Source organism: Neltuma alba, unplaced genomic scaffold, assembly GCF_004799145.2.
Source record: "Neltuma alba isolate B1F8T4 unplaced genomic scaffold, ASM479914v2 tig00005399_pilon, whole genome shotgun sequence".
NCBI classification, from domain to species: domain Eukaryota; kingdom Viridiplantae; phylum Streptophyta; class Magnoliopsida; order Fabales; family Fabaceae; genus Neltuma; species Neltuma alba.
In genome coordinates, this window is record NW_021634094.1 from 92,727 (window position 1) to 151,162 (window position 58,436).

At 33.2% G+C, this 58,436-nt stretch overlaps 5 protein-coding genes and 2 pseudogenes across 6 annotated transcripts; 1 reads left to right on the forward strand and 6 right to left on the reverse strand.

The window, feature by feature from the left end:
* The first annotated feature begins 6,471 nt into the window (after positions 1-6,471).
* Positions 6,472-12,166, forward strand: LOC114747651 (protein POLLEN DEFECTIVE IN GUIDANCE 1). The gene is made up of 11 exons (XM_028936001.1): positions 6,472-7,330; positions 8,042-8,193; positions 8,462-8,565; positions 8,937-9,025; positions 9,158-9,231; positions 9,326-9,476; positions 9,596-9,763; positions 10,357-10,454; positions 10,573-10,695; positions 11,388-11,456; positions 11,539-12,166. Exons 1-11 carry the CDS (start codon positions 6,610-6,612, stop codon positions 11,743-11,745), a joined length of 1,956 nt encoding a protein of 651 aa, XP_028791834.1. The 5' UTR covers positions 6,472-6,609; the 3' UTR covers positions 11,746-12,166.
* A 1,334-nt stretch (positions 12,167-13,500) lies between these two features.
* LOC114747657 (cytochrome P450 71A1-like) lies at positions 13,501-15,689 on the reverse strand. 2 transcript variants are annotated; one of them, XM_028936007.1, is made up of 3 exons: positions 14,674-15,689; positions 13,930-14,558; positions 13,501-13,828 (listed from the first exon to the last, which is right to left on the reverse strand). In XM_028936007.1, the coding sequence occupies exons 1-2, from the start codon at positions 15,637-15,639 to the stop codon at positions 13,932-13,934; spliced, it is 1,593 nt and encodes a 530-aa protein (XP_028791840.1). In that variant the 5' UTR covers positions 15,640-15,689; the 3' UTR covers positions 13,501-13,828; positions 13,930-13,931. The 2 variants fall into 2 exon arrangements, with proteins under 2 accessions (XP_028791840.1, XP_028791839.1); XM_028936006.1 differs by lacking the exon at positions 13,501-13,828 and having other exon boundaries at positions 13,875-14,558.
* Positions 15,690-20,896: 5,207 nt separating this feature from the next.
* Positions 20,897-22,608, reverse strand: LOC114747646 (cytochrome P450 71A1-like). The gene is made up of 2 exons (XM_028935995.1): positions 21,649-22,608; positions 20,897-21,527 (listed from the first exon to the last, which is right to left on the reverse strand). Exons 1-2 carry the CDS (start codon positions 22,606-22,608, stop codon positions 20,907-20,909), a joined length of 1,581 nt encoding a protein of 526 aa, XP_028791828.1. The 3' UTR covers positions 20,897-20,906.
* Positions 22,609-25,347: 2,739 nt separating this feature from the next.
* Positions 25,348-28,175, reverse strand: LOC114747647 (cytochrome P450 71A1-like; annotated as a pseudogene).
* A 2,607-nt stretch (positions 28,176-30,782) lies between these two features.
* Positions 30,783-32,695, reverse strand: LOC114747659 (cytochrome P450 71A1-like). The gene is made up of 2 exons (XM_028936009.1): positions 31,748-32,695; positions 30,783-31,629 (listed from the first exon to the last, which is right to left on the reverse strand). The coding sequence occupies exons 1-2, from the start codon at positions 32,693-32,695 to the stop codon at positions 31,009-31,011; spliced, it is 1,569 nt and encodes a 522-aa protein (XP_028791842.1). The 3' UTR covers positions 30,783-31,008.
* A 9,794-nt stretch (positions 32,696-42,489) lies between these two features.
* Positions 42,490-44,410, reverse strand: LOC114747648 (cytochrome P450 71A1-like). The gene is made up of 2 exons (XM_028935996.1): positions 43,460-44,410; positions 42,490-43,341 (listed from the first exon to the last, which is right to left on the reverse strand). Exons 1-2 carry the CDS (start codon positions 44,408-44,410, stop codon positions 42,712-42,714), a joined length of 1,581 nt encoding a protein of 526 aa, XP_028791829.1. The 3' UTR covers positions 42,490-42,711.
* A 7,709-nt stretch (positions 44,411-52,119) lies between these two features.
* LOC114747658 (cytochrome P450 71A1-like) lies at positions 52,120-54,432 on the reverse strand (annotated as a pseudogene).
* Positions 54,433-58,436: the final 4,004 nt, after the last annotated feature.

Here is a 58,436-nt window from a genome sequence, read left to right on the forward strand (position 1 = left end):
AAGAAATAGTATTGATAAATCTAATACTATTACAGAATGAGCTTGGACAATCATTAGATTTGTTTGATAATTTAATTATGATTTAATTATTTGTAGGTTTAATACAAACTCTGATCCCTCAAGTTTGTTTTCATTTTGGTTTTGGTCCCTCAAATTTTAAATCATAAGTTTTGGTTCCTGAGATTTTTATTTATTTATAACATTGATTCTTATGATATAATAAAACTTAGACTATATTGGCCCTTGAGGGACTAATATCAAGATGAGATAAAACTTGAGAGACTAAAATATGTATTAACCCTGTATATTTTGAATCACAACAAATGGCTTTTATCAAGTAAGTCTCGATTTAATTTTAGTATTTTTCAAAATAATTATATTTGATGGTGTTTTCAGTGGGGAGAATGGCCATGGATTGGCAGTAGAAAAGTGGAGGAAAGCGAGGTCAAAAAAAAAAAAAACGGAGAAAAGGAAACGGTAGTTGTGGCGGGCCCCACGTACCCAGTTCCATCACATAAACATTCGAGTCAAAAGCGACTGCTCTGAACCCTTCAAAGTGCTTTGCCTTTTTGCGCTTTTTCGTTACTTTCTTTCTCATTCACTCGTTACTCTTCCAGATTGGGGGACCCTATGTTCGCCTCCCCCACAATGCACCGTTTACCTTAAGCAACCCTTCGATTACGTTCAGAGAAGGAAAAATGCGTTATTCTAGCTCTCCATAATTAACATAATGACATTTTTCTTTTTAATGTTCAAAGAAGGGGAAATCTAATTCTGATCCTATAACTAAGTTAAGTAATGCCAATAGAAGCATGAAACCTTTTATGTGGCTACAAGAAATGAGCGAAGATATTACTATCTCTGATCCTAATTATAAAACCCAGTTGACTAATTTAGAGAAATTAAAAAACTTAGTTAAGTTAGTTATTTATAATGAATAGGTGTTGTTTTTCCTAAAATATCCTTACTAATCAAGTTTGTTATCCAGAACTATCATTGTTAGATGTATTATTTTGGAAAAAAATGTATAAATATGAGAGACAAAGTGAATTGGGATCTTATATTTATGACCAAAATAAAAGTCAAACAAGGTCTTATATTAAAGACCGGAAGTAGTACTTGAGAGGTAGACCAGATTGGAGAAGAGATGATGAGTTTGAACCTTAATCCCCTGAAGTACCCCTCTTCTTAACGTTCTACCATCTAAAGAAAAAAAAGGTATAAAAGTTGGGGTTGGGACTAGCAAAAATATTAGTCCCCCACAACCTGACGAATCAAGATTGAAATCTGTGCTGAAAAAAATACTCACATTTAGTAGTTTATAGTATCTTAAATATGATTGTCTTTGGCAGAAGATATTTATACATGAAAAAAGGAAAAGAAAAGAAAAGAAAAGGGGAGGCTGTGGCCAAGAAAAAAGGGAGGCATATTGACTATTGAGTGCAGTGCGTTTTCGGGGAGGGTGGGGGGCTTGACAATGCCAGTGTTTATATTCTTTATTAGTTGCCCACTATATGAGATTCGGGCCTCACGCTTCCCCAATGAATCTCATTGCTTTTTACCCATGCTTCATTCTATGGTCCTACTCCAATTTCAACATCATTATTTTGATGCTCAATAAAACTGGATCGGTCTATAAATCAGTCAACACATTAATTCACAGGTTAATAATTCAAATCGGGAGTTTCGGTTAAAAAAAAACAGGGTGGATTAGACTAGTCATAATTAAAATAATATTTAAATAAATTCACAAGTATATAGACAACAAATTATTTATTTTAACTCAAAACGATGTCTTTTCAGGATCAATAACCCAAAAAAATAAAAAAAATAAAATATAACCATGATTTTATTGATTGATTAACTCAATATGCTTATTATGGTCGTAAAGCACTGGCCTGATTGTTTGCTTGAATGATATTTTGTTGGTTGATATGTGTAACGATAAATATGTCATTCCTGAGAATTAATTTTAATCTTATAAAAATAAATGGAAGAATTACTGTTTGTGCTTGTTTGGCAAATCTGTTTAGCCCGTATTATTGATGGAGAAAATTAAATCTCTCCAATTATAGTTTTTTCCGCAGACAATATTCAAATTCATAACAAAAGGGTTCCACAGGTTTTTTGTTGTTGTCAGGTATTGTAGGCTGCATGAAAGTGCACATGGAGAGAAACTAAAGCTTAGTTGGCACTGGCAAGAGAAATAATACCTCTGGTTCTTAATATAGGAACTCGTTTGACTTTTATTTTGGTTCTAATTATAAAACCTCAATCCATTTTGTTTCTCATATTTATGTATTTTTTTCAAGGTAGTCCCTCTAATAATGGTAGTTCTAACCAATAAACTTGATTAGCAATGATATTTTAGAAAAGACAATACCTATTTATTACAAATAACTAATTTAACTTATTTCCTTAATCTCTTCAAATTAGTCAATTAGCTCTTCTAATTAGGACTGGAGGTAGTAATTCACAAAGCAAGCATTCAATGGAAGAGGGTCTAGAAGTTGTACTTAACATACAAACCTGTGAAAAAACAAATCAGTATTTTCCCGTGGAGGGTAAGCTAGCAATAATATTCTCCATGCATATTCATTCTGTTTCTTTTTTATTAATCCAAAACAAAAGGCCTATATTAGTGGCATGTATTCCCTTTGTGATAATTATGATTAACCAACCAAACCAACCAACACAACGTGAGTGTAACAGAAGAAGTTAGTCATTCATAATGTAATGAATTAATGTTTAAATTTTCATTAAAAAAGATACTGATATTCTATATCTAGATGACGACGACGAGAACTGTTATTTTGTGTGTCAAAATTAATTTCATTTCATCTCATTTTTCTTAAATAAATTAAATCGCTTACAAACAATTACAGAGCACATTAATATTAATTATAGCATTATTTATTAGAAAAATATACAATCGTTCAAATTTCTATTCGCATAACCACGTGATGGATTTCATTTGGATTTTTTTTTCTAGTTCAATTATGTTTTCATTTTATAGGATTGTTCAACAATTTCCTTGATGGATCTCTCTCTATATATGTATATATGGGAAAGCAATTTAATCCATTTTCTCATTTTTCATCATATTCTTCCCGCATTTTTCATTTTAATTCATTTGCAATGGTTATTATTAATTCTTTAATCCTGCACCACCTTATCCTTCCAATTGGTATTAACATCTTCCTCCAGGTACATTTGCAAATGGAAGATTCAAAAGGAAGGGCGATTCAAAATCAAAGTGAAAAAAATGATAAAGATTCAAAATATTTACATAAAAAAGAGGAAGAAAGGGGGAAAAAACCCAAATTTTAAGATGAATATAATCGAAGTTTAAATCGTTTGATCCTTATTATTATTATTTGCCAGGAAATTGTTTGATCCTTGTTGAACGGTCTAAATGTTAGCAACCGGATAAGTCTTCTCCTCCCTCGTCAGCCTAAAGTATACAGCAACTAGTTTTGCAAATAATGTGGTCAAGGTGATTAGACATGGGAACCATAAATTAGCCCAATAGCGTTTTTTTTTGTTAAGGAAGCCCAATATGTTAACTTTATAAATGTGGGTATAATGCTATATTTTTGACTCAACACTTGAAATACTACCTCCGGTCCTTATTATAAGACTCCGTTTGATTTTTTGTTTGGTCCTAATTATAAGGTCCCAATCCATTTTGTCTCTTATATTTATACATTTTTTTCCAAAATAATCCTTCTAATAATGATAGTTCTAGCCAATACACTTAATTAGCAAGGATATTTTAGGAATGACAACACTTATTTATTACAAGTAACTAACTTAACTTACTTCCCTAATCTTCTCAAATAAATCAACTGGGTCTTATAATTAGGACCGGAGGTAGTACTTAATTATTTAGTAGGAAAAATAATTTAATTTCTAAATTTTAACTCAAGTACTCTAGTTCTATTTATAAATCACTTTCAACATATTTCATACAGATAAAAAATTATTAAAATTTATCAACTCTTATTTAAAATTCAACAATTTTTTAATTTTATTCTTATTTAATATTATGAAAACAAAGTAAGTATAATGATAAATAAAGGTAAAATTATAATTTTTTTCTGCATTATAATTAGAATTAAAAAATTTCTTCTCGCCGTACAAATAAAAATAGAGGAGTATCACTCAATATGTAAAGTTTAACCTGTCCTGATTCAGTCTTTAAAATTTGACTTGTTTAACAATCAAACTGATCATGCCCAGGGGAGTTAACAAACTGAGGGACGGTGCGATGCTCGTGAGCCGTTTTATTAAATTATTAATGGTTGACTCAACGCCACCTCACCAATTTCTCGTCATCGCAGTCCATGTGGACTCATGAGCCTTGGGTTATTTAAGTTTCAAGCAAGGTAAAAAAAAAAAAAAAACCAAAACGGTCAGTAAACCAGTATTTTTGAAGGTTAATAGGTCAAATCAGGATTAAACCATGATCAAACTGGTATTAATTCAATTTATTCAAATAAGTAAAAATGTTCATATTTTAGTTATAAAAAATAATATTCACATATATGAATTTTTTTTATTTCTTTTTCTTTTTTTCTTTCCCTATTCCCTTCTTCTTCCTCGCGTGATGAAATCATTTTTTTTTTTTTAATCTCATTCTTCTCTCTCCCACGTTATTACTCATTTTCCCCCACTATAACATGAATTGTCAGTTTTTTCTTTCGCTGTCTTCCTTTGAACGATGGAGTGACTTAACTTTTCTTCTTGAAACACGTATTTCTCTTTCTCAATTGAATCGCTTCATTCCTCTAATTTCTCTTTCTTTCTCAAATAGAATTGAGACCACAGTCTGCCATTTTTGTTCTCTCTGCATATCATGCATCCTACTCTGTCATCTTCCTTCTTGCGTTCCAGTATTCCATGAGCAGAATGGTGCTTCCAAGTGACACACAGATCTAAACAAAGTTCTGGGTTTTCTTTTCTATGACTTCCTGTGCTTCTACCTCTTCATTTAGCAGCGTCCATGGCTTCTCCAGTGAGGCAAAAGGTGAGAGCGAGTTTGAATTTCGGACTTGGATTCGATTTTTTTTATAATAAAAATGCTATCGTTTTGGCTCTGGGAGGGGAGATAATTAGTAAACCAGGTAACCCCCCAAACTAGCTGGTTACCCGGTTTAATACCAGTTCTTACCGGCTCAACCGGTTTAACACCGGCTCAAAAGCTGGCTGGTTTTCACCTTAACTCATGCCGGATATCAGGCCAGCTCACCGATTGAACTGGCCGGTCTGGTCCTTTTTTTTTTTTTCATGGTTTCAAGTTTCAATGGGAATAGGGATTAGCTCGTCAAACATTCACAATTACAGAGGTCGATTCATATTATTTTGGAAATGCAGACACCGACAAGTAAATCATATTTGTCAGGATGAATTCTTTATTTTTTTCTTATGCATGTATTATCGACGGCCACTTATTGAGTTTATATATAATGAGAAGGACTCTATATGTATATAAAATTCTCACCAAAATAACCTTGATTCATAAATAATCACACATTAATTTGAAATTCAATAATTTTCAGTTCAATTTGTGAGAATTTTCCTATAAAATATTATACAGACCACGAATTCAACATAGGCCTTTTTTGTGCCGCAAATTAATTTAAGCGGGCATATTCTTTTCTAATTCCAACAATACTTTCCTACCCAAAATTTTAATTTAATTAATTGAAAGTGTATGAATCGTTTTTAAAATAAATAATCCACTGTACATTATTTTTTAATACTACAAAAATAATCAATAAAACAACTTTTATACCTTTTATCCAGTTTTCAAAATCAAAACCAGATGAATGATGAATCTGAATATAAAGGAAGAAATTGCAGATTTACCTGGATTAATTTAATTAATACTCTCCCGATCTTTAATATAAGATCTATTTAACTAATTTGATTAGATTAATGAAGTTAGGTAAGTTAGTTAATTATAAGAAATATGATATATTTTCTCTAAAATACTATAATCATCTTTCTTAATGTCTTCCTTCTCTCTTTTATTTTTACTTGATTATGTTTAAAAGAGTACTACCTCCGGTCCTTAATATAAGACCCTATTTAATTTTTATTTTGGTCCTAAATATAAGACTCCAATCCACTTTGTCTATCATATTTATACATTTTTTTTTCAAAGTAGCCCTTTTAATAGTAAGAGTTCTAGTCAATACACTTGATTAGTAAGGATATTTTAGAAAAGACAACACTTATTTATGATAAATAACTAACTCAACTTCTTTAATCTCTACAAATTAATCGACTGGCTCTTATAATTAGAATTGGAGGTAGTATTAATAAGGTTAATTTAAGAAAAACTAATAAATGTAAAAAATTTGTCTTACGCAAGACTGAAGGGGTAAATGGGTACATGTGGAACAGGGGAGGCACGAAGCGCGAATGAGACGAGTCCGGCTGGACTGCATTATGGCGAAGAGGAGTGTCACACAATTTAGAATCTCCGAAGCATCATTCATCTTCTTCCTCCTTCTTTGATGTCAATCTCAATTTCCATGCGAATTCGATTATTTAGTTCAAGTATTGTTTGATTGATTGTTTTGGGCTGAGGTTTCCTTGGTCATGGCGGTGCGATCCTCCGGCAGAAAGCTCTCTTTCGAGATTCTCAGCGACAGTAGCTCCCATGAAGAAGATGACTCTGACCGCCATCGATCCAAATCGGGTCCAAGTCGAATCAACGTTGTTACGGCTGAACAATCCCAGCCTGCCCCTTTGGTTTCTCCCGATAAGTCTAACCGGAAGAAGCGCAAGCACAAAAGCTCCAGGAAGAAGAAGCTTATTGAGCCCTGCATACCCGAAGATCCGATCGCTGAGCGAGAAACTGTTAAATCTAATTCGGTTTCCTCTGACTCCAGAGATCTACATTCGTCATCGGCGAACGGGGAAGTATTATTCAATCATGGAGCAGCTTGTTGCGTAAACGGGTTTGAGCTCGACAGTCAGGGATACCATGCGGTTGGAACTGTTATCTGCGAGGAGATAATTGCACCGGACGAGAGTAAAACGAGTGTTTGTACAGTGGCACCAGTGGCGGAGACCGAGTTCCAGGGTGTGCGTGCTGGTGAGGGGTTTAATTTTGGTGAATTAAGGCTCAGAACTGTCAATGGTGGTAATTGTGAGGACTTGGGGTCTTCAAATGTTGATGGTGATGAGAAGGACGATAGTGTCGCGAAGGCCAGTTCGGTGGAGAAGGAGAGGAGCGAGCCACATCGGAATGTCGTTTCACAGTTAGACTCGGCAAGATCATTGGATTGGAATCGTCTTATGGCGGAAGATCCTAATAGTGAGTGAATGTGTCCCTGTTGCATGTGTATTACGGTCTTCAATATGATCGATCCTGGGAAGGTTTCATAATATTGGTTTAAAAAGTTTGTCTTTCTTCTCTACTAGGTCACATTTTTTTTTATCAATTCATCGAAATCTTCTGTAAGATGTTGTCCATTCATCATTACTGAATCTAAATAGCTTTCGACTTCTCCGTTCTCATCTATTCAGATCCTCATCTTTAATAATCTATACCTTGAATCATTTGAAATTACCGCAGCTCATTTTATGTTACGCCTCGATCGTACATCAGCTTCAAGAGATATAGGTTGGGAAAAGGAAAGCATTTTTGTCCCATGCCCACAGTGATGTGTTGTAGCCTTGCTATCAGACATGGAAATAAGAATAGCTCTATGTCGTAGAAAATATAGTAATCCACTGACTTGATTTATTCTTACGGTTCCATATGGTGATTGATCTCCATGCTTGCATATCAGTGGATGAGAGTGGGAGATGTGGGGCAATTCCCATGAGAATTATATCCTTTGCCATGCTTTAGCTGTTTTTTTAATAATTCAAAATTAGTATATGGTCTGAATGTTTCTGATCATAGTAAGCACTCTGTTAACCGCCTTTCTCTCCATGAAGTTGGTGTCTTATTAATTTATTTTACTAATGCCATTTCTTCGTTCTTATTAACTAACCTTGTGTTGATGCATTTTGATGCTAGACATGTTTTCAGCGGATAAATCACCACTAAAATGCTTCATGGAGGAAATGTACACTGGAAATTCTCTACGGAGCACAACAACTCTCGGTAATGAGAAAGAACGAGAAAGAGTTTATGACACTATCTTCCGCTTACCATGGAGATGTGAATTGGTATGCTTTTGCTTTCACCCTTAAAAAGGCGGAATATCTGTTTGAAATGCTATGGTGTAATCTATGGAGTTTGGACTTTCACCCTGGTATTTAGGTGCCTGTATTTGTCCCAATAATTATCAAATTTAAAAAATTGTGAAGAAAGAAAGTTATGTGAAACTCCAAACCTTCGGCATTTACTGGACAGTAGTTAATCTGTGGTCACATATCTTCATTAATACATGTGAATTCTACATTATGGCATCTAAAACATGGAATACATTCGCAGCTTATAAATGTTGGTTTCTTCGTCTGCTTTGATTCGTTTCTGTCACTCTTAACCATCATGCCAACAAGGATAGTGATGACCATTTGGAGGCTTCTAAAAACAAGGTTTGCCACCATTTCTTGATACTATTTCTGTGTACTTAAGTGTTGTTAGCCATGCCTATGATGGGCTCAACTTACAGTGTATGCTTTCCAAGTTTTGCAATTATGATATAAGCTGTATAGATTTAGTATATGCCTGCTAATGCTCATATGCCGTAGTTGAAGAGAGAGGAATCAAGGTGATTTTGATTGAGAACCCAAAGTATGCAATTGATTCAATGAGAATTCCAAATGGTATAGGTTTTTTTTTTTTTTTTAATAAATATTTTTACTGGATACATTCCTGATTCTTCCATGTTAGAATTCTGTTCTATTAGATTGGTAGTTTGTCTTGATTTTTAATTTACAATTTGACCTGATCATGCTTTTGGCAGGCAGTTCAAGAATCTGTCTGCAATTGAGTTATCAGATTTTGGCTGTTTTATAATTATGGCTTGTGGAGTCATTCTTTTGCAGCGAACAGGTACAACTATAGTTCGATGCCCTATGTTATATATTTTCATTTTTACTACTGGTAAGAGTTTTATCAGATTTTGGCTGTTTTATAATTATCAGATTTTGATTTGTGTTCCCCCTTGCACTTTTGTTGCTTCAGATATCAGCTTAATTTATCATATGATCCGTGGTCAAGGAACAATCAAATTATATGTCGTCTACAATGTGTTAGAGGTGAGCTGAATAGACTGAAGAAACTGGGTGATGGAGAAGTATAACTTCTTGATGCTTGCCTACTGCTATAACTGATCCTCAATTGTTCTTGCAGATATTTGATAAACTATGTCAAAGTTTTAATGGGGATGTATTGCAAACCTTATTTCATTCAGCAGAAGGACTTGCAACTTGTCCATCAGAAAGTATGAGATTCTGGATACGGAGATATATTGCTGATCAGTCTTTAGCTGTGGCTGCTTCAAATATCCTTTATTTTTGGAATAATAGTTTTCTTTGCCAGTAGTTTGGGTATTAATTTTTCTTGTGTGAAGGCATAAGAGAAAAGGAGCAAAGGCTGACGTGGTTCCTTGACTGTTTGCACTCATTCATTCTTTTATCTTATTAGTTCAGGCAATCACTTTATCAACCTGTATAGTTGCTCACAACAATGCATTGCTTGCCCTGCTGGTGTCAAATAACTTTGCGGAGATTAAGAGCAATGTGTTCAAGCGATATAGTAGGGATAATGTTCACAGTTTGGTGTACTTTGGTGAGTTTCTCTGCGACATTACTGTATATTTTTTCTCTGTGGCGTTGTGAGGATAGGATGTGTTTGTTTCAATTCCAGAGCTATTTGTGAACATTATTTTCCATGACACTTGTTCTCAGCATGAATATATGCTTGTTTTGATAGGATTATGTGCCTTTCTTATAATTATGTCAACCAAATAAATATTTATTTGATATCTTGAATTTTAAACTTGGCTGATATTCAGTTTTGATATAGATTATGTGGCTGACCTGTCTCACCTTTTCGCCCATACTCATTTGTCCCATGACTAGGATCAGGAGAAAACCTTTTCCCTTAAGTTTAAATTTTCAATTAAACATGGCTTATCAGGTATAGTCATAATTAATATTTGCTGTTAATTCTTCTGCGCTGTCTTGCTTGCTAGGAAATCTACCTTTAACTATTTAATTTAATGCGCTAAGTAATCTTTAAAGAAGAGGTTGATATGATTGCTGTTCTGCATATGATGTTTTTATTACTCTTGCTCTTTTTGCACCCCAAACTTCTTGGTCTGATATTTTTTTCCTCCTGTTCTCTCTTTCCTTCTTTCTATACTCATATCTGGCAAGCAGATTCTGTTGAGAGATTCCATATTTCAGCATTTATCTTATTCGTTCTGGCTCAAAATATTCTGGAAGCAGAGGGCCCCTGGTTTAAGAGTTTTCTCCTTGTAAGATTACTCAGAAAATTTTAGCACCAAGTATTTATTGAAGCAATTTATTTTGTTGGAACCAATTTCCTCGCTTGACCCAGCTTTGCTTCTGATATGGATATTTTGGATGGTGCAGGATGTTGGCTTGGTTTATTCATGTGAAATAGCTATTGATGTTATCAAGCACTCATTCATCGCCAAATTTAATGACATTAAACCCATCGCATACTCTGAATTCCTTGAAGACCTTTGCAAACAGGTATTTTTCATCTGCTTCCTTGTGGGCACCAGCCACACGGTTTACGATTGGTTGATTATTGCTTAAAAACCATATAAACAGCATCTTGGAATCACGTCAGCGATAATTGCTGTATATTTATACAAGTGAATGTTCAGAGCTGAAAACTTGATTGGATTCATTAGCATCACGCTAAAATATATCGAAACACATGATTTAAAGATAAATGCGTTTTTGAAGACATTTGCTTCAATGAGTTGTGCTTGGAAGGGGATCAAATGAAACTTTGTTTTCCATCTATTTCGTATTTGGATAGCATCGTTTTGAACCAGGGAAAACAGCAAATATGGTTCAATTCCTTTATATCACTTAAACTGGGTCTTCCTTCGGAATTTATTAGTTCTCTGAGATTTCTTACTATTTATCTAATTTATCTGCCTATGCAATTTGCTGTTTTCGGCATAATGTGCATGGTCCTGGTTCCCGGCATAATGTGCATGTGGGCATTGAGAGTATCAGATAGCAAGAGATCAATACTCACTTTGGAAAGCCCATTGTTAATGCGTTCCGAGTTATTATATTATTATTATTTTTTTAATAAATATATAGAGTGATTAACAACTTTGAAGGTTTAAGATGATTTATTTATTTATTGTGACATTGCTATAACACTTCTTACGAATATATATATTTCTGCTGTTTCAATTTTCTAGACTCTAAATATGCAAACGGAGGGTGTGAAGAAACATCTGACTTTTGTTCCTCTTGCTCCTGCTTGTGTGGTGAGCACTGGTGATTTAAAAATTTCATTTTTCTTTTTGCCTTTTTTGCTACTGATTCCATATCTGTATTACTTATTCTCAGGTCATTCGAGTGTTGACTCCTGTGTATGCTGCTCACTTTCCGTACTATCCTCTTCCGTGGAGTCTTTTCTGGGTCGTTCTCTTTTCAGCAGTGACCTATGTTATGCTGGCAAGCCTCAAGGTTCTACTTGGCATGGGCCTACAGAAACACGCTGCCTGGTATGTTACTCGCTGCCAAAGGAGGAGGCACCATCTTCATGCTGATTAAACTGCAGAGGGCTAAAAATTTTGCTGCGTCTGAGTTACTGTACGTGCTCTGCTGCTCAAGGATAATGTTTCATATGCCATAGGAGCACGTGGAAGGCCCAATTAATATGGGGACATGGCTAGCGCCTAGCAGGAGTGCGCATCAGTACAACTTCACGAGGCAAGCCTTTAGACGTTTCCTCACAATTTTGACACAAGGATACACATACACTTGATTGATGATTCCAGAATCCAGGAAGAGTACCAAGTTATCGCGTTGAAATATGGCCACACGTATATTCTCCGGCACTCTTTAATTATTTCTCTAGTTTTAGGAAGTCTATTTTGGTTTTATTATACATTTTTTATTATAGCCCTGTCCAGCATTGTAACCCTGTTTTCAGAATTTTTTTTTCTAACATCATGAGCAATAATAGTTTGAATTCTCAGCTGAAGATAAAGGGACACAATGGGAGAGGAAAACTGAGTGAGAGTAAAAGTTCCTTCATAGAGGAAGAGTATGATCCCGAAACCTGAACAGCTCTGCTTGCGGTATAGAGAAATAAGAACAGATGATGCTCAAGAGTCACTTAAAACGCCTCTGCTTCTGCCCTAACATGATTATGGACCCATTTGTTGTAAACTATTTTCATGAAAATATCACTTATCTAAAATTTTACAATGTTTTTTAAAACTATTGAAAATAATAAAAATATATGAAAATGAAGATTTTGTTTAAATTATTTTGAGAAGCTTTTTTGAGTAGCATCTGAAAATAATCGGGTGGGATATTTGAAAAATAATATTGGAGAAGTAAGGGGATATAAGAATATATCATAACATTTAAAAATAAATAACCAATAAACAAGTTTTTTTAAATGGAGAAGTGTGAAAATATCATAAAAACTACTAAATTGTCATTTTTCAAAAATGGTAACTAAAATAATTTTTTTTAAGAATCTCTATAAAATAAATTACTTTATAGCATAATGTCTTTAAATTATTAAAAAAATAACTTCTTTTTTTTTTAAACCAAAAACTGAATGTCTTTTGGAGTAAAATTATGGAATCCATTGATTTAGAGTTTGTTTGTAACAGCGTCTAGACATCATAAATGTGCGATGGTATGATAAAACGTGCTATGCATAAAATTATAGAGTTTGGATTGGCCGTGAAGCAACCTGACTTTTGCATGAAAAAGCTATGACAAACATGGTTTTGGCTTTTGAAACATAAATCGAGAAAAATTTTAAAAATTTACTATTTTGGTTTTTATTATAAGTCTTAAATAACGAATTTGAAGAGAACAAAAAATTAGTTAAAATTAGTTGAAAATAATAAATAAGTTAGAAATATATGTTTATTTTCAAATATGTTCTTATAATGAATGATAAAAAAGATAAAAGAAAATATATGATATTAGCAGGAGCTTATAAATTCAAATTGAAATTAATAAAATGGATCACACCCCTTCAAATTTGGAACTTATAAATAAGATATACAGGAGCTTATAAATAATTTAAAATTATTATATTATGTAAATTGATATTTCTTTATTTTTCCTTATTTAATAAAATTTACACTCATTCTGGTGATTTTACAAATTAAAATTACTTATTTAATCATAATCCAAACACCTTACTTTCATATTTTACAAAATAAAATTATTTAGTCAATCATAATCCAAACAGTTTACTTTCACAAACTAACTTATTTACAAAAGTTAATCCAAACATAAATCACATTAAATAAATTACTTTTGTTACCATCCATTCAAATAGACCATCGATAAGGGATTACAACATGTAAGATATCTTACTAGAACCAAATATTTGTCATCCCCTTTAGGCTCTTGACAAAAGGTGGAGGTTGACAATAATTGCTATTAAGACTACGAGACATGTTATTTAGATAATCAGCTGTGGACTGCAGTGTTATAATCTTTGTAAACATGATTAAGCGGAACCTACCATTCCCCCTGTGGAAAATGTCTTTGACAATCGCAACTGTATAGTCCTTAAACATGTACTCCAACATTCAAGCTTCAACAAAACAAAGCATACCTACTTTCTTCCTTGTTTTTTTTTGGCCAACGCAGAGCATACCTACTCGATAACATGAGTACAGACACAAATTACAAGCATTTTTTAATTTATTTAAAATGTTAATTTAAACCACGAGCTTGAAAGAAAAACAAAAACTGGACCTTCAAAACTTAGATCTAATGGAGTACAGCATTGGTTGCACACAAATTGGTACTTTCTTTCTGCAAGTAATTCCATATGCCTCACTCATATCCATGTCTCCAGCAGATTTACATGTTTCAGGCAGCTTCCAGTCAAACCAATACAGAAGATTAGCTAACAAATACTCCAGTGATGCAAATCCAAATGAAACTCCTGGGCATCCCCTTCTTCCACTTCCAAATGGAATAAACTGAAAGTCTTGCCCTCTGAAATCAACTTGATCATTCTCAAATCTCTCTGGAGCAAACTCTTCTGGTCTTTCCCAGAATTCTGGGTCTCTCTGAATTGCCCATGCATTCACAAACACACTTGTTTTTGCAGGAATATGGTATCCTCCCAGTGTCACACTCGATCTTGTGGCCCTTGGAATCAAAAGAGGAACAGGAGGATGCAATCTTAAAGTTTCTTTCAGTACACATTCCAAGTACTTCATTTGTCCCACATCACTGTCTTCCACTTTTGGCTTATTTCCGACCACTCTTCTTACCTCTTCTTGAGCTTTCATCATAATTCTTGGATTCTTCACCAGCTCTGCAAATGCCCATTCCAGAGCTGTCGCCGTAGGGTCACTTCCTCCCAGGAACAAATCCTGCAATTGTCAGAATGAAACAACTTTGAACAATTGAACTGATGCAAACTAGACTTTCTGAGATTGTATGAATGCGGAGGACTCCATTCAGAGAGAGAGAGAGAGGGGTAGCTACCACTATCGTTGCTTTGAGGTCAAATTGGGTAAGCTCAAAGTCAAGTTGACCATCTTGTTGAAGTTGCTGAAGAATATCAACGAAGTCTTTCTTTTCTGATTTGCCATCCTCATCTTCATTTCTTCTAGCTGCCTTGTGTTGATCAATCACCTCATCGAAGAAAGCATCAACTTCTCTAAATGTGGCGTTCATCCTTGAAATTAATCCAGTAACAGCATCCATCCATCTCAATGAAGGGAAGAAGTCTCCAAAACTGAAAGCTATAGTGTGAGCACTAATCTGTGCTGCCAAGTCTCCAAAGCTTCTCTTCCCATCTGCTGACTGAAACTTCTGTCCAAGAAGACATTTGCAAACTATATTGTTTGCAGCTGCAACAATCATATCAGACATATTCACACAAGACCCTTTGTTATCACCATCTGCGCATGCTTCACGAATCTTACTGATCATATCTGCAACTTCCTCCCTTACGACGAACTGAAAGAATTGAACCCTTTTTGGGCTGAGAAGTTCAAGAACGCATATTTTCCTCTTAAGCCTCCATTCTTCACCGTAGGGCAAGAAACCCAGATCCTTGCATCCGTAGAGAATGATTTTTGCAGCTGTGGTTTGAGGCCTATCTGAGAAAACAACATCGTGGGATTTAGTTATTTCTCTGGCCATGTGTGCAGAAGAAACCACAAGAGTTGGCTTTTGACCCAAGTGGAGAAACATGAGAGGGCCATACTTTTGTGAGAGAGCTTTGAGAGAACGATGAGGCAGAGTCCCAATCTGATGAAGATTGCCTATGAATGGAAACCCAGGGGGGGATGGAGGCAGATTCAATTTGTTTCTTCTTGTTCTTGTCAGCTTCAGCACAAGGATGGGGATTATGAACAGAGAGAGAGACAAGTACAAGGTTGGGTTTAACTCAAAGGGGAAGTTTTCCAGAATTGACTGCGGAAGCATTCTTCTTGTTCCGTCCATGACCGTGATGATACCAGAGGTTTTCCATAGATAAAATAAGTAAGCATGATTTTTCTATTATTTTATCACTGCATGAAAGTGAAAGAAACCTGCTTCAGAAACAGAACAAATACGTAATGATTTTTCACAAGAGCTTGAATAATTAGCTTCCATGTCTTTATTAACCCATTATTTTATATTGTAGCTTTTAAAAAAAAAATTTACTAGAAGGATATTATATCTATTACTATAGAAACTAGATACGTGAAATGAATGGCGACAAAAGATGAATCCTGGCAACTTGCGTTTACAATTGGGGTGGAATCAGCATATTCCTATTCAGTATCTTACAATGGAATTCGTTATGAAGTAAAAGCCATATAATGCGGGGAAGAACCAATTTACTATTATTAATAATTATACAATTGCTTATAATCATCATCATCATCATCATCGGAGGCGGCTCATTGTCCATTTACTCTGTTGTGTTGTGCAAGTTGTTCCATGTGCCTCAGTGCATATAAAATTGAAGTATGACAAGGATCAGTTTGTGTTTGTGTTTGTTTATTGAGAATAAGCTTCTCCTAATCATAACAAAATTCTATTTTCAAATTTGGATATAAATTTTCCCCAATATGGAGAGATGTACTGGTATCTCCATGTGAAGAGAAGCATCTGTACATACACACATATATTTAAGGTTTGCAAGTCTTATTTAAAATGAAGTTAATTAAGTGGGACTCACAAACCTTTATGTGTTCGTTTCTCTTCAGTCTTCACGTGGACGAAGCCACACAACTCTCCACCTAGATGGAAATCAACCTCATCCTTCGAACTTTCACTTGTGTAAACCTCATGATGAATTTTAGGGTAATTTTTCTCAATGTACCTAATTCAATATATGTGGAAGATATGGGGCTTTTGCAAACGGAACAAACAGATGATTCATTTACAGAGCAACACAAATTTCTAGGGCCAAAAGAAAGAGATACAGAAACAGAATGAGCTTTTGGCAAGAATTAGCAATCAATCACAGGAAATCAAGGCAAGCATGGTCAATCAAAGGGGATGGAAGCACTGATTAGTTTCATAAAGAGAAGGGTCAAGAATCAAATCGGTAGTTTGAAAGATGAATATATGAAAAAGTAAGATGGGATTCTAATCCAGCACAAATTGAAAGAACAATTAAAATTTTTTAAAAAAAATTATACTTGCCATCGAAGTATTGCTTTCTAGATTATGAATCCAGAGCTTGTCAGGTAGCAACTGAAATAAATTTGGCCTCATGAAATTACAATCCCAATTATATAACCTGCCATTTCGTCTGTCCGGCATGTCTGAGGGCCCTTCCTGAAATGAGTCCAAAGGAATGGGGCCTACTTGGGAGTAAAAGAGGAAGCCCAAGTCAAGCACTCACGTCTGATGAAGCAAGAAGGAGCCAGTGTCCAGAGAATGAGAATCGGACGATGATGTTGCGCAATAATAAGGAGAAAAGTGGTCTCTTGAGTTGTCTATATGCCATGACTTGCTGTCATTTCTTGGATAAGATCTTGTTATTGCCATGCTACTCACCTGTTGTGGGGCCTTTTTAGTGATTAATTGTTTATATGAAACTGCACGGTAATTTTCCCTATTTACTTCTATGTGGATCTACTCTGCGGCCCTTTTTGGCTTACCTACTTTTGTGTCATTTGCATTTGTCCATTAATGTGATTTCCTCCCCATATTGAGGGCTATGCGGACCTCTCAGCTATTTTGAACATTACATCTGTTGTGCATTTGCTAATAATATTCTTTCTAGTCAATATAAGAGCTACACAGTTAATTTAGAAAATTAAATAAATTAGTTAAATTGATTAATTGTAATAAATATGTATTGATTTTCCTAAACTACTCTCTTTAATAATATGCATTGCAACTATTCTTTGGTAAGAACCTTTACAATCAATAGGAATATTTTAGATAAAACATTATAGATTGGGTAGATAATGTTAATTAAGATCTTATATTTGAAACCAAATATAACTCTCAACTAACTCTTATATTAAGGATTAGAGGTAGTATATATCTTTTTTTTCTTCTGCAAATTTTTAAACATACACTTCCCCAATCACAGCAACAATTCTTCAAATTCTTGAAACTAGGGTTATTGGATCTATGAATCTGTCGTTATGAACCATTTCATTCCTAGATCTCCATATCTGATGAAGTGTGATCATGAAATGGATTGACCGATGTTATATATAAGCATGTGCTCATCTGCTATTGATGCTTACAAATCACCTTTTCAGCCATACTGAGATCCTTGTTTCTTCCAAATCTCCAAAAGAGTAAACATTTCATATGATGAGATCCAAAAGAAAATGAGGTTGGTGGTGTTTTTTAAAACATACAACTGAAGGGAGCTGGAGAGGACAACCTGAAGAGAAATATATACTCCTTATGCACACTGATTTTGATTTTTGGAGGAGTGCTTAGATTCTGTATCTGAATAGCCATCAATCTTCAATTCAAACAATCCTACCATCTAATAATACAATATGATTGTTAGAACAATATTTTATAAATGAACTTCATGCTAAGTTTATCTTTGATTACTTTTCCAGGGATAACCGTTAGTTTACTTAACGTTAATAGAAAATACTACTTCCGGTCCTTAATATAAGACCTTATTTAACTTTATTTTGGTTCTAAATATAAGACCGCAGTCCACTTTGTTTCTCATATTTATACATTTTTCTCAAGATAATCCTTCTAACAATGGTAGTTCTAGCTAATTTACTTGATTAACAAGGATATTTTTAGAAAGACAACACCTATTTATTACAAATAACTAGCTCTTTTCTTAATCTCCTCAAATTAGTTAACTAACTCTTATGATTAGGACCGATGATAGCACAACCTTATTTTCTAAACAACCTAGTCCCTGAACAAGGACATCAACACCCACAATTGAAGATTAAACAGAGCATCCCCTGTTGGCAAAATGAAAACAGACAAATAACTTATCAGCAAACAACAGTTACTTTAAACAAAAGCAGCAAAATAAATTGAAACCATATATTTAACAGACATTTCATAAACCGAGCCGATCAAAACTTAGATCCCACTGGATATGGCAGATGAAATATAGGGCAAATGTAAAATAAGCAGCAGAGTGAAATTTTGCCTTCAATTATTAATTTAGGAATGTGTAAAGCATTCTTGGGCATTAGGTGAGTGTAGGAGGCAACGACAAAAGCCCTGGCCCATGATTCTCCTTAACAATTTTTAAAAATGGCCCACTTGCCACAAAGGACACGCATGATTAGCATGTAGATTTGACAGCTTAATTAAGAAATCTCTTCACATGTAGATTTGACAGATTAATTAAGAAATCTCTGAAATCTTAATGAAATTCAAACGAAAAGATTAAAAAAAACAAATGACACTGTGCTGGTAGATTTTATAGATTAATCAAGGAATCTATAAAATCTAAATGAGATTGAAACCAAAAACGTTTTGCATAATTTACTCTACAATTTCTTTTTCTACTTGTGGTAGGTAAGTTTTTGTTAACTCTTCTTGTGGAAATAAAAATGCCCCTCTATTTTTGAAAAGACCTCCGATTATTGCACTTGAAATGTTACTTTTTCTTTTATTAGTATTATTTAATCTTTATGCACCTTTTAATGTTTTTTTTTTGGTATTGGCATTTAATACTTTAAAATATTTTTTCAATTAAACTCAATCTTCTAGAATAATGTTTATTCCATTCAACATTTTAAAGTACTTTTTCAATACTACTCAACGTTGTAAAGTAATTTTTGATATAATTTTGCCTTTAAAGTATTTTCTCAGTAGCAATAAACACCATTAAGATAGAATGCTATTTGAAAAATACTTTTAAAATAATAAATGAATTAAAAATTATTTTAAGATATTAAATGTTTTAAAAAATATATTTTAAGGTGTTAGAGGCACCAAAATTATTGTGATATTAAGTGTCAATAGAAAAATATTTTAAAGACAGGTTATTTGTCTGTACATGATCCAAAGTTCATAGGCGTATATAAAATTAAGCTTTATTTACTTGATAATTTTACTTTTTCAATAAATAAGAAACATTTATTTTCTAAATGATGGCATTTTAATTAGTAAAATATCATTATTTATTACATTTTATTACCTTTCTAGGCATGCTCAGTTCCAAAATGATAAAAGGAGGGAGTAGTAGAAAAACTACTGTTTGGCCAAAAAAGGGAAGGCAGAAAAACTACTGGAGTATTCCTTTGTTGTGCTTTATCATCGTCATCTTTGTGCTCAAGTTCTGGTGTCCGGCGATAGTTGAAGATTTTTGTTAAAAAAATAAAGATAGAAATGTCTTTTCATCCATAAAATTTTATATCATTTTTGTCTTTAAAATGTAGTGAAACTTCAGAATTTTCTGAGGGCAAATGGAAAATAAGTAGCTGCAGAGGGAGCGTGGAAAAATTCTCCCATGATTGAATATGGTGCGCGAATTGCTTTATAATTCATTAACATGGAAGTTTTATAAGTGATCTGAAGGGTTGTGATTTGAGTTCATTTAAACTGTTAGTACTTGCGTCTTTGATTTTTAAAAAAAAATTGAATTTGATGATGTAGAAGTAATTAATGCATCCACTATTCACAAAAAAAACAGTGGTTCTTCTTTAAAGATTATTCTTCCTCCATTAAGTTAATCAAAGGCTAATCAAACATGTTGGTGAATTGGCATATATAAATCCTTGTGCTTATTTGGATTAGTTTATTCTAAATTATTTTGTGAGATATCGTATGCCAGAAAAATTTTGTCCTATAAAACATAAAATGCTTATTTTAAGCGTTACAAAATAGAGGCTTAATCATTGATAATATATGTGAAGAATTTTAATGAAGTCCCATATATGGGACTTAATTTTCAGTGAAGCCCAAAATGATTTAAAAATAATAGGTGCTTCATTATGGAAATTATAAAGTTTCAATTAATTTGAAATAAAATAAAGGCTTCAGATATTTTAAGAAAAACATAAAGTAACTTTAACACTAAATAAATATATTTCACAACAATGCAGTGTACAACATCCAGTGTTCACCAAAGTTCAAGCACAAGCATATATATAAACCAAATTAAGCATCCCTACTCCCTAGTAGTCGAAAAGTAGAATTCTAATACAGAAACGTACGTAGCGGCAGATTTTATTCAAAATAAACTTCCATGATAAAGCGAAACCTCGAACTTGAAACACAATTCATGAGCTTGCTAGTGGCCGTCAAATTAAAACTAGCTAGGATGCTATCAGATACGGCTTTGGTTGGACATAGATTGGTAGTTTCTTAACGACGGTAAGCATGAATGTCTCACTCATGTCTACGTCTTGGGCAGATTTACCAGATTCAGGAAGCTTCCAATCAAACCAACACAGAAGATTAGCCAACACATACTCAAGTGATGCAATCCCAAATGAAGCTCCTGGGCATCCCCTCCTTCCTATACCAAAAGGAGCAAATTCAAAGTCTTGACCTTTGAACTCATATTGGCTGTTTTCAAATCTCTCTGGCATGAATTCTTCTGGTCTTTCCCAAAATTCAGGATCCCTCTGAATTCCCCATAAGTTCACGAATACAGTTGTTTTTGGAGGAATATAATACCCTCCCAAAGTCACACCCGATGTTGTTTCTCTCGGGACCGAAAGAGCAAAAGACGGATGTAATCTTAGCGTTTCTTTCGCTACACAATCCAAGTACTTCATTTGCTTCATATCATTTTCTTCCACTTTTGACTTATTCCCCACCACTCTTCTCACCTCTTCCTGCGCTTTCTTCATTACTCTTGGATTCCTCATGAGCTCGGTAAAAGCCCACTCCAAAGCTGCTGTAGTAGTGTCACTTCCTCCAAGGAACAAATCCTGATCCAATTGTAAAAATGAAACATGTTTATGCTATGCTGCAAACTAGCACGAGAGATTTAATTTGTGTGTGTGTGTAACATGAACATAGAGAATTCAATTTAGGGGAAAGGAGAGATACAATTAGCATGGCTTTATGGTCAGATTGGGTAAGCTCGGAGCCTAGCAAATCATGTTGTTGAAGTTCGTGGAGATGATCAACGAAGTCTTTCTTTTCTGAGTTATGATCATCATCCTCGTTCCTTTTCGCTGCCTTGTGCTGAGCAAGCACATCATCTAAGAAAGCGTCTACTTCTCTAAAAGTAGCATTCACCTTCGGAATTAATCCAGTAACAACATCCATCCATCCCAACGAGGGGAAGAAGTTTCCAAAACTGAAAGTTGTGATGTGGGTCATCACTTTCCTTGCTAAGTCTTCAAACCTGCTTTTACCATCTGCTGTCTCAAAATTCTGCCCAAGAAGGCATCTGCTCACTATTTTGTGTGAAGTTGCAATAATCATCTCAGACATATTCACGGACAACCTATCATCATGCTGATGATCAGCACATGCTTTACGGATCTTGTTAACCAAATCTGCAACCTCCTCCTCTCTGATGTACTGAAAGGACTGAACCTTTTTAGGGGTGAGAAATTCATGAACACAGATTTTCTTCTTGAGCCTCCACTCCTCACCATAGGGTAAAAAGCCCACATCTGTGCCCCCATAGAATAGTATTTTTGCAGCTGCGGATTGAGGCCTATCGGAGAAAACGACGTCGTGGAACTTTGCTATTTCTCTGGCCAAGTGTGCGGAAGAAACCACCAGAGTTGGAGTCTGACCTAATCGGAGAAACATGAGAGGGCCATACTTGTGGGAGAGAGCTGTGAGAGAACGGTGAGGCAGAGAGCCAAACTGATGAAGATTGCCTATAAATGGCAATTTTGGTGGGGATGGAGGAAGATTCGGCTCATTTCCTGAGGTTCTTTGGAGTTTGATAAGCACAAAGAAGATGAGGATGATGAAGCAGAAGAGGGAGACGTACAAGGTTGGGTTTAGCTCCAACGGCAAGTGTTTGAGTATGAGAACCACCGGGAGCATCGTTCTTGTTGTTGCTTCCATGCAGTTGTAATGAAGGGAAAGGCTTTTTCTTTTTTCTTCTTGGGTAAATGAAGGGGAAGGCTTATAGAAGCAAGCATGGATGGAGAGGTCTATATATAGCCATAGCTGGAGAGCTGAGATAGTACGGCTTCTGTATTTTATATTATTTTGTTTCCAGACAATAAAAATAATTGCACTATTCATCGTGACATTATCGAATGTGGTTTAAATATTTTTCACGTGATGGGTCTATTTTTCAATTTTCACATGGTTACTTTGGATGCTCACATGCTTATTTTCAATTTTCACATGGTTACTTTAACAATAATTACAAAGGAAAAGATGTACGCACGACACATAATCAATATACTTTGCAACTTCTTAATTACAAAGTCATTATTTAAATTTACGGAGTTAGCATTTTTTTTATTAATGAGAGGTTAACAGTATTAAAGATTAAAGTACTAAAAATGCACTTCGGATCAAACTAAAATCTTATATAAAATTAAAGAACAAAATGTGTATTTTAACCAAATTAATACTATATTAATTACTTGTAAAGATTAATTCTATAGAAGGGTAAAATAGGAAAACAAATATTAAATGTTCTAAATGTTATCAAACTAGACTTATATTTTAAACTATATCGTGAAGACATGAATGAAGAAGTAGCATATACTTCCCCCAGTGTTATTTAGTAAATTGCTTCCAATCTATAAATATCTTAGATTGCACTATTTAAAATTGCAGGTAGTATTTTATAGTTAGATAGGTGTAAATTTTGAGATATACTACCTTCGAGCTAGTTGACTAATTAGAAAAAATTATAAAAACTAATTAAGTTTGTTATTTATAATAAATAGGTGTTATCTTTTCTAAAATATCTTTGCTAATGAAGTATATTAGCTAGAACTACCATTATTATAAAGACTACTTTAAAAAAATAGATAAATATAAGAAACAAAGTAGATTAGAGTCTTATAACTAACACCAAAATAAAAGTCAAACAAACTCTTATATTAAGAACTGGAGGTAGTATTTAATAAAATTTATGAATATTTTATACATATTTAATTATCTTTTGTATATTTTCCTCTTTACAACTAATTATAGGATAACAAGAATGTTATAAATCTACCATATTTTTTTTATCTACTCATAGTTTTTTATTTTGCAGTAAACACGATGAGATTTGAGAAAGAAGAAAATATCAAATAATTAAAAATATGTAGATGAAGAAGGATCAAATCATGCTTAAAAAAAAAAAAAAAAAAAGAATGCACGCACGCGCATCTGATTTAAAACACGGGGAAGAAAGAATAAATAAGAACTGGGGCCCGCACGAATCAAGTGGAGGGAGGAGCTGAATCAGGCTTGCAATAAAAAAATGTTACATATATTATTTAAAACTCAAGACATGTAACCCGCGAGCTATATGATTAGATTAATGGTGATAGAAGTGATTTTTATTTTATCTTATATTTATGAATTTAAATTAGAGAGTGTTTGAACAGAAACCAAATTATAATTTTAAAAGTAATTTTACAGTATAAAAAGTAAATATAGGAAAGAGTTTGTCTCGATTTGTAAAAAGATAAATTTTTAAAAATACCTTTTAGGTGTTCCGAACACCGGTTGGAAACCTCTCTTCCTTTTCCGTCCTCTTTTCTTTTTCTTTTTTTCCTAACTATTAGATTAATATTTTAATAATTAAGATTAAATCTTTTTAAAACTATTATAAAAATTACTAAATTATAAAGTATAAACTCTATTAAAATTTAATTCTAATAGTTTGCAAATACACTAAATGTTTTTAAAATTTTTTGATAAATAGTTTATAAAAATTGAAATCTCAATCGCTGAGATTTTAACATTTAATAACTACAACATGTTATTGCACAACATTGCAGTCCTTGTACATACTAGGGGTGTTCAAGGCCGACTCGTCCCGGTCGGCCCGTTCCGGTCCCGATCTTATTGGGACAGGACGGATCCGTCCCGAAATTTTTCGGGACAGGACACGGGATGGAGTCGTCCAGTCCCGGTTCTTTTTTTTTTAATTTTTTAATCCTATTTATATAATATCATTTTTTTTTAAGATTTGAAACTATTGTATGGAACTATGGATATCTTTATTTAGAGTTTTTATATTTGTTAATGATTTGAGATTATTGATGATTAGAAGTTTTAGCAAGTTTTTATTATGTTAAAAGCTTTTGTTTAGAGTTTTTAATGATTATTATATGTAATATTTTGAGCTTTTGTTTAAGAGTGCCCAAACAAATAAAAAAGAAAATAAAAAGATGTTTTTATAAGATTTAAACTCAAAAAAATATAATTAAAAAATTAGATTTTTTAAAAAAATTTTAAAAAAAAAATTTTCGGGACGTCCCAGATCCGTCCCGTCTTGACCGAGACGGGCCGGGACACGGGACAGAAAATCTGTCCCGTTACTGTTCACCGGGAGGGAACCAGAACAGGCCTATCCCAATCCGTCCCGTGAACAGTCCTAGTACGTACAAGTATTATATCAAAGGCATCCAAAATATTCTCTGCATACAATTCAAGCATGAACCAAATTAAACATCCCTAATAATGGAGAGGTAGAACCCAAACACTGAAACTTAATTAGCAACAATATTTATTCAAAATAAACTGCCATAATAACTTGAAACCACGAACTTGCAACACGATTATCATCGTAAGCATGGCTATCAAAACTAAGATAGTAAGATGCCATCAGGTACGGTAAGGCATTGGCTGGACACAAACTGGTAGTTTCTTGAGGACCGTAAGCCCAAATTTCTCACTCATGTCTATGTCTTGGGCAGATCTGCCTGATTCAGGAAGCTTCCAATCGAACCAATACAAAAGATTAGCTAACATGTATTCAAGTGATGCAAGTCCAAATGAAATTCCTGGGCATCCCCTCCTTCCAACACCAAAAGGAATAAATTCAAAGTCTTGTCCTCTGAAATGAACTTGGCTGTTTTCAAATCTCTCTGGTACAGACTCGTCTGGTCTTTCCCAGAATTCAGGATCTCTCTGAATTCCCCATGAATTCAGAAATACAGTTGTTTTTGGAGGAATATAGTACCCTCCCAAAGTCACACCCGAACTTGTCTCCCTTGGAACCAAAAGTGCAGCAGGAGGATGTAATCTTAGAGTTTCTTTGACTACACATTCCAAGTGCTTCATTTGTTTCACATCATGTTCTTCCACCTTTGACTTATTCCCCATCACTCTTCTCACCTCTTCCTGCGCTTTCTTCATTGTTCTTGGATTCCTCATGAGCTCCGCAAAAGCCCATTCCAGAGCTGTCGAAGTCGTATGATTTCCTCCCACGAACAAATCCTGATACAGTTGTGAAAATGAAACACAGGCATATGCTGTGGTGTAAACTAGCGTTGGAGATTTATTTCATATGTACTCCTCTAGTCTTAAATATAAAACCCATTTTGCAGTGATTTGAGCCATCACTTTCCTTGCCAAGTCTCCAAAGCTGCTTTTACCATCTGCTGACTCAAACTTCTGTCCAAAAAGACATCTGCTCACAATGTTGTTTGCAGTTGCAATAATCATCTGAGACTTGTTCAAGGAAGTTGATAAGCTCTTTTTATGCAGTGAATTCTTTGCCTAAATTGCAAGATCAACAGCATCTTTGAGGTTAAAAATTAATTGTTTTGTGGGAAAGAAATAAATATTACAATTGACCAAATTAGGAATTAATTGTTGATTTTTTATCACCTTCTTGGGCTTTACATCAGTTGCTTCGTTTATTTGTTTTATCAGGCCCAGCCCAAAAAGGAATAAGAGGGAGACGGTAAATTCTGTTAGGCACCGTTGGAAGAAATTTGGGGAGACAGCTCATCGTCGTCTTACTGTATATTCATTACCTCAGATTCGATTAAGAGAGATCCCCACACAAGATTCATTCGGGCCGTCTTCCATACTCTCCCACACTCGATCTGATCATCAGCGATTCCTTCCAGTACTCACTTCGCTTCACCACTTCCTATCCTCTCTCATTCTCTTCCATCCGATCTGTATCACCTCTGCCATGGCTAGCGTAGTCCTTGACGATGCAGTACAGAGCCGAAGCATGAGCAGCTAAGCGTTCGTGTTCTTCCTAGAAGTGAAGCCGAGCCTGAGTCTCTGATTTGACTGAAGGGAGTTTCTTCTCCATTCTTAGCTTTAGTCTGAATCTATAGCTTGATTGAGCGAGTTGTTCATTTCATGTTGTAGTTCAGGATTTGATTTTGATTTACATTTTTACTGGAGTTGTTGAATCTGTTTATGATTGGTAGAATGATATTTCATTTGCAAGATTGAGTTGAGATTGTTCCTTCTGATTTCTTAGTTGTATTACATTGGGGATTCTGAACGAGTTGTTTCAGTTCTCATAACCAATTCAACAGATTTTCAAGACAATACACAGTTGTGATTGTCACAGGGAGATCGCCTAATATTTTATTTTTCCTAAACCTAATGATTTTAGCCTTGTTGTTGATTCATATGAGTTGTAGTCTCAACAATGAGGAACCAGCGAGTTGCTGGTCAAGTCTTGCTTCGTTTGTTGAACTCCTGCATTCATAAGAGGACTAGGAAGGCAGAGCACAATTCTAAGAGAACACTCTTTCACATTTGATATTCTATCATTTTTTCACCTCACACTATTTCACTTAGATAAACTGGAAAATATAAACATTTACATTCTGCTTTTGCAAAATCAGAAATAAAATAAAAAAATGTTCATTTACTTGCATCTTTAATTTGTTAATTTGATAACAGTGGATTGGTTAGAAATTAAGACATAAAAAGGCTTTATTGTGAATCGACCTAGGTTCGACTTCAGTTCTACATTTTAGTTTAATTTTGGTTTCTTTGAAGACCCTACGGCAAGGCTTTTTCAGAAGTCCCATTTGTTTGATCAACACATGCTCGACGAATCTTATTAACCAAGTCCGCAACTTCCTCCTCTCTGATGTACTGATAGGATTGAACTCTTTTAAGGCTGAGAAGTTGAAGAACACAAATTTTCCTCTTGAACCTCCAGTAAGAAACATCTGTGCATCCGTAGGGAAGTATTTTTGCAGCAGTGGTTTGAGGCTTACCTGAGAGAAAACGGCGTCGTGGGTTCTTACTATCTCTCTGGCCAAGTGTGCGGAAGAAACCACCAGAGTGGGAGTGTGACCTAATCGGAGAAACATGAGAAGGCCATACTTGTGGGAGAGAGCTGTGAGAGAACGGTGATGCAGAGAGCCAAGCTGATGAAGATTGCCTATAAATGGCAATTTTGGTGGGGATGGAGGAAGATTCGGCTCATTTCTTGTGGTTCTTCGGAGTTTGATAAGCACAAAGAAGATGGGGATGATGAAGCAGAAGAGAGAGGCATAGAAGTTCGGGGTTAGCTCAAATGGCAAGTGTTTGAGAATCGCGTGGAGCATCGTTCTTGTTCTTCCTTCCATGGCGCGGTAATGATCGGAAAGGCCTATATAACCAAGCTTAGATAAACTGGCATATATAGCTGTATTTTCTAGTATCCGGCCGATAATGATCATATTCATATTTCATACAGATCGGAGCGCCTAACAAATTAGAAATAGAACTGACAGTTTAGCTCACCGTCTTCGAACTTATTATCGTAATTATTGCCGGTTTTTTAATATAGAAGTTAACCGGATATTAAATTTAATTCTAAAAATAAAATCTAAATTCATTTTATCTTTAATATTTATCTATTTTACTCTCAAATAGTTTTATGATGTTTACATTTCCACCCGTAGATACTTTCAATACCGGTGTGAATAAGGATATTTTAAGGATGAGAATATTAATTTTTTATAAAATATAAATAACTAATTTAAATAATTTTTTTAATATCCGTAAATTAAATTAGTCATGTAATTCTTATATGAAAGACTAAATATAGTATTTAAAAATAATTAATGAGCAGTTTCATATAGACAATCTAATCACTAATAGAACTTATAATAAATGAGCAGCGTCTGGTAAAAGGAAAATGATAACAAGTTATAACATATTGATAACTGAAATTAAACAGCTCGAATTAAATTGAGGCAAAATTTAATTTAATTTGGCTGAACTGCCCATATTTCTTGTATACTCTTTGCTAGGCAAGACTTGCTCCACCTGCCACTGACATTTTTATTAATAAGACAAAGTGCTCCAAAAATAGGTACTGCATTGAAAAATTATAAGATTCCAAATTACTATTTTCGAATAAAACCAGAACTTCAAAGTGTCAGATATTTTGAGAAGGAGAAGGCAATTTTATCTATAAATATATTTTATTCCACGTTAATACAGACTCTACACTTGTATCGCAATAACCAATTTCAAACTATGGTTCAAACATAAACCAAACATCCCTAGTTTGGAAAGCTAGACTAGAATGCAAACACAACTATCATTAGCAATTTTCACTTAAAATTACCAGCTAAAATATATTGAAACAACGAATTTGAGAAACTAATATCATTAACTCAGCCATCAAAACCAAGACCAGATTAAGCGTACGGCACCGGCTAAACATAAATTGGTAGTTTCTTAGCCACAGTAGGTCCTCATGTCTATGTCTTGAGCAATTCTGCTTGTTTCATTAGGAAACTTCCAATCGAGCAAATACAGAAGATTAGCTAACACATACTCATCAACTGGAATAATTTTGTATTATTATTGCAAGGCATTGTTTTGGTTCAATGTTCGAGGAAATGCACAATTCATAAATTTCAGATGGTAACAACATATTTTCAACTCATTTTATCAATTTTAAAATAGAAATTAACAAGCTGTGGTTTCATTACATCATTTGGAAATGAGGAGGATGGACTAGTATATGCTTGTAGATGATTTTTCAAATATATTGAAAACATATTCTCCATAATAGTATGCCAATGAGCGAGGAAGAATGATGTTAGTTAAGATAAAAGATGATGAAAAGAATTACTTCCACAATATGAGAATATCTGTAATTAGAAAAAATAAAAAAATGAAAAGCTATGAGCTGCGTGAGGAATGGAAAGGGGAAGGGGAAAGACAAAACATCGACGTACAAAACAGACAAAAACAGTGTATATATCAAAGCCACGACGCACCTCATTGATCCAATTCAACATTACAACTTGAACAAATGAATAAATGAGTATTGAGTCTATGACTGATCTAATTTAGCCAACCAATTAGCATATTTATTCGTTTTATGATAAACATGACGACCGACCAATTGGCAACAACATCTCATTTTATTTAACTAAAATGCCCTCGTTTATTTTATACTATTTTCCCAAGCAATACGTACTCCACCTACAGTTATTTTTATAAATAAAAACTAAAATGATTTAAAATTGTTTATAAAAACAACTATTGCTTCATGGAAATTATAAAGTCTTTCAGTTATTTGGAAATAAAATATAAGCTTCAGAGATTATTAAAAAAAAAAAAGATAAAGTAACTGTAATGATCACCCCCGATAAACACAGTAGAACATGAAAATTGTGCAAGATTTAGTCAGATTAATGAAAATTATCAGAAAATTCATACATTTGCAAATGTTCATATGTATATATTCGTAGGAATGTATATGGGTCAGAAAGTTCCAAATGGATTGTCCCCCCTCTTAAACCCTATAGGCCATGCTTATACCCAGTATTTTTGCATAACCCCAATTGAAGCCTCTGGCCCATTACCCATAATATGCCTCATAGACCAAGTTCACCTTAAAATCAAACCCATTCATAACAGTAACTTTAATGATTGGTTGAGATAATATCCGACTTCCTCTCTGTAAAGAAAAGAATATAAATTTGAATATTGGGAAGTATTATATGTTGGGAGAATTTTAACTTTAATACTCATGCTTGATAGAAATTAGCCTAAAATCTAAAGTGACTCGAGGAAACTTCAATTTTTTTTAAAAAAAGTAGTAACTTTAATGACAAATAACTTAGGGTTAATATAATCTTTGATCTCTCGAGTTTGTTCTCATTTTTGGTTTTGGCTGCTCAAGTTTCAAACCATAAGTTTTGGTCCCTCTACGGGTAAAATGGTCCAAATTTTTATTAGATTATAAAGACTAATGTTTTAACTAAAAAGAAACTTGAGGGATCAAAAGTTACAGTTAGAAACTTGAACGACCAAAATCAAAATAAGGGTAAATTTGAAAGATCAAAGTTTGTATTATTCCAATAACTAAACATCTATACAAGTATCCCACATCCAACTTTCACTACAATTCGATCATAAACCAAATTAAACATTTCTGGTGTAGTGGAAGAGCACAATCCAAACACAGAAACTTAGCAGCAAACTTCATTCAAAATAACTTGAAACCACGAATCTGAAACGCCAATCAAGAGCTTTGCTATCAAAATTAAGTTGCTATAAGGCATGGTACGGTATTGGTTGGACAAAAATTGGTAGTTTCTTAACGACGGTAAGCCCAAATGTCTCTTTCATGTCCATGCCATGATCAGCAAATTTACCAGATTCAGGAAGCTTCCAATCGAACCAACACAAAAGATTAGCTAACACGTACCCAAGTGATGCAAGCCCAAATGAAATTCCTGGGCATCCCCTCCTTCCAATACCAAAAGGAACAAATTCAAAGTCTTGACCTTTGAACTCAATTTGGTTGTTCTCAAATCTCTCCGGTTCAAACTCGTCCGGTCTTTCCCAGAATTCAGGATCTCTCTGAATTCCCCATGCATTCACAAATACAGTTGTTTTTGGAGGAATATAGTACCCTCCCAACGTCACACCCGAAGTTGTCTCTCTTGGAACCGAAAGTGCGACGGGAGGATGTAATCTTAAAGTTTCTTTAAGTACACATTCCAAGTACTTCATTTGTTTCACATCATTTTCTTCCACTTTTGACTTATTCCCCATCACTCTTCTCACCTCTTGCTGTGCTTTCTTCATTGCCCTTGGATTCTTCATGAGCTCTGCAAAGGCCCATTCCAGAGCTGTTGAAGTAGTGTCACTTCCTCCAACGAACAAATCCTGATTCAATTGTTAAATCAAAACATGTTTATGCTTTTCTGTAAACTAGCGTGAGAGGTTAACACACACACACACAACATAAAGGTGGAGAATTCAATTAAGGAAAACAGAGAGATACGATTATCATGGCTTTGAGGTCCCATTGGGTAAGATGGAAGTCTAGCAGATCGTCTTGTTGAAGTTGATGGAGAATATCAACAAAGTCTTTCTTTTCTGACTTGTGATCTTCATCTGATTCACTCCTTCCAGATGCTTTATGTTGAGCGAGCACATCGTCGAAGAAAGCATCCAATTCTCTGAACGTAGCATTCAGCTTTGGAATCAATCCGGTAACAACATCCATCCATCTCAACGAGGGGAAGAAGTTTCCGAAACTGAAAGCTGCCATTTGAACCATCACTTTCCTCGCTACTTCCCCAAAACTGCTTTTACCATCCGCTGCATCAAACTTCTGTCCAAGAAGACATCTGCTCACAATATTGTTTGAAGTTGCAATAATCATCTGAGACATATTCACGGACAAACTATCATTAAGCTGACCACATGCTTGACGAATCTTAGCCACCAAGTGCGCAGCTTCCTCCTCCCTGATGTACTGAAAGGACTGAACTCTTTTGAGGCTGAGAAGCTCAAGAACACAGATTTTCCTCTTGAGCATCCACTCTTCACCATAGGGTAAGAAACCCACATCTTTGCATCCATAGAGAAGTATTTTTGCAGCGGTGGTTTGAGGCCGATCGGAGAAAACGACGTCGTGGGATTTTGCTATTTCTCTGGCCAAGTGCGCGGAAGAAACCACCAGAGTTTGGGTTTGACCGAATCGGAGCAACATGAGAGGGCCATACTTGTGGGAGAGAGCTGTGAGGGAACGGTGAGGCAGAGTACCAAGCTGATGAAGATTGCCTATAAATGGAAATTTAGGTGGGGATGGAGGAAGATTGGGCTCATTTCTTGTGGTTCTATGTAGTTTGATAAGCACAGAGATGAGGATGATGAAGCAGAAGAGAGAGACGTACAAGGTGGGGTTTCGCTCAAACGGAAAATGCTTGAGAAGCGCCTGGAGCATCATCGTTGTTTTTCTTCCTTCGATGGCGTGGTAATGAACGGAAAGGCCTATTTAACAAGCTTAGATGACCTGGAGAGCTTTTGACCCAAAAAAAAAAAAACTGGATAGCTAAGGCGGTGGTGGGTGGGTGGGTAATACCGTATAAGTTTCAACTTTCAACTTCAACTTCAAGAAGAGTTTTATAAGTTTTAATTTAGGTTTATTTTAATATTTAATACTATCTCCAGTTCTTAACGTAAAAATTGGTTAATTAATTTGAGTAGATTAAAAAAACTATTTAAGTTAGTTATTTATAATAAATAGGTGTTATCTTTCCTGAAATATCATTACTGATCAATTGTATTAGCTAGAACTACTATTATTATAAGGATTACCTTAAAAAAATAATAAATATGAAAGATAAAATAGATTGGGGTCTTATATTTAGGAACAAAATAAAAGTCAAATGAGCTCTTATATATATGATTAGAGGTAGTATATTCTTTTAAATTTATTTTTAATTATTTATTCTCTCTCATGTGCTCCTTATACTCTTATTATGTTTTCTTATATCACTACAAAAAAACATGGCTTTAGCGACGGAATTTTCAATTTAGCGACGAAATTTTTTCCGTCACTAATTCCTTTGTCGCTAATTGATTAGCGACGAAATTGTTCCGTCGCTAATTCGATTTTTTAAAAAATAAAATAGAATGCCACGTAGCACCTCTACCAATTGCCACGTCATCACTGAGACCACCTCCAGTGTCGCTGCCACCTCACCTCCACCTGCCACGTGTGTGCCACGTGTCGCTGCCACCTCACCTCCGCCTGCCACGCGTGCGCCCCACATGTCACCACCACATAATTCCCTTCTCAAAGTGACTTCTCCATGGCTTGAACCCAGGACCTTCTCCGTGCGCACGTGCGGCTTTACCAGTTGAGCTGCAATGAACCTATTGACTTATTATGTAAAATTAAATATATATATTATTTTAGACAAACAATTATATATATATTATTAAAAACTAAAAATATACTATATGATAATTTTAATCATAACTATTTTAATGAAAAATATTTTTTAAATATTTTTTTTATTTTTTTAATAATTTTTTATTTTTTAAAAAATATTTTTAATATAATTTTAATTTCTAATGACACTAATTTTGAATTTTACATCATAAATAATTTTTCATAAATATTTTTTAAATTTATTTTTTAATTAACATTGATAAGATATACAATTTAATTATATATATTATATTACATTATATTATATTATGTATATGTGGTTTATATATTTGAAGAAAATCATTTACAATTAGTCAAAAAATCTTGTTATTCAAAAAATTCAAAAAATAACTACTATAATAAAATCTAATAAATTATTCTATATAAAAAATTAAATGATTTAAATAGATTATGATAAACAGTATTTTTCTACTTGTATATATATTCTATGTAATTATTTTCTTAAAATTTGCGACGGAAACAAATTCCGTCACTAATTTTTTTGATAGATTAGCGACAGAATTGTTTGACAAAAAAAGATTCCGTCGCTAATTTTTTTGATGGATTAGTGACGGAATTAGCGATGGAATTGTCTGACAGAAAAAGATTCCGTCGCTAAATACGGATTAGCGACGGAATTTAGCGACAGACAGAAATTCCGTCGCTAATCCATCTAAAAAATTAGCGACGGAATTTCCGTCACAAATTCCGTCGCTAATAAGCTGTTTTTTTTGTAGTGTATATTCTTTTTCATTATTTTTTCTATTTGTTATAAAAACCTATTTAAAAATAAACGTATATTTTTTTAGTAATTAGTAATTTTAACTATTTTTTTATTATACGAAAATTAATTGTTTGAAATTTATAATAAAACGAGGGAGAGTATTATTTTAAAAAAATGGTTGCTTATAAATGCTACTCCAATATTCATCATGTCACAATTGAAGTAGGCTCGTTAGTGTGAATAGAAATTAAAAAATGGAGAATCTCCACCGAATGAGTCTCAATGCTAATTTTAGTGACTCATCACTACAATAAAATATAAACCATTCAAAATTAATTTTAATAGTCTAAATTTAAATTTTTCAACTAATAATTTTTAAATAAAAATTTATTTTAAAAAAATTATAATTAAGATATTATATTTATTTTAAATTATGTACCTATTAAAAAAATATTTTTTAATAATAAAAATATTAAATATTAAATGTTAGTCTTTTATATTAAATTTAAATAATTGAGATTTGATGAGTATTATAATATTAGTCCTGAAACTCCACATAATTAAAATATTATATGATATTATTAAAGTGTGTATAGTGGGTCCATTTTTAATGCGCCCCCTCTAACTCTGGAACCCTGGGACTCGATGCTCGGCGGCTGATACTAGGGTCCCAAGTAAAAAAAATAATTATTAAAAAGTTTTAATAACAACCGGCTACGCAATCTGTAATCACAGTTCACATGTCTTTCTTTTCTGACTTGTGGTCTTCATCTGATTCATTCCTTCTAGCTGCTTTATGTTGAGCGAGCACATCATCGAAGAAAGCATCTAATTCTCTGAACGTAGCATTCAGCTTTGGAATCAATCCAGTAACAACATCCATCCATCTCAACGAGGGGAAGAAGTTTCCGAAACTGAAAGCTGCCATTTGAGCCGTCACTTTCCTCGCTACTTCCCCAAAACTGCTTTTACAGTCTGCTGCATCAAATTTCTGTCCAAGAAGACATCTGCTCACAGTGTTATATGAAGTTGCAATAATCATCTGAGACATATTCACGGACAACGTATCATTAAGCTGACCACATGCTTGACGAATCTTAGTCACCAAGTCCGCAGCTTCCTCCTCTCTGATGTACTGAAAGGATTGAATAGTCACAATTTAATTTGCTTTTGATTTCTTTAGCCCAAAAACTCATAAATTACAAATCCATTCTCATCTCACAACTGATGGATTAGGACAAACTTCACCTCCACGCCAGCAAATTCTATCTATTTGTCTATTTGTTCGACCAACAATCTTCGCAAATTGGGAATAAGAAAACCTAATTTTCTCCTCTAATCTATTCTGTTTTTTCCATGCTAAAGACCATTCAGCCAATATACCCAGATTAAAAAAAATTTCTTTAACAAAATAAAAAAAAATAACTATCATAATATTGACGAGATTTGAGAAGAAAGAGATGGGGGACGGTGTGGGTTGTTCAGCTTTGTTAACGGGGGGAGATATCTGGTTTATTGCATGGCAAAAGTCAACAAATCACCAAGCCTGTCTGTCAATTTCTTTGACGGATGCTTGCAATCAGTTAACTTTAGACAAAATTGTACTATGTTAAAAAGCTTTGCAATAAAATTGCATCATAAATAAGCTTAGAATGCTGTGTGCACCTAAGAAAATAAATTAGGGTGTTCGTTGCTTCTTTATTACTCCTCCGGTCTTTAATATAAGACCCATTTAACTAATTTGATTATATTAAGGAAGTTAGGTAAGTTAGTTAATTATAAGAAATGTGACACATTTTTCCTAAAACACCATAATCATTTTTTTAATACCCCATCTCTCTTCTACTTGATTATAGTTGAAGGAGTATCTATATGGATAATTTAGAGAAAGTTGATAAATATAAAAAATGTGTCTTATATTTAAGACCAAAATCAACTCAACAATTGGGTTTTATATTAAGGACCGAAGGAGTATTATTTTTTTCCCAACGTAAACGTGGTTGCTTATAAATGGATCAGGATTCTCTCCACCCCATTATTTATCATGACATTGCACAAACACACACACACATATTTTTACAGCTCATCATGTCACTATTGAAGGAGGCTCATCGATGTGAATAGAAATTAAAAAAAAAAAAGGAGAATCAACATAAATTTAAATATAAATGTATATATGTATATATATATTTTGGCTGTGCTTTTTATTAAAGCGGGTCCATTTTGACGCCGCCACCCTGACTCTGTGGCTCAATGCTCGGCGGCTGATGCTCACCCGCCGTCACAAAAAGCCAAACCCCAATCTCAGACGTTGGCGTCCTCAGCCACTAAACTCACAGACAGCAACATAAAGTCATAAACAGGGATGCTAGTTCTGCCCCGCGTTCAGTTCCTGACTTTCTGGTCTTTAGTCCCACCACGTGATCAAAAAGTCGATTCCTCCTGTCCACATTGTGCTTTGACCTAAGCGTGTTTATTTGGGTGTGTGTACAAATTGATATAATCGCGAGAGCATAAGACAGATGCTTATTAATATCAGTTGTTCCATTGTTTTGCACTTCATCAATCAATGAAGGCAGGTTCCATTTGAAACGAAGTGTGTTGTTGAAACGGTCGCGTCTCGTCTCAGCGGCTCGCACATGTCATGGACCAATATATTTACTTGTCCTGCATTTGATTTTTCTAACTTTATGTATTCTTCTTGTCCCATTTATAATATATTTTTAATATGTTTCATGAAAATTAAAAAAATTTAAGCACCTGCAAAAATATATCTAATTGACAAGGAGTTAGTTTATCTATAACGTCTCTCACTAATGATATAATTATCTTTATAAGTACAAAAGATCAAAAAATCCAGAGACAATATAGAAATTCGAATAAGCACACATACATAGGAACAGAACAAATAATTTAATACTATCTCTCTTTCAAGATCGGCAACTACACACGCTAGTGTTTATGACGAAGTATTAAATTATTACACGCTTCGTCTCTTGTTATAAAAAACAACTAATAAAATCATGCTATTCAAAATATTAGTTAAATTTAGTTAAAATGAATAAACATATAAGATATATACATTTTTTTAATTATACTCTTATTTATAAAAAAAGTACATAAAAATAATAAATTAACATTATTACAAATAAATAATAAGCGACATATATTTAAGGGAAAATTTCACTGTAGGACCGCAGAAGACAATTAATTTCAAAGAGCCCCCAAAACTTTCTGAAACTTCACTGCAGGACCAAGGGGCAAACTGATATTAATTCCACAAAGAAAATGACGCTATTGCCCCTCATAATACTTCACTGCAGGATGACATGTAAATGGACCAATTTCAGTTGTAAATAAAGGTATGTATGTTGCAAATTTACTAGGCTCACTTGCAAATGGGTTCTCTCATACTTATTCACTCACAGGCACTTTTTTCAGGTGAATGAGGTGATATGTAAATGGACTAATTCTAATTGTAAATAAATGTATGTATATTGCAAATTGACTAATTCCACTTGCAAATGGGCGCTCCCACACTTGTTCACTTAGACCTTTTTCAGGTGAAGGAAGTGACATGTAAATGGACTAATTCCAGTTGTAAATAAATATATGTATGTTGCAAATTGTCTAGTCCCACTTGCAAATGGGCTGTCCCACACTTGTTCACTTAGACACATTCTTCAGGTGAAGAAGGTAATATGTAAATGGACTAATTTTAATTGTAAATATATTTATGCATGTTGTAAATTATCTAACCTCACTTGCAAATGGGTTCTCCCATACTTGTTCACATGAGGGGCAATAGGGTCATTTTCTTTGTGGAATTAATATCAGTTTGCCCCCTTGGTCCTGCAGTGAAATTTCAGAAAGTTTTGGGGGCTCTTTGAAATTAATTGTCTTCTGCGGTCTTACGGTGAAATTTTCCCTATATTTAATCAGGATAACAGTGAAAAGACAGGTTTAAAATTTCAGATAAAAAGAATTTATTTGTTACATTTAAGGATATCACTGCAAAAAAAGAGAATATTGCTTATAAAAAGAGATGAGTAGTTTGAACCCATCAATGCTTGCAAATATGTTAAGAATAATAAAGAAAAAAAATACAGCCAACATTAAATAAAAGTGAACATGGCGATCAATTTGCGTATGGGGATTCTCTTAATATTCATACTTTATGCTAATTCTGAATGAATCCAAATTACTTGTCGGCTCATCAATTTGATTTGAGATCAATTATAATACGGCTAATCATCTGACTTTAAAAGGGTGATTACTCCAACGATGTCCCATATCCGTTCATAAGTGCATGTGACTGAGACGCGTCCCAATTTCCAACTCTGGGGCCCCCAAAGATTCTTTCTTTTTATTTTTTTATTTTTTGGAAAAACTGCAAAACATTATCTAATTATTTTAATCAATGAATAGAAATATTACGAATGATGAGCAGACCTGAACTATTTTAATTTGTAGGAATTTCTCCCATGCATATCGGCAGCTCTTCTAATCAAAATGCACAGTCGCACAAGAATCGAGTGTCGAATTTTTTGTGATTTGAAATTAATTGTATGTACTATACTACAAATATAAAACCAAGCTGAAATACATTTACATAAAAATAAATTTTGTACATAATTTTATTTCGTCCTTTTTAGTCAACACAGGTTTTATCAGCACAAAAGAATTCTTGCGCCATCACAACACGAATAATAATAGTACAATGAGTAAAGAGCCTAGCTAGTTTTAGAGGATCAACCTAAATCAATAATTAGTCTCATTGATCGATCATTATCTAGAAGCAAAGAGATACTGACATTGACAGACAGTCAAGGACGCATTTTTTATTAAAAAAATTGCAATAAGATCCCTAAAATATCAAATTATTCTTAAGTCTTAAAAGGCCTTGTTGCAATAAATTTTATTTGTTTAATAACTAAATTGTCTTTATTTTTAAAAAAAATTTGCATTGACAACTGAAAGAACAGTCGTTGACAATTTAAGGTATAAAGATTAACAACTATCACGGCAGATATTGACAACTTATGCCTTACATTCCGTGATGTGATCTTAAGAAAATATGTTGTCAATACTTGTCACAATAGTTGTTAATCCTTACATCTTAAGTTTTTAATGATTGTTTTTTAGTTGTTAATACAAACTTAAAAAAACAATTTAGTAATTAAACAAATAAAATTTATTACAATAAGATTTTTAGGAATTTAAGAATAATTTGATTATTTTAAGAGATCTTTTTGTATTTAATTCCTCCTAAGTGGGACTTTATTGCAATTATCCCTTTTTTTAAATAGGGAATCGCATTATTGACATAAATAACACAGGTTTTATCAACACAAAAAATAATAATAATAGTACAATGAGTAGCGGAGTCGGTGTTGGTTGTAGCACAGGGGATAGTCTCACAATGTTGAATCCTTATTAACTCATATTTAGTAACCAATAATACTTTTAAAAAAATTGAAAAAAAAAAAGTCCAGAGTGAAAAGACTGGCTGATCAATACTCTTCTGGTCCCATTTGTAAGTCACTTCTAAAATGTTTCACACAGACTAAGAAAAATCTTTAACTTTATTAACTCTAATTTAAAATTCAAAAATTTTCTAATTTTATCCCTATTTAATATATATTATGTCTCATATAAACAAAGTCAATATAATAATAAATGAAATGTAAAATTGTAATTTTATACAAAAAATTTCTGTTAGTATCCTATAAATAGGATCAAAAATTATCTTTTCTCTTTGCCTTATAAATAGAACCAGAAAAATATATAATAACACACTCTTCCACTAAGAGAGTGTTTGGATTGAATTAAAATTATAATTTTAAAAGTACTTTCATGTTACACGAAGTAAATATGCGAAGAATTTTGATTCGTTTTTTAAAAAAAATCTTTTTAAAATCACTTTTATATTATCTTAAACACCCCAAGCCATGCTGAGTATCCGGCTTATGATTGGCTCCTCTCATAAGTAGTGTTCACAATCATTATTAACAAAATAGTAATCTCTTCGGCAAGGAACCTCTCCATTATGCAGCCTCTCCATGTAGCCTCCATTCAAATAAAACGTTTTGTTCAACAACCAGGCACTTAAGCGATAATGAAACACACTAAAAGATGCAACCTCCTGTGAGTCCTGTGGCAATAAGATATTCCCTCTTTGATCACCAACTAAAGGTAACTATGCAGGCATTACTAGGGTTGCAAGAAACATCGAAGACAGTTCACTTTGAAAATTAGATGTCTTATTTAGAATGCTGTAGATAAAGCAACCGAGATAGAGGGGGTCTAATTTGTGAAGGAAAGGAACGCATTAAAGCATTTTAAAGGGTAAGAAATAAAATAAGTGGGTATGGAAAAATGGAACCTTTCCCTCTCTCTTCTCTCTACGACAAGCCAGATCTGGGCGATGGTGGGTGACAGTGAACAAGGCCATGGGTGGTGAAGACTTAGAAGAGCATAACAGGTGAAGAGAATCATAGAAGAGCATAATGGATAAAGAGAATCACGGTAGGGAATCACGAATTATCACCAACAACAGTGAGATATGTGAAAGAAGAGAGCACCGCCATGGAAGAATAAGGAACTGAAGAGACTGAAACGATAAACGCTCAATTGGATTGGAAAAAACTGTAAATTATTTTTTTTGAAAAAAAATTGCAAAACAACACCATTTTATCTAAGTGGAAGCTAAATGGAAAGGCTGCGTAATAGAGAGGTTATGCGCCGTAATCTCTTGCGTGGCTTTAGCGGCATTTTTAAAGCAATAAATGCATTCGGCCCATGACAGAACATCTTCCCTTTTCATACGACTCTGATTTCAAACTCATTTCCCGCTGCGTACACGGTCTCTACTTTCCAGATGGTTTTGATCTGAAAGTTGAAATAAAAGATCATGAAAAGAATTACTTCCAAAATATGAGAATACTTGTTCTTAGGAAAAAATAAAAAATAAAAAGCCATGAGCTGCATGAGGAAGGGAAAGGGGAAGATGAAAAGACAAAACATCGACACGTACGAAACAGACAAAAACAGTGTATATATCAAAGCCACGACGCACCTCATTGAACCAATTCGACGTTACGACTTGAACAAATGAATAAATGAGTATTGAGTCTATGACTGATCTAATTTAACCAACCAATTAGCATACTTATTCGTTTTATGATAAACATGACGACCGACAAATTGGCAACAACATCTCATTTTATTTAACTAAAATGCCCTCGTCTATTTGATACTATTTTCCCAAGCAAGACTTACTCCACCTACAGTTATCTTTATAAATAAAAACTAAGTAAAAACAACTATTGCTTCATGGAAATTATAAAGTATTTCAGTTATTTGGAAATAAAATATAAGCTTCAGAGATTATTGAAAAAAAGGATAAAGTAACTGTAATGATCACCCCCGATAAACACAGTAGAACATGAAAATTGTGCAAGATTTATTCAGATTAATGAAAATTATTAGAAAATTCATACGCAAATGTTCATACGTATATATTCATAGGAATGTATATGGGTCCGAAAATTCCAAATGGATTGTCCCCCATCTTAAACCCTATAGGCCATGCTTATACCCAATATTTTTTCATAACCCCAATTGAAGCCTCTGGCCCATTGTTCATATGTATATATTCATAACAGTAACTTTAATGATTGGTTGAGATAATAACCAGCTTCATCTCTGTAAAGAAAAGAATATAAGTTTGAATATTGAGAAGTATTATTTGTTAGGAGAATTTTAACTTTAATACTCATGCTTGATAGAAAATAGCCTAAAATCTAAAGTGACTCAAGGAAACTCCAAATTTAAAAATAAAAAAAAGTAGTAATTTTAAGGACAAATAACTAAGGGTTAATATAGTCTTTAGTCCCTTGAATTTGTCTTCATTTTTTGTTTTTGTCCCTCAAGTTTCAAACCATAAGTTTTGATCCCTCTAGGGGCAAAATGGTCTAAATTTTTATTAGATTATAAGGACTAATGTTTTAAATAAAAAAAAATCTTGAGAGACAAAAACTTATAGTTTGAAACTTGAGGAACCAAAATCAAAATAAGAGTAAATTTCAAGGATCAAAGTTTGTATTATTCCAATAGCTAAATATCTGTACAAGTATCCCACATCCAACTTTCACTACAATTCAATCGTAAACCAAATTAAACATTACTGGTGTGGTGGAAGAGCACAATCCAAACACAGAAACTTAGCAGCAAACTTTATTCAGAATAACTTGAAACCACGAATCCGAAACACCAATCACGAACTTTGTTATCAAAATTAAGTTGCTATAGGCATATGGTACGGTATTGGTTGGACAAAAATTGGTAGTTTCTTAACGACGGTAAGCCCAAATGTCTCTTTCATGTCCATGTCTTGATAAGCAAATTTACCAGGTTCAGGAAGTTTCCAATCGAACCAATACAAAAGATTAGCTAACACGTACCCAAGTGATGCAAGCCCAAATGAAATTCCTGGGCATCCCCTCCTTCCAATACCAAAAGGAACAAATTCAAAGTCTTGACCTTTGAACTCAATTTGGTTGTTCTCAAATCTCTCCGGCTCAAACTCGTCTGGTCTTTTCCAGAATTCAGGATCTCTCTGAATTCCCCATGCATTCAGAAATACAGTTGTTTTTGGAGGAATATAGTACCCTCCCAACGTCACACCCGAAGTTGTCTCTCTTGGAACCGAAAGCGCGACGGGAGGATGTAATCTTAAAGTTTCCTTAAGCACCCATTCCAGGTACTTCATTTGTTTCACATCATTTTCTTCCACTTTTGACTTATTCCCCATCACTCTTCTCACCTCTTGCTGTGCTTTCTTCATTGCCCTTGGATTCTTCATGAGCTCTGCAAAGGCCCATTCCAGAGCTGTTGAAGTAGTGTCACTTCCTCCAACGAACAAATCCTGATTCAATTGTTAAATCAAAACATGTTTATGATTTTCTGTAAACTAGCGTGAGAGGTTAACACACACGTACACAACATGAAGGTTGAGAATTTAATTAAGGGAAACAGAGAGATACGATTATCATGGCTTTGAGGTCTGATCGGGTAAGCTGGAAGTCTAGCAGATCGTCTTGTTGAAGTTGATGGAGAATATCAACAAAGTCTTTCTTTTCTGACTTGTGATCTTCATCTGATTCACTCCTTCCAGCTGCTTTATGTTGAGCGAGCACATCATCGAAGAAAGCATCTAATTCTCTAAACGTAGCATTCAGCTTTGGAATCAATCCGGTAACAACATCCATCCATCTCAACGAGGGAAAGAAGTTTCCGAAACTGAAAGCTGCCATTTGAACCATCACTTTCCTCGCTACTTCCCCAAAACTGCTTTTACCATCCGCTGCATCAAACTTCTGTCCAAGAAGACATCTGCTCACAATATTGTTTGAAGTTGCAATAATCATCTGAGACATATTCACGGACAGCCTATCATTAAGCTGACCACATGCTTGACGAATCTTAGCCACCAAGTTCGCAGCTTCCTCCTCTCTGATGTACTGAAAGGACTGAACTCTTTTGAGGCTGAGAAGCTCAAGAACACAGATTTTCCTCTTGAGCCTCCACTCTTCACCATAGGGTAAGAAACCCACATCTTTGCATCCATAGAGAAGTATTTTTGCAGCGGTGGTTTGAGGCCGATCGGAGAAAACGACGTCGTGGGATTTTGCTATTTCTCTGGCAAAGTGCGCGGAAGAAACCACCAGAGTTGGGGTTTGACCGAATCGGAGTAACATGAGGGGGCCATACTTGTGGGAGAGAGCTGTGAGGGAACGGTGAGGCAGAATACCAAGCTGATGAAGATTGCCTATAAATGGAAATTTAGGTGGGGATGGAGGAAGATTGGGCTCATTTCTTGTGGTTCTATGTAGTTTGATAAGCACAGAGATGAGGATGATGAAGCAGAAGAGAGAGACGTACAAGGTGGGGTTTAGCTCAAAGGGCAAATGTTTGAGAAGCGCCTGAAGTATCATTGTTCTTGCTCTTCCTTCGATGGCGTGGTAACGAAGGGGAAAGGCCTATTTAACAAGCTTAGATAAACTGGAGAGCTTTTGCCCAAAAAAAAAACTGGAGAGCTAAGGTGATGGTGGGTGGGTGTGTGCGTTGGTATATGTTGTACGCATGCTTTATTTTATTCTATTTCCGTCCGGAAGTGAAGATGGAGGAGTGCATAACAAATTACTCATCCTGTATTAAAGACAGGACTCAATTATTAAGTTAGTTTTAGTCTAAATATAAGACTCATTTATCATATTTATTAATTTTCTCTAAATTACCCCTATAGATATTCTCTCAACGATAATCAAGTAGAAGAGGAAGAAGGGGTATTAAGAAAGATGATTATGGTATTTTAGGAAAAACATGTCATATTTTTTATAATTAACTAACTTACTTAACTTCTTTAATCTAATCAAATTAGTTCAATGAGTCTTATATTAATGACCGGAGGAGTAGAACTAGAACTAAAAGCAGACCTAGCTATGTCTTGCTACTTGTTATTATTAATTATTTCCCTCTTATTAGTTTCAAACTTTCAACTTCAAAAAGAGTTTTATAAGTTTTAATTTAGGTTTGTTTTAATATTTAATACTACCTCCAGTCTTTAACATAAAAACTAGTTGACTAATTTGAGTAGATTAAGAAAACTATTTAAGTTAGTTATTTGTAATAAATAGGTGTTGTCTTTCTTAAAATATTATTACTAATCAATTGTATTGGCTAAAACTATCATTATTATAAGGACTATCTTGAAAAGAAATGAATAAATATGAGAGACAAAATGGATTGGGGTTTTATATTTAGGATTAAAATAAAAGTCAAACAAACTTTTATGTTAAAGATTGGAGGTAGTATATTCTTTTAAATTTATTCTTAATTATTTATTCTCTCTCATATGCTACTTATACTCTTGTTATATTTTCTTATATATTCTCTTTTATTATTTTTTTCCTATTTTTATAAAAAACATATTTAAAAATAAAATTATATTTTTATTTAATAATTAGTAATTTTAACTATTTTTTATTATATAAAAATTAGTTATTTAAAATTTATAATAAAAATGAGCGAGAGTATTATTTATAAAAAAATTGTTGCTTATAAATGCTACTCCGCTATTCATCCTGTCACAATCGATGTAGGCTCGTTAATGTGAATAGAAATTAAAAAATGGAGAATCTCCACCGAATGAGTTTCAATGCTAATCTTAGCGATGAGTATCATGATACTCATCACTACAATAAAATCTAAACCGTTTTAAATTAGTTTCAATGGATTTATATTGGGTGCTTGTTAGTTTTGATAAGCACCCAATGCTCATCAGATCTGGACTGTCCAGATTTATTTTTATTTTTATTTTTATTTTTAAAAAATAATTATTTTAATAAGTATAGGATAAAAAATAAAAATCTCTTAACTATCATTCTTTAAAATATAATTTTTTCTATTTTAAAATAATTATTTAATAATATTAAACCTGGATCATCTAGATCTAATCTGAACGGTCCAGATTGCTCATCAGGTGATGAGCACTGGGTGCTCATCACCTGATGAGCACCCAATGGAAACCCTTCATTTTTAGCGCGCCTACTCTGACTTTAGGACTCAATGCTCGGCAGCTGATACTTATCCCAAACTCAATCTTAGTCGTTGATGTCCTGAACCATGGCCATGATAAATTTACTTTTAAAAAACTTATAATTAAAATATTATATTTATTTTGAATCATGTATCTATTAAAAAATATTTTTTAAAATAATAAAATATTAAATATTAAATTTTAGTCATTCATATTAAATTTAAATAGTTGATATTTGGTGAGTATTATAATATTAGTCTTGAATCTCCACATAATTAAAATATTATATTATATTATATTATATTATTATTTTTTGCTGTGCTTTCTATTAAAGTGTGTACAGTGGGTCCACTTTTAACGCGCCCACTCTAACTCTGGAACTCAGTACTCAGTGGCTGATACTTATCCCACACCTCAATCTCAGTCGTTGATGTCCTGAACCATGACCATGATAAATTTACTTTTAAAAAACTTATAATTAAGATATTATATTTATTTTGAATTATGTACCAATTAAAAAATATTTTTTAAATAATAAAAATATTAAATATTGAATTTTAGCCATTCATATTAAATTTAAATAGTTGAGATCTGGTGAGTGTTATAATATTAGTCCTGAATCTCCACATAGTTAAAATATTATATTATATTATTATTTTTTGGCTGTGCTTTCTATTAAAGTGCGTACATCGCCACTCTGACTTTGGGACTCAATGCTTGGTGGCTGATACTCATTCCAAACCTCAATCTCAGCCGTTGATGTCCTGAACCATGGCCATAATAAATTTACTTTTTAAACAATTATAATTAAGATATTATATTTATTTTGAATTATGCACCTATTAAAAAATATTTTTAAATAATAAAAAATATTAATATTAAATTTTAGCTGTTCATATTAAATTTCAATAGTTGAGATTTGGTGAGTATTATAATATTAGTCTGAATCTCCAACCTCAAACTCAGCTGTTGATGTCCTGAACCATGGCTATGATAATAACTTAAACTCACATATTGCATGATGGAACTTGGAAAAGGAGAGAATTATAACAAGGTCCCAAGTAAAAAAAGATAATTAATAAAAAGTTCTAATAATAACAATCTACGCAGGTAATCACAAGTTCACAAGTTTCATAATAAAAAAATGATAATTTTTAGGATTTGTTTTGTAATTATTTTTTTTTATGACCTTATTGTATTTCTCCCATACAAAAAAGACAGAGAGGAATGATTGAAGATTTTATAATATTTACAAATAATAAAAAAAATTTATAAATTAATGTTGTGATTTGAAGATTAAATACAGAGATTGTCAACTATTATAACCTACAATGCTATTTTATTTTAATTATGTATTATACTGTTTTTGATTATCAATTGAATAGTATCAGATATTGAGTTTTTTTTTATTCTCTTTCTATTTATTTTGCTTCTCTTTCTTTTTCTTGCTATCTTCCCCCCTTCTTTCTCTCCTTTCCTTTCTCTCATCTTCATTGTTACTGTGTTTGCTGTTAAAATTAACCTGCTTTTAGGGTAAAATTCTTTTTCCTTTTCATGGGGACTAAGAGATTGGATTTAATCACAAGAAGAATAGAATGTCTTATATCAATCAAAAGTTGGACTCTATCTAAACTGCTTGTTTGCAAACGATACCTGCCCTAAGTTCAACGAGGCAAATGCATTAAAAGGGGAACAACGAAAACAGAGATGCTAGTTCTGCCCCTTTCTGACTTTCTAGTCTTCAGAAATTGTTCCTACCACGTGATCAAAAAGTCAATTCCTCCCGTCCACGATGTGCTGCTGCTTTGACCTAGGCGGGTTCATGTACTACTTTTAGTCCTAATTATAAAATCTCGTTTATAATCTATAAACGAGATCTTATAATTAGAATTGGAGGTAGTGTGTCTCGTCTCAATTGGCTAAAACAGCATGAAAACTTATTCAAGATGAGATTGGACAAAACCTTATTCGAAATCACATTCTATCCCAAATATAGTAATATGTAATGTAATATATCTATATACACATATACATTTTTTAATTTAAAATTTTTATTTGTGGGTGTATGCATATATTTATATATATCTTTTTTTTTAATAAGTGGACTTAGGTTTCAAGAGCTTACTAGAATTAGAACACATATTCACATTTAGAGGTACTTATAAATCACTCATAAGTAAAATTCGGACTCATAACTTTATGACAACTCCTTACTAACCAAACTAACTTTTATTAGTTACACATGCGGTCACATCTTGCCTCAATAGTTGCGTGTGCCGCGTGTGTCATGGACCAATATATTTATTTGTTCTGTATTTGATTTTTTTAATGTTATATATTCTTCTTATTCTATTTATAAGATATTTTTAATATGTTTCATTAAAATTAAAAAAAATTAAACACATATGAAAATTTGTCCGGTTGATAAAGATAAAGAGTTTACTTCATAACTTGTAAGTAACTCTATAAATATAAAAGATTAAAAAAAAATCCGAGGACAAGATAGAAATTGGAATAAGGACAAATACATAGGAACAGAACAAATAATCTAATATTATTTTTTTAATGGAAAACCGGTGATTACGCACGAGAGTTTATGATGAATCATTAATTATTAAATTATTACTCCCTCCTTTTTTTCATTATGAAAAATAACTACTTCTGTTCAAAATATTAAGTAAATTTAATTAAAAATAATAAACTTGTAAAGATATATATTTTTATAACTATGTTCTTATTTGTGAGAAATAATGAGTGGACATTTATTACAAATGGATAGTAAGTATCATATATTTAATTAGAGTAAAAGTGAAATACAAGTTTAAAATTTTTTACAAGAGTATTTGTTTTTTATATTTAAAAACATCATTATGAAAGAGAATATTTCATATAAAAAGGCATGGAATACTTGCAAATATAAAGAATAATACAGCCAATATTGTTGGGGGAAAAAAAATACGGCCAATATTAAATGCGGCCATCAATTTGTCTGGGTTTTCGCTTTGTCGCACTCGCATGCAGCATATATGGGGATTCTCTTAATATTCATATTTTTTGCTAATTTTGAATGAATCCACATTACTTGGGGGCTCATCGATTTGATCAATTATAATACGGCCAACCATCTGCCACTAAAAAAAGTGATTGGTTCAATGATGTCCCGTGTCCGTTCATAAGTGCATGGGAATGAAACGCGTCCCAATTTCGAACCCAGTGGCAGGGGCCACCCAAGATTATTTCTTTTTAACTTTTTTTTTTTGAAAAACTACAAAAGATTATCTAATCATTTTAGTACTATTTTAATCTGTAGGAATTTCTCCCATGCATGTCGGCAGCTCTTCTAATGAAAATGCAGGTTCTGTGTGATTTGAAATTAATTATATATCGTATACTACAAATATGCAACCAAGCTAAAATACATTTACATAAAAAATCAACTTTATACATAATTTTATTTCGTCATTTTTAGTCAACTCACTCCACACAAATAGCTAATTATAGAAGATCAACCTAAATCAATAATTAGTCTCATTAATTCATCGATCATTATCTGTAAGCAAAGAGATCCTGACACTGACATGGGCATAAGCACGCGTTTCTTTATAGGGCATCGCATTATTGATATAAATTAACACATATTTCTAAAAAAAAGAAAAAATTCTGGCCTCATGCCAAGAGTTAGTTTAATGCAAATAATAAAATAAGATAGAATAGTTTAAATGATATTTACAAATCAATATTAATATAACTGGGTAGATTAATTAATGGGTTAATAGCAGTCCCTAAAAGTTAATTTGGTTTTGATTTTAGCCCATAAAATTTGAAACATGTGGTTTTGTTCTTTGAAATTTAATTTGATTTTGATTTTGATTTTGATTTCTAAAATTTCAAGCAAGTAATTTTGATTCTTGAAATAAGAATATAAACAAAAATTAAATTAAATTTTAGGGTCCAATATCACTAGTTTTAAATTTCAAGAAGTAAAACCAAAACTTAATCAAATTTTAGAAAAAAAAACTAATGATTTTAAATTTTAGGAACTAAAATCAAAATAAGATCAAATTTTATAAGACTAAATATGCTGTTAACCCTTAATTAATATATTTTTCCCATTTTCATTTTGTGTGTGGTTTAATTTATTTTTGAATGATATGATATTTGTATTTTAATTTAGTTCATTTTGGAATTTTATTTTGGAATGTTATTTAAATTTTTTAAAATATCTTAAAAATAATCCTTCAAGTCTTCAACTTCGTTTAATGGTTCATGTCAATCATATCCCCGTGTTTACGTTCAGAAGACAAAGATAAATGCACAGGGCAAGAACGACAGCAGGGGTAAAAATATCTGTCACTTCCATATTTCTGATTGATTACAGAGATGGATAAGAATGAACCAGAAAAAGACACATGTACAGCGAAAAATGCTCAAGAATTCTCCCTCGTCTTGCTTTTAATTGGGTTTAGGTGCATTTTTGTCCTCACAGTTTTCATTTGAAGATTTTGCTGAAGCAATATCGTCTCACTTGTTGGTAAGGTTTATTTTGACTGTTATTTAGTTGATCTAATTATATTAAGATGGCATTGACACGTAAAATATAGTGCCACGTAATATTCCATCAGTAATATGCTACATCAACGTCATCATCTTCACTCCTTCATCACCCCGGCACTCCCAGCCACCTCTTTCTGAAACCTTCCCTTCACTCCTTCATCATGACTCATAACAGTCATCATTTTTTTTTTTAATGTAAGATTCGAAACTCACAACTATGTATTTAAAAAAATATTCAAGTGATGTGTTTGTTGCATACGATGATAAAATGCATTACCAGTCGAAGCATCAAGTTTTCTCATTTAAAATAAGATACTACTTACAATCTTTAATATAAAAACTAGTTTGACTTTTAGTTTGATTGTAAATATAAGATCCTAATTCATTTGTCTCTAATATTTATCTATTTTTGTCCTTAAATAATTCCTATAATAGTTGTTTTTGTTAAGAAGTTACTATCAATTTGTAATTTAAATATACATGATTAATAAGGATAATTTTAGAAACACAAAAAACTAACTTAACTTTCTCAATTTTTCTGAATTAATCAACTTAATAGGCCTTATATTAAGTATAGAAGGTATTATTAGAATTATATTGGAGCTCCATAGATCTTATCCCAACAAAGCAAAAAGGTTGGAGGACCCATCACAAGGCGGGGGGGCACATATAAGCCCCACCAACACACCCAAACTTTCCATGACCATCCATTTCCAATATAGAAAATGAATAAGCAAACCTTCTCAGACCGTAAATCTGAAGTGGGCATGGTCACTAATCAAAATCATCTTTTGCCATCAATCAGTTTTATCAAAAATGTTGATGACCTTGTCAACATCAACAACCAATAGTTGCTTACACTGTTCCGGTCCTAAATGTAAAACTCATTTTGTAGTATAAATTATACTACAAAATAGGTTTTATATTTAAAATCGGAGAGAGTACATGGGAATTCACGTTGCTGATGGGAGTTGGCGAATTCAATCCCACATGTAACATTTGGGGGGAAAAAAGTTTGCTCTTTCATGCCGCAACCGCCAATTCCATCTGGTCCTTCAATTTTATAAGAAGATAATCAATCTGAGAATGATGCATTTGAACAATTGAACGGCGTTTTGATCGATCTCACCCACCAATCAATCCGCAACCCTTTTTCTTTGGTAAGAATAATCAATCTCCTACTTTTCTTTTTTTGAGGTGAAACAAGGGCATCCCAAAACATATTGAACTTGAAATTAATTTTTTTGGAGTCTGAAGCGGTTAGGGAATAGTTCTCCTAACAAATACCAACAAATACACTTCTCAAGGCTCAAACGTATATTTTTCTTTTTATGGAAATAACGCCCCTACCTTCAACCAAGTTCAATCCACTACTTTTTAATTATTCAACAACAGTGCAATTGCAGAATCACAGTCTCAACGTCGTACAACCAAACTCCAACCATACATATCTCTTGTCTATTTCACAGCGCAACAAAAAACACACTCAAACATAATGGAGCATTCATCAAGCTTTTAACTAGGAGATATATATATATATATATATATATATGGTTTCTGAATTAACAGCAGGGAATTGGCTTGAGATAAAGTGGCACTTTTTTGCTGACAGTTAGCCCAAACGTCTCCTCCATATCTATGTGAACAGTGACACCATTCACAGTAGGAAGCTTCCAGTCAAACCAGTACAAGAGATTAGCGAGCATGGATTCCATAGCAGCAACCCCAAACATCATTCCAGGACAACCTCTTCTTCCTGAACCAAACGGTATGAAATGGAAGTCTTGTCCTTTGAATTCAACGTCGTTCTTCTCAAATCTCTCAGGAATGAACTCTTCAGGTCTTTCCCAGAACTCAGCATCCCTTTGAATTGCCCATGCGTTTATGAACACTGTTGTTTGAGCTGGAATAGTGTACCCTCTGACGTTCAATCTTGATCTTGTTAATCGAGGAGGAATCATAGCCGTTGGTGGATGCAATCTCAGAACTTCTTTGACCACATGTTTCAAGTAATTCATTTGACTTATGTCTTCGTCTTCTACCTTTGACTTGTTCCCGACTACGCGCCTTACCTCTTCCTGGGCTTTCCGCATTTTCGTTGGATTCATCATCAGCTCCGCCATGGCCCACTCCATTGCTGCTGAACTTGTGTCGCTCCCTCCCACAAACATATCCTATATGTATACAGTATCAGAAATATTTAATTCATCATTCCCTGAGAGTAATTGAAACTTGCTTTAATTTGGATAGATATTAGAAGAACAACAACAACAAGACGAATATAAAATGTAGGAAAGAATCCTATCCATGTGTGATTAACCTCTGTTTGGATGAGAAGAAAAGTTGAGAGGAAAGAAAATGAGAGGAGAAAAAATGAAAAGAAGAGAAAATTAGAAAGAAAATATTATCACTTTTCATGTTTGGATGGACAAGAGAAAATAGAAAGGAAAGAAAATAAGTAAATATATGAATGACTAAAATATCCTTTTTGTTGTAACAAAATATATCTTGATTAAAATCAAATTAAATATCATAATGAAAAACCATATTTACATTAACATAATCATATAATTTAAAATCAAATTATCTGATAAAGATATATTAATTATCATGTTATTATATTTTAATATCAAAGAATTTTGTAAAAAAAAGAAAAAAAATAACATTTTGTGTAATGTAATGTTAAAAAAGCCAAAACAACAACTCTACTTGTTTTTCCTTTCAGTTCATTTTAGAAAAAATCTGGCTTACACCACACATAATGTTAATTATTAGCTTTCTAAATTTAATTTGCTGCAGAATGCCGAAAGCCTAAAAAATTTCTCACTTATCAAACCTTAAGCTTATATCTGGGAGGATTAAAGAGAGAGAGTGTGTGTGTGTGTGTTTGAGAGAGAGAGAGAGAGACCATCAGGATAGATTTGATGTCGTTTTTGGAGAAACTATAGTCAACAATGCCGTCGTCCTGGAATTGAAGGAGAATATCAAGCAAGCTTTTCCTATTGGAGGATTGGTCATTGCTTCTCTTCTTCATCATGGTCTTGCGTTCTTCAATGACGCTTTCAAAGAAATCATCTAACTCTCGAAATATGGCCTTCAACCTCGGAAGGAGACCAGTGACAGAATCAACCCAACGAAATGAAGGGAAATAATCTCCCACACTGAAGGCCATCAGGTTAATCATCACCTTCCTCGCTAGCTCTCCAATCCTTGTGTTCGCATCCGTGTTGAACTTATCCCCAAGAACACACTTACACACGATATCATTCGATGTAGCAATCAGCAGCTCACTCAAATTTACAGAATCTGCACCGCTGGAACACAAATCACGTATCTTATTCGCCAAATTCCCGGATTCTTCTTCTCTGACGCTGTTGAAGGATTGAACCCTTCTCAGATTAAGAAGTTCGTTGACACAGACTTTCTTCTTCTGTCTCCAATTTTCACTACCGTAGCTCCCAAAGCCAACGTCAGTACATCCATAGAGCAAGATCTTAGGACAGATACCTTGGGGTCGGTCTGCGATGGTAAGGTCATAGGTTTTCATAAATTCGCGGGCCAACTCTGCAGAAGAAACCACCACAGCTGGAGCCTGACCCAAATGTAAGAACATTAAAGGTCCGTATTTTTCGGAGAGTGGTTCGAAAAGAGCGATGCGGTAATAAGCCTAGCTGATGAAGATTTCCGATGATGGGTAGCTTCGGTGGGGATGGAGGCAGATCCAGATTGGACTTGGATTTGCTGGTTCTAGTTCTGAGATTGAACAAAAACAGGACAAGGATGACGAGGCATGAAAAAGATAAGAGCGGGGCGTTTAACTCCAAGGGAAAGTAGTGTTTGACGAGTGAGAAGAGAGCCATCGTGATTTCTCTCACAACTTTTAGTGTTGGGAAGTCGACGATAGTGATATTTATGAAGGGATGGGTAATAGTGTATTGAGTATTTAAGTTTCATCACGAGATCGCAAGTTTTCAAATTTCATTGCACAGGTTTTCAAAAATTCTTTTTGCATGATTTTTAAGTTTTAACCAGTTATTTCAATTAATGATATTTAAAATTCAAAAGGCAATACACTAGATAATTTCTCATAATTAAGATTTAAAAAAAACACTTGTAACTGAATTTATTAGATAAAACCCATCTAACTTATTTATTTTGTATAAAATTATGTGATAATCTAAACATCCCTAAAACCAGGACAGCGTCTTGATTTAATTTAGTGAGTTCTTACTAAAATCGGTCATGGATTATTCGATTGTTCTAGAGACCAACCATATCATGTCCGCCTGGCTTGTTGGAGTGTGTGGCTAGTAATATTAAGATTACATTTCTCTGGTAAAAAAAAAAAAGAGAGAAAAAAGATTATATTAATCTTTTAATTAGTTCCTTTAATTTTTCTGGTTGTAATGTCATTATTAGTACCGATCGAGGCGTTTTTTGTATTAGTATACTATTACGTAATGCATTCCATTAACAAAATAATATAGAGATCAGTTCAAAAATTGCCAAAATAACCAAAATTGTCAAGTGTCAACTCATCATGTGATTATGCCAAAATATCCAAAATTGTCAAGCTGATCATGTGATCTTGCACTCTTGATATATATTTCGGAATGTAAAAAAAAAATTTAGATAAGTTGAATTTTAAGGGCTTATCAGAGACAGGACATTTTTTCAAGTTTAAAGAACATTTATAAAGATATTTATTATATTATACCAACAAGATCATCACATTGGCAACAAGATTTGAACTTATGACATTGTGAATTGTGAATATAAACTAATTTCTTACCAACCGAACAAACTCTTTTTTCTTTCTTGACCTGATTGTTGGCTTCTCATTTAACCTTCATGTTGGCTACTTAACTTGATGATTAATAGATCTTGATCAAAAAGAATTAGAACAGATTGAGATCCAGTTTCAATACTCATGTTGCAGTTATCAAACCATGATACTTATCATCATGGTGACATCTGTATCATTTAGATACAATTTAATAATTTAAATTTAAAATTTTTGGCCAATAATTTGTTTAAAAAAATTATTTTTTTGAAAAAATAATACTTAAAAAATTATTTTCATTTTAGATTATTAAGCTAAATTTTTTTTTAAAAAATAATATTATTTCATTACTTTTTAAATGAAAGAGTATGTATAATCAAGTTGACATTTTTATGTGGTTTCATTCAGACATAATGCATGTCAGGACAAGATTGACACTAGTGGAATTAACCCAAATCTTATCCAAAATCTTTGGGTGGTTGACTCACTGTATTTTATTTGATGAAATTAGCTGGCAGACCTTTTCACACTTAACTGCTAAACGGTTCAGTCAGTGTTTCAATATGCCAATACAAAATTTTAATATTAATAAAAATATATAAAAAGAAAAAAGATAGAAAAATGACATTTGAATATTGAAATTACCATTGGTCACTGAATAATAAAAATTTCTTTTGAGCATATATGAAAAAATTGAAATTTTAAAATTTGCTAAAAAATCAAATTGTCCTTTATTCTTTTTGGAAAAAAAAAAACCATCAAGCACTCTCACTAACTAGTTGATAGCCGGAGCTATGGTCTCGATATAGGCTGTTGAACTTTAGGTGAACCACTAGCTGTTGCGCCAAGCCAACGACCGATCACCTGCAACTATTTTCATTTTTGGATGTTTTCAAATCTAAACGTGATTAATGAGTTCTTTAAAGCTACTACAAGTTTAGTATAACAGTTAACAATAGACTTTTAAAAAAATTTAAAAAGTAGCATTTTTACACCTTATAGTAAAGTGGTTAACAAGTCATGTAACTATAAACAACTCTTATAATGCCATTAATCATGTGATCAGAGAGTTTTTTTTTTTTTTACTTTGAGAGATTAGTTATGTAGCATAAATAGGAAATTTTTCAAGTCTTGTTAACACTATTAACAAGTTTGGTAATTAACAAAAGGTTTTTCAAAAAAATACACTTTTTACAACTTCAATAACAAGTTAACAAGTCATATAATAATATTAACAACTCTCATAATGCTAGTAATAAAATATTCCTATAAAGCTTGATATTTTTAATATTAGCTCCAAGTGAAGATTGTATAACAAAAAATTTTCTATTATTAGACATTCATTATGATTATGAGAGTCGTTATTATCATTATATGATTTGTTATAAGAGTATTAATAGTATTATAAGAGTTGTTAATATAATTATATGACTTGTTAAATACATACTGAAGTTATAAAAATGCTACTTTTTGAATTTTTTGAAAAACTTGTTGTTAACTATTATACCGAACTTGTTAATAAGAACATCTTAATCATGTTACTGGACTTGAAAAAATTCTAACAAAATAGTTGCTAGCCGCCAAAGCTTGGCAACCGGGCTTCGAAGATGGCAGCCCACCTAAACTCCGCTGGCCCCCTAACTGGTGAAGGTGCTTTCATGGTTTTTTTTTTTCTAAATTAAATGGCAATTAGGTCATTTTAAGCATACTTCAAAATCCCAATTTAGTCATCTCTGCTCAAAGGAAAAGTTTCATTATTAAATGACCAGATGGGGATTTTAATATCCAAGTCTCATTTTTCTGTTCCCTTTTTTTTTTTTTAGAATGTAAGAAAATCAGACCTAAAAAAAATAGTATAATTTCACAAAAGAATAACATAACTATTTAGCGGTACTTTTTCATTTCATTTGAGAACCACCAGTTACGTTCCTACGGCTCTTCACGGTCAATTCATGGTAAAATTCCAACACACTGAGATCTAACGAATTATAACTTTTATGTTGGTGTATTTATAAAATACTAAAAAATTATTAATACCTTTATAAAATATCAATAGTATAGAGAGGATCATACAGTTTATAGCTTATAAATGATACATATAAATATGCTAATTCTTTGCAGTTTCATTTCATGCATTTATTTTCATATTTTTAATTTTTCCTGCATGTTTTTAATCATGAAACCGCGCGAGTTCCTTTGTTTTTATTCCTTTCAATACTTGTCTATTGAAATGCAAGAAAGATAACTATAATGTTTTTTTTACTAACCTCTTGATTGGTTATCATTTCTCTCGTATTGAACGATCGAGGGAAAAATATCTAGTTATGATTATATATAAAATTATATATTGTCTTTATTCTTTTTTTTAAAGAAAACGTATATCTATTAATCACAAAAGAACAAAGTCAAGGTTACAAACAGAAAAAGAGGGCTTTTTTCATCAACGTCCATCTCATATTAAGAAAGATAAAATATGATTAAAGATACAATAATTCCCTTCTATCCTACATGATAACTTGACAAAATGATCAGCTATAGAATTATTTTCTCTTAAGTGTGGTTAATTGTCACCTGCCGATTCCTAAAAAAAAAAAAATCTAGCTTCATCGAGGTCTTTGAAGGGGTGTGTAGGATCACAACCTTATGTAAAAAATTAATAACCTCAATACGATAAGAGTAGACAAAAATATCCTATAGTTTCTATATCAGTATTTGTTATTCTTTTTCAAATATCTTTTTGTATATTATATTATTGTCTATTTTTAAAAACAATATTATTGAAATCATTAAACTGTTTGCCATGTGCGCGGAGGAATATAGGAGTGGCTCAAGAAGGCTGAATAAAGGGCACCTAATCTAGGCAGTGGGATTGCCCCCGTTAGATCAAAATTCTAATCTAGGCAGTGGGATTGCCCCCGTTAGATCAAAATTCCGGCGGCCTAAAAATTTGAAAGATGCCAACATTTTTTGACGTAATTTTTATTTGTTAAAAAATATAAAAATATTAAATTGTACTATCATTTTATAATTTATAAAAAAATTACAAATGCATATAAAATATCACTCGGGTGATTATTTGTTATTT

Bases quoted from the DNA above. Each gene is read 5' to 3' on its own strand.
- LOC114747651 (XM_028936001.1), top strand. From the start codon at position 6,610: ATGGCGGTGCGATCCTCCGGCAGAAAGCTCTCTTTCGAGATTCTCAGC. The intron at 7,331-8,041 runs GTGAGTGAATGT...TTTTGATGCTAG, and splicing joins TATGGCGGAAGATCCTAATA to ACATGTTTTCAGCGGATAAA. The intron at 9,477-9,595 runs ATATCCTTTATT...GACTGTTTGCAC, and splicing joins TTTAGCTGTGGCTGCTTCAA to TCATTCATTCTTTTATCTTA.
- LOC114747657 (XM_028936007.1), bottom strand. From the start codon at position 15,639: ATGGACGGAACAAGAAGAATGCTTCCGCAGTCAATTCTGGAAAACTTC. The intron at 14,559-14,673 runs GTAGCTACCCCT...TGACAATTGCAG, and splicing joins ACCTCAAAGCAACGATAGTG to GATTTGTTCCTGGGAGGAAG.
- LOC114747646 (XM_028935995.1), bottom strand. From the start codon at position 22,608: ATGCTCCCGGTGGTTCTCATACTCAAACACTTGCCGTTGGAGCTAAAC. The intron at 21,528-21,648 runs GTATCTCTCCTT...CAATTGGATCAG, and splicing joins ACCATAAAGCCATGCTAATT to GATTTGTTCCTTGGAGGAAG.
- LOC114747659 (XM_028936009.1), bottom strand. From the start codon at position 32,695: ATGCTCCAGGCGCTTCTCAAGCATTTTCCGTTTGAGCGAAACCCCACC. The intron at 31,630-31,747 runs GTATCTCTCTGT...CAATTGAATCAG, and splicing joins ACCTCAAAGCCATGATAATC to GATTTGTTCGTTGGAGGAAG.
- LOC114747648 (XM_028935996.1), bottom strand. From the start codon at position 44,410: ATGATACTTCAGGCGCTTCTCAAACATTTGCCCTTTGAGCTAAACCCC. The intron at 43,342-43,459 runs GTATCTCTCTGT...CAATTGAATCAG, and splicing joins ACCTCAAAGCCATGATAATC to GATTTGTTCGTTGGAGGAAG.